This window comes from Abrus precatorius, unplaced genomic scaffold, assembly GCF_003935025.1.
Source record: "Abrus precatorius isolate BTA unplaced genomic scaffold, Abrus_2018 Scaffold10, whole genome shotgun sequence".
NCBI lineage: Eukaryota > Viridiplantae > Streptophyta > Magnoliopsida > Fabales > Fabaceae > Abrus > Abrus precatorius.
Window position 1 is genome coordinate 24,832,104 of NW_020874292.1, and position 67,972 is coordinate 24,900,075.

At 29.8% G+C, this 67,972-nt stretch overlaps 5 protein-coding genes and 2 non-coding genes across 14 annotated transcripts; 5 read left to right on the forward strand and 2 right to left on the reverse strand.

Moving 5' to 3' along the window:
• The first annotated feature begins 3,689 nt into the window (after positions 1-3,689).
• Positions 3,690-10,028, forward strand: LOC113852910 (protein MALE DISCOVERER 2-like). The gene is made up of 13 exons (XM_027483309.1): positions 3,690-4,103; positions 4,324-4,746; positions 4,857-4,989; positions 5,155-5,226; positions 6,531-6,674; positions 7,147-7,248; positions 7,347-7,408; positions 7,493-7,939; positions 8,353-8,543; positions 8,665-8,797; positions 8,890-9,047; positions 9,131-9,313; positions 9,413-10,028. Exons 2-13 carry the CDS (start codon positions 4,647-4,649, stop codon positions 9,671-9,673), a joined length of 1,986 nt encoding a protein of 661 aa, XP_027339110.1. The 5' UTR covers positions 3,690-4,103; positions 4,324-4,646; the 3' UTR covers positions 9,674-10,028.
• A 1,501-nt stretch (positions 10,029-11,529) lies between these two features.
• Positions 11,530-12,288, reverse strand: LOC113852108 (protein DOG1-like 4). The gene has a single exon (XM_027482360.1). The coding sequence runs from the start codon at positions 12,286-12,288 to the stop codon at positions 11,530-11,532; it is 759 nt and encodes a 252-aa protein (XP_027338161.1).
• A 10,688-nt stretch (positions 12,289-22,976) lies between these two features.
• LOC113871217 (U4/U6.U5 tri-snRNP-associated protein 2-like) lies at positions 22,977-28,403 on the forward strand. 3 transcript variants are annotated; one of them, XM_027508158.1, is made up of 10 exons: positions 22,977-23,128; positions 23,401-23,785; positions 23,869-24,113; positions 25,002-25,086; positions 25,187-25,372; positions 25,452-25,619; positions 25,730-25,948; positions 27,175-27,346; positions 27,438-27,609; positions 27,697-28,403. In XM_027508158.1, exons 2-10 carry the CDS (start codon positions 23,417-23,419, stop codon positions 27,788-27,790), a joined length of 1,710 nt encoding a protein of 569 aa, XP_027363959.1. In that variant the 5' UTR covers positions 22,977-23,128; positions 23,401-23,416; the 3' UTR covers positions 27,791-28,403. The 3 variants fall into 3 exon arrangements, with proteins under 3 accessions (XP_027363959.1, XP_027363977.1, XP_027363968.1); XM_027508176.1 differs by having other exon boundaries at positions 22,991-23,128; positions 23,377-23,785; positions 27,697-28,280; XM_027508167.1 differs by having other exon boundaries at positions 22,996-23,123; positions 27,697-28,280.
• A 1,654-nt stretch (positions 28,404-30,057) lies between these two features.
• LOC113853442 lies at positions 30,058-30,208 on the forward strand. The gene has a single exon (XR_003502614.1). It is a non-coding gene; the product is annotated as a U4 spliceosomal RNA (small nuclear RNA).
• A 14,156-nt stretch (positions 30,209-44,364) lies between these two features.
• On the forward strand, positions 44,365-44,515 carry LOC113853334. The gene has a single exon (XR_003502507.1). It is a non-coding gene; the product is annotated as a U4 spliceosomal RNA (small nuclear RNA).
• Positions 44,516-45,563: 1,048 nt separating this feature from the next.
• LOC113852109 (CBL-interacting serine/threonine-protein kinase 20-like) lies at positions 45,564-46,919 on the forward strand. Its single transcript, XM_027482361.1, has one exon. The coding sequence runs from the start codon at positions 45,564-45,566 to the stop codon at positions 46,917-46,919; it is 1,356 nt and encodes a 451-aa protein (XP_027338162.1).
• A 5,874-nt stretch (positions 46,920-52,793) lies between these two features.
• On the reverse strand, positions 52,794-54,742 carry LOC113864762 (CBL-interacting serine/threonine-protein kinase 12-like). 6 transcript variants are annotated; one of them, XM_027498848.1, is made up of 2 exons: positions 53,677-54,742; positions 52,794-53,631 (listed from the first exon to the last, which is right to left on the reverse strand). In XM_027498848.1, the coding sequence occupies exons 1-2, from the start codon at positions 54,528-54,530 to the stop codon at positions 53,016-53,018; spliced, it is 1,470 nt and encodes a 489-aa protein (XP_027354649.1). In that variant the 5' UTR covers positions 54,531-54,742; the 3' UTR covers positions 52,794-53,015. The 6 variants fall into 6 exon arrangements, with proteins under 6 accessions (XP_027354649.1, XP_027354682.1, XP_027354656.1 ...); XM_027498881.1 differs by having other exon boundaries at positions 52,794-53,522; positions 53,655-54,742; XM_027498855.1 differs by having other exon boundaries at positions 52,794-53,603; positions 53,655-54,742.
• Between the last annotated feature and the right edge of the window lie 13,230 nt (positions 54,743-67,972).

Genomic DNA, 67,972 nt, shown 5'->3' on the forward strand with positions numbered 1-67,972 from the left:
TATGGGCTGTAAAAGAAGGCCTAAATACAGACTTGTCAAACTTGTCTAGACCTAGAAGTTGAACAACTTGATGTCAAGACTGCATTTTCGTATAGAGACATCAAAAAAGAAATCTATATGGAGCAACCTGAAGGCTATGAAGAACCAGGCAATGAACACTTAGTGTGTCGTCTGAAAAAGAGTTTGTACGGTCTAAAACAAGCAACCAGATAATGGTACAAGAAGTTTGAATCCTTCATGATCGAACACAGTTTCAAGAAGATAATTGATGACCATTGTGTGTTCATCAAGAGGTATGAAGACAAAACTTTTCTTATACTGCTTTTATATGTTGATGACATATTGATCATAGGGCGTGATAAGACCAAGATTAATAGTTTGAAGAATGCTTTAAGCAAGTCTTTTGCTATGAAAGACTTAGGTTCTGCAAAACAAATTCTTGGGATGAAGATAATCAGAGATTGTTCTAAGAAGTTGATATGGTTGTCACAAGAGAAGTACATTGAGAAAATTCTCAAGAGATTCAACATGGATAACGCGAAACCTGTTAGCGTTCCACTTGTTGGACATTTCAAGCTAAGCAATGCACAATGTCCAACCAGTGATGAAGAAAAAATAGAGATGAGCAGAGTGCTCTATTCTTTTGTGGTAGGAAGCCTAATATATGCCATGATTTGCACAAGACCAGATATTGCCCATGCAGTTGGAGTTGTGAGTCGGTTCTTGTCCAATCCTGGAAGTGAACACTAGAATGCAGTGAGGTGGATATTAAGATAGCTGAAAGGAACTACCAAGAGATGTTTATGTTTTGGTAATGAAAAACTTGTACTGATAGGATACATAGACAGAGAGATGGCTGGAGATGTAGATTCAAGAAAATCCACATCAAGGTATGTAACTACTTTTGCACGGGGAGCTATATCTTGGCAGTCCAAGTTACAAAGATGTGTTGCATTATCAACAACTAAAGCAGAGTGTATTGCAACCTCGGAAGCCGACAAAGAGATGAAATATTTGAAAACTTTCTTGCATGAATTAGGTCATGTTCAAGAAAGGTATATTTTGTATTGTGACAATCAAAGTGCAATTTATCTAGCTAAGAATCCTACATTTCACTCCTAAACAAGGCACATTAACACTCGTTATCATTGGATACGAGATGCATTGGAAAATGATGTATTACAGCTAGAAAAGATTCATACTGATGATAACTGGTTTGACATGTTGACCAAAGCAGTTCCAGTCAGAAAGCTCACAGACTGTTGCAATGGAGCAGGACTGATGATTTACCCAAATTAAGTCAGGAAGAGTGAGATTTGTTGAAAGTTTCCTTCCTTAATTAATAGGAAGATGGTTGGTGGTTGAAAGTTAGTAGTCTTAATTAATTGATGGTTGAAAATAGGAAGATAGTTGTTAGTGGTTAAATTAAATACCTTACATTCTTGAGAGCCTATAAATAGGTTCATTTGCAAGAGTTGAAGACACACCAAAAATTACAACAACCATAGAGAGATTAGAGAATTCCTAGTGAGAGACTAGAGAGATTTTCTAGTGAAATACTAGAGAAATATTGTATTTTATCCTGTGGGGTGAGATTGAGAGATATTATCTAAGAGAAAGATCATTGTAATCCTATTTTCATAGTAGAAATATTTTCTCGACCAGATCCTGTGAATTTTTCCTTTTGAACATTGAAAAAGTTTTTACCAAGTTAAATAATTTTTATATCATTATTCTTTTATCTTTATTCTATTTTGTTCTTATATCATATTTATTTGCATATTCTTTCGCAAGTGCCCATTTTGCATCTAAGAACCTGAAAACAAAGCTAAATTGTATTTGTCATAACAAATTAACAAAGGGGACTATTTATATATGAAATGAATTGCTATGGAATTTTAATATGTTTGATTCATTACCAAACAAGTTACACGTGCATGAAATATTTTTAAAGAAAAAGTAGTTTTTATTTGTGAGTAAAAAGAGAAAGAAAGAAAATCTTAATCAATGGATCTTTTAGTAGTTAATTGTCATGCTTAGCAGTGAAATGTTTTGACGTTGACAAATGCTATAGGAACAATTCATACATATTTTTTAGAAAATACTATTTTTAATTAAATCTTGTTTTTTATCAAACATAAATTTTAAGTTTAATTCTTTACGTTGAATAACTCATACATAATAATAATTAAATAAGTTAAATTTAAATTAAAAATACAATATCACTTTTTGGATAAACATACTTTTACTATTATCAAATGCGTTGATTAACTAATATATGCAGAGTTATTATAGTTTAATTAGTAATCTCAAGCTTAAGTCTTAGATATTTAATTATATAAAATATTTAGAAATATAATTTTATCATTTACAATAATATTTTATTTAAATAAAATTACTTTCTAGATATTCATAATTTAATGTTAGCAGCATATTTTTGAATATATTATTTTTAATATATTTTTTACTATTAGTTAAAATTTATTAAAAATTTAAAAATTTTGTGTAAAAGAAAACAATATTAAATTAAAAGTAAAAAGAGTAAAACTAATATAACTTTTAAATTTTTTAATAAAATAATTAGAATTATATTAAAAAATGTATCAAAGAGTTAGTTATTCTTAATAATTCATGTGCCGTAAGAATTGACAGTAATATATGGTTTAACTTTTTGAATGAAATAGTTTTTTAAATTATTAAAAACTAATAAACTTTAAATAAATAAATAAATATGTTTTCAAGCAGATAAAGTGAGGATGTATTTATTGGGATTTGAATTTTGAAGTGATGTTATAAAATAAGAATATAAGGCATAAAAAGATTGTAGATGATATAAAAATAGCGCGGGCCTGTTAGTTAAATTGGAGATACCCAAGTGGCACACTTCTGAGCCATACGGCAGCAAAGCAGCCACTCCCAAAACTTTCCAAATGGGGGGCTCTTAATTTATATGCCTTCTCAGATATCTACAGGGCAAAGATTAGGCAATGATTTTCAAATTAATGAAATAAAAAAATAAAACAAGTCGTATAATTGTGTTAGCGTGTACATGTGTATTATCTGTTTTGTTAACTATTAATATTTATATATATGATAACTGAATAATTTATATTATAATTGAAGAGAAAAAAATATATAAAGAGGTGGATAAAATAGTAGTCAAAATTCAAATTCAAATTTACCAATTGAAGATAGAAGCTTGCTTATATATATAAATATTACAAGTTCATATTAACAATATAATATATTATTTATATCAATAATATATGAAAACGATCTTAATATTTCACAAATTTATCTGTTAGCAAATGACTTTTTAGCGATTAAATGGATAAATATGATTGAAATATGAAAATGTATAAAGTATTACTTTGGGCAGAGAAGAGAGTGGCAGGCATGTGATGGGGGGTGTGGGAATCACGTACACAATCTTACCAAACCGTGGAACATAAAATAGCTGGAACTTGCAGTTTTATAAGCAAGGCAACGGATGTTGTGGAGCCACGCGAACCATAAAGGAGACTTACCTAGTAACAAATAAAAGCGTGTCCTAGTTTGTCGGAAGTGGGGGGCAATGGGACCTACAACTCCTCGAAGAGAATTTGGAAACATTAAAAATAATAATAATAATAAAATTGTGAGAAAAAGCAAAAACTAACGGGAAATTTTTGGTTGGCAAGGCTGGTTGTGGGGGTGATGAGATGAGAGAGAGGGAAGAGGGGGAATGAGAGAGAAACAAAGAAAAATCTAACATCTGGAAAAGAGAGAGAAACCAGAGAGAGAAAAAAACAAAAACAAAAAAACAAAGTGTCTGTGTCTGTCTCACGAGGAAGATGGTCGAAGAGAGGGTCCTCTGAGATCATCCTGAAAAAGGCAGCAATAGAAGAAAAGCCATCAAAATAAGAGAAAAAAAATAAAAATAAATTTAAGGATTTGAATATTTATTTGTTTTGAACTTTTGCTGCCTTTTTGCCTGAGTCTCAAATTACCCCCCCGCCTATCACCCTCCCAGCCAGCGTTGCATTTCCTAATTCCCATGCAAAAGCAGAAATAACTGCAAGAACCAGAGTTGTTTTCTTGCACCCTTTTGTCCCTTCTGCATGGTAATTCACTCGCTCTATCAAAGCTTAATGCTTTCCAATCCACAACCACACCCCACCTTTTTGCTTTTTAATTGTTCATGTTGACACCAAAAAGCTTGCTTGCTGATGGGGTTATTCCATTTATATGTATATAAAAATATTTTTGTTGTTAAGGGGTTGATTGGTTCTTAAGAAATTCATTCATTTTGTTAAATTTTCTGACGGATGCAATTTCTTTCAGCTCCAGCAATTTCTGACGACAATTCCGAAAAAGATATTTTGAGCCGGGTTATGTCTTTGTTGAGCAGAAGCTTGTAACAAGGAGATAACGTTATAAAAAATGAGGGATCCTGATCAGCCCCAAAACCTTCAATCTTCATGCTTTCCGTAGAAATTTAAGTTTTGACTAGTTAGTGAGTTTATTCTGCTTCGTTCGAATAGATTGAAGGTTTTCTGTACAGCACAAACCAGGCAATTTTTTTATTTTGTATCATATAATAGCGTCCTGGATATCAAGGAATAGAAGTACTGCCTCAGTCACATAGCCATTGGGTTCACAAAGAAATGGGATTGAGATGGGACGCATTTGGATTCTGGCTTAGAAGTTTTATTTGCTTGATCTTTGTTTGGGAAATCCAAGTGTGCTGGTCCCTTAATGATGAAGGTGATTTTCATGGATTGCTCTTTTATCGTTCCATTCATAGGAAAGCCTATAATGCATTGTATTGTAATTTGATTTTCTTCTTCTTTTTGCACCTGGAATGGAAAATTCAGGATTGGCTTTGTTGGAGTTCCGGGCAAGAATAACTTCCGATCCCTATCATGCTTTGGAAAATTGGACTCCAAATGATTGTGACCCTTGCAAATGGTTGGGTGTTCATTGTGTAGATGGGAAAGTGCAAATGCTGTAAGTTCCTTTGGTAATTCCTTTGTTATATTAAAATATTTCTGTGATGCAGTCTTATTTCCTATAGGGAAGCCAAAAACTTCTTTTTCTCGATGTTTAAATTAAATGGGCTTCCTGTTATAATTAATGTCCTGTGCTGAATCCTATGGCTTTCTGTTCTTGTAGTGAGCTAAACGGGCTATCTCTGGAAGGGACAATTGCTCCTGATCTTGGGAAACTTAATCACCTAAAATCTGTGTAAGAAATCATAGTATTCCTGTGTAACTTTTTATTATTATTATTATTATTCATGGTTTTTCTTTTCATTAGATATCAAAATAGATCTTATGCTTGCTGGGTCATTAACCGGGAGATCCAAAATGCACTCATTCTTGAATTCCCAACCAACCATGATTGGTATTCATCTAATATGAATATGACATAATCTGAGAGCTATATAATATCAATTTTTCTAACGCGTGTCTAAAGACGCGTTAAGAAGCCATGTATAGTAAGGTTTTATTGAAAATCACTTGATATCGTAAGATATACTGTAATTTCTAATAAAAACTTTAAATTATTATTTTCTTATCATCGGAAAAACTGATATAATATATGGATATGGCGTACAGACATATGTTTCTTCTGAAGTTCAGATAATAATCATGATATGCATTGTTCTGTCTGGCACATTCCTATTTTCCTTTCATAATGTGATATTCTTTCCATCACCTTCATTTAAACTGAAAAAATCGTTCAGCTTTGGACTCTGCAATACTTTTAGAAAGATTGAATACCCCGCGTGAATCTGATTACATAATTTACATGGATTACCGTCAATGTCAAGAAACTAATTTTTTTTGGTCGACCAAACACTAGTTCTAATAGAAAATCAGAATGTACTGTCACTATTATTAGTCCCTTTAACAAGATGATGAAGGAGTGATTTTGCATGATCCACTGGGCTATAAGCCTATAATTACCAAATTTTGATACTTGCAAGCAAGTCTTTCTAGTGCTTGTATAATTTTCCTAGTCCTTAATCATGCTTTGCCTTCAGTTCCTGGCATCTGGAAGTGGAATGCTCTCTATGTAGTGCCGCAGTTTAGCACTTAACACATTTGATTGGTGCAGATTGGTTGCAATAATTTTTATTGGTCATTTTTTCTTTCTTTACTCTATTTTACCTTCCCTCTTCAATATTGTTATGTGATGTCATTTTCCAAGCCTGCATATAACATTTCTTTTTCTCCTCCAAACATGCTAAAAACTTATGTACCTACATCTTCTGAGTTTTCAACTCTAAAAAAATACAATTATTTTGCTCTCCTAGATTAGTTTATATTGTTACTGTCATGATGATATGTAATTTGAAAACAAAAGAAGTCGCTGAAGGTTACTTGTTTTTGTTGGACAGATGATTATGTAGCCTCTCTCTTTAATTAGTTTAGTTCCTTATATGATATCACACCATATTGATGTTAATAACCTTGTCAAATATATCTAACTAAATATTTTACTATTTTTCTGATTTGGATAAGCTCGCTGTTTCTTTAAATTAGTGTGTTATGCAAGAATAACTTTTCTGGTGCCATTCCCAAAGAACTTGGAGATCTCACCAAGCTAGAATTATTGGACTTAAGAGAGAATAAATTGTCAGGAAATATCCCAGAAGAAATTGGCAAGATGATACAGCTAAAACACTTGTGAGTTAACTCTATATTTTATGTGTCTGTTTTATTAGATTTCTAGTACTCTTCAATGAAATTTTATTTTACCTTAGGTTGCTTTGTGACAATAAAATTGAAGGCAGTGATTCTCAAGATCAAGGAAAATTTAGATTTCCTTCTGAATCTCTAGTTGTTGAAAATTGTTCATCATGTTTGACAACTTTATTTCCCCGCATCAATAGAAAGTTTGGACACTGGTAAGCATGTCTTCATTTTTTTTTCTCCCTGACCAAGTGACCTTAGTAGGGCCATTGCATGGTTTCCTTCCATCTATATCAGTATAGTAGAGGGAAGTCACTGAGAGATAAGAACCGTTGTTTCTTATAAATCTTGCTCTTTTGCAGAACCTAACAATCTCATTCCATGGGATAATATTCATTTCCTATTGTTGCATTATTTTTATTTTTAGTTTGTAACTTTCTGGTGTTTTGATGGACGGCATGTGCAGTGTGTGGCAAGGCAAATTCAAGCAAAGGATCAAATCAGATTCATTGACAATTTCAATCAAAGAAGCACTTATGAAATACCTCAATGCCTTTGAGCTGCCACTGTGTGTAGATAACTTTTGGCCCTATCTTAACCTCAATATACACATATATTTTGTTCTTTCATCATATTCAACTCAAGTAAATTGTTTGATCTTTATAGATTCAAGCTAGAAAAGCCTGCCCTTAGTGGGCATGAAGAGAATCACTACGACCTTCTGCCCAGTGAGTGAAGAACCTTAACTAAATTGAGAAACTGATAACATTGTGCTTCTGATTGACATTCAAAACATTTATTGTTTCATGTAGGTTCCAATGAGCCAAAGATTGCCAAGAATGCGCAAAATCTTGTCAATTCTTCACGTCGTAGGTTACTTGAACAGTCCAGTAACCTTGCAGCTGCACCTTTTACTGGTGGACCAACTATAGAGTTCAGCACTGTTCCAACTACCCTGAGTAGTGGAGCCTTACCAGCTGTGCCAGATGCCAATAAGAAACAGAATCAGCCACCTGCACCCGATCATTCACCTCCTGAATCTCCTCATGATGCTTCTGATGCAAAACAAACAAGTCAACACCCTTCATCTAATGGTGCTTCTGGAAGGTTGTGGAAGTATATAATTATTATTGTTGTTGTAGTTGTGGTGGTCATTGTTATCATAATTCTTCTTTGCATTTGGCGAAAACGAGCTGCAAAAGTAATTACCCCTTGGAAGACAGGAATAAGTGGACAGTTGCAGAAAGCATTTATAACAGGTACTATATAGTTAGTTCTAATAATAAGTTAATACAAACCAGATCTTTTTCATTGAGCTGCAGACAAATGTTAAGTTATTAGCTCTTGTTTGGGTATATAACACAACTAAAGTGTTCAGTCAATAAGTTCTTTTTATATGACGAGTTATGCCATAAATTTGACTATGGAAGTTATTAGAATAAGCTAAAAAAGTTTATTTTGAAAATCTATACAAAGAAATCTATTAAAATAAGCTAAAAAAATCCTATGAGAGTTTAGGATATACAAGAGTAAACTATTTTCATGTGTTAATTTAAATTGCCAAAGTAATTGTCATGTGTACGCGGGGATTTTGGAAGATGCCAATGTTAAGGTTTAATGAATTTCCATTTCCAAATGTGCCAATAGTGTCGCGTGTTCTTATGGAATGTAGGTGTCCCCAAGTTGAATCGAGCCGAACTAGAGACAGCCTGTGAGGATTTCAGCAATATCATTATTACTTTTGAAGGATGCATCATCTACAAAGGAACACTGTCCAGTGGAGTCGAGATTGCTGTTGTTTCTACCGTCATTACTTCTTCCCAAGATTGGTCAAAGAGCATGGAAATGAAATATCGGAGAAAGGTTTTATCCTTCTACAGTCAATAGAAAGAAAAACCATTGCATTAACATCCCCAATGTAATTTTGAGAATGATTCAATTCTTGAACTTTTCTTTTGCTAATTTTGTCTCTTGTGTGCTTCAGATTGATACTTTGTCCCGCATAAACCATAAAAACTTTATTAATCTTATTGGTTACTGTGAGGAAGAAGAACCATTCACAAGGATGTTGGTATTTGAGTATGCTCCAAATGGAAACCTATTTGAGCATCTGCATGGTAATACTCTTTTAGTTGTATTCTTGCTCATCTATGTTCTTGGAACTAAAGGCAAAGTTATTTATATTATTACATATGCTTCTTTTTTACAGTAGAGGAAATGGAACGTCTTGATTGGAGTGAAAGGATAAGAATTATCATGGGCACTGCTTACTGTCTTCAATACATGCACCATGATCTGAATCCACCAATAGCTCATGGGGACCTTAATTCGAATATGATCTTTCTAACAGATGACTTTGCAGCTAAGGTACATATTTCTCTTATATCTTCTTGTTTGCTTTTGTTATATGTTAGCCACCAAATAACCTCTCCATTCCATTGTTCTTTCAGCTTGCAGAGGTTACTTTTAGAAGTATTGTAACACCAGCTAAGACAAGTGGAGGTGATTCAAAGAAAATTGAGTTATCAACTCAGGAAAATATTGAAAGCAATGTCTATAAATTTGGAATATTGTTGCTTGAAGTCATCTCAGGGAAATTGCCTTCCTCTGAAGAAGGCAACCTAGTGAACTGGGTAAGTTTGAATCACATTTCCCTAGTGATATTAGTTTTAATGCAATTCATAATATGTATATATATTTGTTTACTTAATAAATTGTCATAAACTTCTTAGGCTGCTGAGTACTTAAGTGACAAGAAAAGTATCAGCTGTATGATCGATCCCACCTTGGAGTCTTTCAAGGACAATGAACTTGATGTGATCTGTGAGGTGATCAAAGACTGTATTCAACCTGATCCAAAGTTAAGACCAACAATGAGGGACATAACTACAAAATTGAGGGAAGTGATTGGTGTGTCACCAGATCAAGCTGTCCCAAGACTTTCTCCACTATGGTGGGCTGAACTGGAAATATTGTCAGTGGAGGCAACTTAAGTTTTATATGACTCTCTTCTGTGTGTTAAAGTCTCTCTCACTAACCTCTATCAGGCTCCCACAGTGGAAGTTGTGAAATTTGCTACTCAAAAATTCTTTTCTTCCTTCATCTTCCTTGTTCTTTTGTAAGTCTTCATCATTGATACCTTAGCTATTCACGTCCCAATGAAAGTGTGTTATTTGTTGTTTTGCAAGAGGGGTGTTGTAGATTGTATTTTTGTTCAAGTTGGGGATGTCAAAATTCTAACTTGATGTTGGGATGTCGGTCCCAATGAACATGCAACATTATATAGGTCTTATTGAATTGTTAAAGGCTAATGTTTCTTGGAGAAAATAAAAAGCTCAGTTCACAGTTGAAAAATATGGACGATTGATGAAAGAAAATATTTTTTAAATATCACTTGTTATATATATTTTGTTTTTTTTCATATTTTTTCCTTGTTTATGTTTTGTCTCCCTACCATTCATCTCAAAACCATGTAAAGTGGTGAGAGAATCATTGTTCTTTATCAAAATTATCCAAAATAGCAGAGTAACGATGCGTTTGTATATGATGTCAAATAAAAAAAACTAAGATAGGAAAAATACAAATAAAAGATGCAATAAAAAATATTAATTTGATGGATAAATATAACAAAAGGAAAAGAAAATAAAATTATCTTTACGGTTTGGAATAAATGGAATAAATAAAGGATATAATTTTTTTATAATATTAAAATATAAATTTTATATTGTTTTCAATATAAAAATATTTATTATTTTTATGCTATAAAAATAGTTATTTATTTAATAACTAAAACTAAACAACAAAACACAAGCCCCTTTCCCTTATTTTTCTTTTCTCTCTTATTTATATTTATTCCAATAATAAAAAAATTTATTCAAATAATAAAAAAATAATATCTCTTTTCTTTCTTATTTTTTCTCTTTATTTATATCCAACAAAACCTATTATAAAACGAAAGTGAAAAAGAAAAAGAATTAAAATAATAAATTTATCTATGTATTTACTTACTTCTCTATCTTTTATAATAAAAATATAAAAGTATTTCATATGATATTCTTTTTAAATAAAAAAACAAAGATTTATTTATTATCTTTTCTTTCCATTTTATTTTCCTTCTTTTTTATCTGAACAAAGCATGAATGACATCAGAAGCTAACATCATTTTTTCAGGGGAAACTCTTTTAAACGTCACTTTCTCGTGAATCCTATAGACAAGCCGAAGCATGGCAGGGACTTAATTTAACTCTTGAAACTGAAGAACACCTGGTTCTGTTCTGTCATGTTTCTGATTGTCCATGTTCGCGTTGGCGTGGCCGCTGAAACATGCACCACCTCAAGACATTGCGGTTTGTTTGTGCACCCCATCATTATTTCTGAAATAAACAATACAAAATACTCTCATGACACCCTCCTTCTTGTCTGTCAAGGTTCGAGAGATTGTTGATGATTACCAATGTACGAATGTCTACTCTGTAACATCCTAAGATGCAGTTCATTTATTTTAATATTCTAACATAAATTGCTTATTTTGTATTATAAAAACTTCATACTAACGCTTAATAAATATTTACCTATACATATAATTTACAATAAAATACAACATAACCGTTTGATTTATGTACCCGAATTGGTGGAAAAAGTGATTGATTGCTAACTGTTGTCATTATCTACTTTGAATTATAAGCAGGCAACTTTCATTCTTTGTTTTACAGGAAAGTAATCATATCATATATTCATCAACCATTTCTTTCCTCTTCTTACATTGCATAAACTGAACAACTTAATTAACTAAGCCTAAAGTTGTATACAGTTTATTTATTTATTTATTTATTTTGGCAAGCAACTTGAATCACTTGTAGTCATTCACATTGAGTGTGGACCCAGCGAGGTCCCTCTTCTTCCCCCACTGCCTGAGGCGTAGCTGCATAGCTATATTTGCAGCAAGGAACTCCACGCACTGCATTGGGGTAAGCAGATCCAACACCCCTTTGAGTGTCTTGAGTCTGACACAATCAGAAGCCTTCATGACCCTCTCCAAACCTGCAAGAACACCCTTCATGGCCACTTCTACAACCCCATCAACATTTGCCGCCACAACATCAGCACCACCATTCCTTACTCGGCTATAAAGCTTAGCCAACTCCACAATCTTGCGATCAGCCATGGCCACTTGCTGTCTCTCCATCTCCCTCTCCACCTTCTCCTCCTCCATCCTTATCCTCATTCTGAGCTCCTCCGTCTTCCTTTGCTGCTCCTCATTCATGTCAAATACGTTGCACTCCTCTCTTGGCTTCTTGAGAGTCTCAAGAAGCCTGAACACAATGGAGGGCTTCCACCCTGTGATCCAGAGGTAAGCATTCTCCAAAGGGCTCAACCAAACGGGAGAGAAGAAGACAAGAACGTCTTCATGTGCGGCAGCCCATTTCACAGTGTAGTATTCCTTCAAATGGGAGGTGACTTTGGAGACCAGTGCTTGCAACTCTTGCTCAGTCTTCACCACATGGTTTCTCTGCTTGGACACCTCTAGAAGCTGGTGAAGAATCTCTTCCAGCTTCCAAATCCACTTCTCGTAAAATTCGGAGAATCTCTCAACCACAGGGTTCTTCATTGCAGCTGGAGAGAAGAGAAGAGAAGAGAGTGTGTGAATGGGTGTCTGTGTGAGTGAGTGTTATAAAGGGATAAAGGAGGTGGAGAAAGGTGACCACATGGAAAGAGGAGGGGAAGACACGGTAGGAAACAGTAAATAGTGTGAAAGGTTAATTGGGTGCATGGCTTGGCTTACACGCAGCAATTGTGTTTGACGCTTTGCAAAGAGGGAGAGGGAGAAGGGATGTAGCAGCTTTCTTTCTCTCACATTTTTTGGACCTTTGACTGTGTTGAAGGGGCGTGACATAAATTAGCAACACCTGAAGGAGGGACAAGACGTGTCCTTGTGGGAGGGATTTAGGATTCAACGTGGAGTGGAATTAGGATCCTTTCTCTTCTCTTTAGACCACTGTTGCCAACTGCATACTGCAGGCCACACCCTTCAGCTCACTCCTTTTTTGTTTTCCTCATTGTTAGCATTCTCATCTTAATTGTTTCTGCAATCACCTATACAACGGCTATTCAGCCTACAAAACAATTTCAGATTTTAAGCCTTAACTATCATTACTGAGGTTAAACTGTCTTCTAACTAACATTGCATTATCTCTTAGTTACCAGTTTATTTAATTAAGTGATTTAGAGTATTTACTGTCATATTAATGTAATCATCATATAATTTTTTTAATTAACAATGGCAATTTTTTTAATTATAATTTAAAAAAACATCTTTTGTTATTTTTTAAAATTCTAAATATTGTCATATTATTGAATAATATAAAACAAGTATCCTATAAATATTTTTAATTTTTAATTTAAACACAATAAATCTTAACATTTTGTATAAAATGAAACTTAGATTAAGTTCTAAATCACACTTTAAGTTTGAAACTTATAATTTTTTATTTAATTAAAATAATATTTTTAATATAATTTTATCATATTGTAGTAATTTTATATACAGCTCTCAAGATTATTTAAATAAAAATATTTTACAATATAACAAATAATAATAATAATAATAATATAATTTATTTTAATTACATACTTTAAAGATATATAAACTGTTATTAAAAAAAACATTTAAAAATAAATGCCATTTGAAGTTGCTCAGAGCCAGCGGCTCTGAACCAATGCCCGAAAGCGGCAATTTTTGGTGACTTTCGCGGGCCCATTGTCAGTCTTTCCGTGTACTTTTCCGACGATTCCGCCGCATGTATATCTTTATTTAATTTCTTAAAAAATATATTATTTTAAAATTTTTATTATTATATTATTTATTTTAATCTATTTTTTCAGTTTTTATGTAAAAAGTATTATATACATTTATTTTTATATATATTAATATAATATTTATTTTAATTAAAATGATTTTAAATAAATATATTCTTACAAACTTTTCTTTATCTCGTTTATTATATAATTTATTCTGCATTTAACATTAATTTTTTAATTTAATTTTCATTTAAATTTTTTTATAAATCATGTTTGAATTTTAAAATTTTATCTCTTTAAATTAATTTTATTTAAGAAATAAATTATTTCGTATTCATAATACAGATATTTACTATTTTTAAAATTTGTTAAACTAATTAAATTTTAAGAAATTATGAAATATTCTTTAATTTTTGTTAAAATTTATTTTAATTTAATAATATTCAGGATTATGTTAAAAAAATCATTATTTTATTTTTAAAATGGTACAAATAAAAAAATTTATATTGCATAAATATTGCACATATAATTTTTAAATTTAAATAAAAATTATAAATAAAAGTTATAGAGAATAGTCAATTTTCCTAATAAATGATGAATATTTTATTTTGTTAAGTATGAGTAAATTTTAAATAATTTTTTATAATTAAGAAATAAATTATAAAAAAATTACTAAAATCGAGACACATGATTTTTTATTGACGTGTGTAAAAAAGATATAGTTTTAGAATACATTTTAAGTTAAAATTAAAATAATAATAGTAATAAAAAATTAATAATAATAATAAATAATTTTATTAAAATTTCATTAATTTTTTAAAATAAAAATAGCTTTTATTTAAACTTATTGCGCTGGTTTGTGAGAGTGGGCGGCTGTGAAATAATTTATTCATAGTTTTATCTTTTTCTTCATGACAACTTCTCTTTTCTCGTTTCTTCATTTCACACTTACTGATTATCGGTTTCTTATTTTTTTTATAGACAAAACAAATATTATTAAAAAGAGTTCAAGGGAAACTCTAAACCCATATACACAAAAAAATTACTTATTCAGAGAAATAAAAAGCAAAAATATACTTATACAAAATTAAGACAGATTCAATTTTGTGTGTTCAAATATCAATCAGCTAACATAATAGTTTCTTCCTTACTAACAAGTGATAGTCATTTTAAGGATCTCAGAATAATAGAATCTATGACCTCCCTCTCATCCAAAACACCATTGAAAAATACAATTCTATTTCTATGCAACCACAAAGACCACACTGTACTTATCCAAACAATTAATAAGCATGTTCCTTCTCTTTTACTACAGCCAACACCAATCCAAGAAAGCAAGTGAATCGATAAATCTGAAGGCAAAACTAGTGAGAATCTAAGCTAACGCGCAGTAAAGTACCAGATTTGAGATGAAACTGAGTACGTTAAAAATAAATGAGTTCAAAGTTCCTCCAAATCATGACAGAAGCAACAAGTTGTATCATCAATTTAAAAACCACGATCAATTAGTAAACCTTTACAAGGAAGTGCATTCAACAACAATTGCTAAGAAAAAAACTAGACACTTAAGAGGGACATTCCCTCTCCATAGCCTTTGCAAGGCATCTACCGTACACTGATTTACACTATTAGGACCACCAAAAGGTTCAAATAGCCATGAATACGCAGATTTCACTGAATAACAACCTGAAGAATCTGCTCTCCATACCCATTTATCTTCTTGTAGTAACTTAATAGAAACTCCATCCACAAGCTCCAACAAAAGATTAAAGCTCAAGATCTCATATTGAAAGAGTCCTCTTCGCCAACTAACATCCCAAACACACCTAGTGCCATCATGAAAACCATTCTCCAATACACATGATTCAACATTCCTTGCCACCACAAATAATTGCGAAAATGCTTCACACAATCGCACCCCGCCTACCCACTTATCTCTCCAAAAAAGAGTATGTAAAGCTGCACCCACACTTCTATCAAACTTCTCATCCAGCCATGAATTCCCTTGATGAATAACCTCCAGCAAATCACGTCACTACAAAGAACATCTGTTGTGAACTGATGAACGCTGAATAGAAGAAGTTAATCTTCCATATCTAGATTCTAACACCCGCACCCACAATGAACTAGAATAGTTAACACCTCGCCACAACCATTTACCAAGAAGCGCCCAATTAAACCACTGCACATTCCTAATGCCCAAGCCACAATTCTTCCGCGATCTAATACCATTTTTCATTTCACCCAGGGAATTTTAGATCCATTCTTAACACCCTTCTATAAAAAATTTCGTTGAATAGTGACAATCTCCTTTATTACCGACTTCGGCACCTTAAAAAAGGATAACGAGTGCAGTGGCATAGAATTAAGAACAACATTAATCAAAGTCACCCTATCTCCAATCGATAAATACTTATGCTTCCATGACGCTAACCGCTTTTTAAGAGACTCTAACACACCCTTCCATGCACTAGGCTTTCTCGTGTTAACACCTAACTGTAACCCGAGATACTTTAATGGAAAACTACCAATCTTACAATGTAGGAACTCCGCAGCCAAGTTTTCAAAGTCATCACCAGTGTTAATCCCCAATACAAAAGATTTATGAAAGTTAATTTTCATACCTGACATTAATTCAAAGCTACACAATACTGCTTTCAAAGTCCACAAATTATGCACCGAAGCCTCTCCCATAATCAATGTGTCATCCGCAAACTGTAGCAAAGAAATATCTGGTCCCCCTACCCCAATCTTCACACCAGAGAACAACCCACAAGTCACTGCCTTCCGCATAAGAACTCCTAACTCTTTCGCTGCCACAAGAAAAAGAAAAGGGGCAAGAGGATCCCCTGTTTTAGGCCCCGCTCAATATGAACCTCCAATGTAGGACAACCATTAATCAAAGCTGATAGGCTTCTCCCCCCCCCCCCACACACACAAGCTTCCATCCAACTGACCCATTTGTCTGAAAATCCAAAGCTACGTAACATAAACAAAAGATATCCCTACTCTACCGAATCATACGCCTTCTCATAATCAAATTTTAACACAAAACACCTCTTGTTATACCTTCGCACATTTATTTTTGTCACAAACTTAACCAGAAAAATTAATAGCCCACACATGTCTCGAACCTGTGACCTTCGTGTTATTAGCATGAGATTATCGGTTTCTTATAATTTCTCTTGTCCTCCTTTTTTGAAGGACATAATAATTCAAAAATAATTAAAGTTTTTATTTTTATAGTTAACATGCTATATGATTTTGTATGCATTGAATATTTTAATTGATTTTAATTTTTTTAAAATATATAATTTTAATTTTAATATAAAAATTTATTTTTTATTTTAGTTTTATTTAATATAATAAAATATGTATTATTAATCATTAAAATATATGTATAATTTATAAATTTTAAAAACAATTTTTTTAGAAATTTTATTTTAATTTAACAGTGTACAAAAAATTAACAGTTATTTAAATTCCTTCACTTAACATAACACAGGTTTTTGTTTAAGTTAAGTATATAAAGTGCAAATCCTTTTTATTACCCCTACCAATTTGGTTGATTTAACAGTGTAGGGTTTTTTTAAATTCTAATGATAAAAAATATTTATAAATATACTTTTCATCACATTATTAATATGTTTTTATTAATAATTAAATCTTCTTAGACTTATGTATAAATTGAATTAATAAATTTATATAGAAATATAAATAAATAAAGTTAGGTGAGTTTATGTAAAGTCTAAATTTAACTTATTTTTAAAAGTTAAGTGTGACTTATATTGGATTTTAACTTCTCTTTTAAGTTTCTTTTAGAAGCTGTCAAAAGTATATTTTTTTATCATTAAAAAGAGTTTGTTAATTATGTAAATTTAAAACTATTTTATATTATATTTTTTGGATTTAAAATTAGACTTAATTATATTTTTTTTATGTTAATATTTCAGCATTTTGTGATAAATTCTTCTAAATTTTGTTTAGAATTTAGTTTATAAAAAGTTAAGAAATTAATATTAAATTCTTGTTGTCAACTCTCTTTTATTAAATATTGAACTAATTGACAAAAAATTAGCTCAATACTCTCGCATAACATGATACGTTATTTAATTTATAATATTTTATTATTTAAAATTAATATTTAAAAAAAAATTCTTAAACACATTTTTAATATTAGTCTTATGGACTCAAATTCTCATCTGACACCTCACTTCCTAGCCCTAGTCCCAACCCACTCCCATCCCTCCTTTTCACCACTTCACAACTCCACATATATTATACTATCTATTTACAACATTCTTTGTTTTCAATAACTTGCACAAACTTCTTTCATTACCTTGCACCAATTAAAATCTAAAAACATACAAACATAACAACTAATAAAATTTCACATAAATGCTTGAGATATAACATACAAACATGTAGATATAATAATAATAACAAGAAAAAAAGTAACAAGTGTGCGCGTAGAAGAAGAAAAAAACTCAAAATCTACAAGCGGAGGAATGTATAGAGTTGAAGGTAGAGGTGTGTGGTGGGGGAAAGTGTGGGGTGGGAGAGTGGGAAAAGGAAAAATGAGGGATTAAAGTTGGGGAGGGAGAGGGAGAAGGGGTGAGAGGGGTTATAGGAAAGAGAAGGAGAATAGTAGATAGGGATAGAAATAGGTCAGATTATTTGATAGGGACCTATGACTTAACCTTTTTAAAGCTTAGTTCAGCTTAATATGTTTAATTAATAGGCTTAATTTAAGTTTTTTAAAAATTTTAATTAATTAAATATGTCAAGCTTGAGCTTAAGAAAAAACTTATTAGGATTATCTATTTAAAACTTATAAAATTTATAATTATATATTAAATAATTTTATATAAAAATTATAATATAATAATATATTAAATAAATTAAATTTTAAAATAAATAAAATCTTAAATTAAAATTTTTAATCTTTTTCATTAGAGTTGAAAAGTATCTCTACTACATACTTTTTAAGAGAGGAAGCCTTTCTTGCTAGAGTCTCTTGCATATATCTTATAAATATAACGCTAATTTACATTTGCGATGTCTCAATTACATTTATCGTTGGTTCATCTCATCTCCTTCATTATCTTCTTGTACACTTATTTATATTATATCATATGTAACTCTTTTTCTTTATTAAGTAGGTCAATAAAAAAGCTAATAAGTCAATGTAGGCTTTTAAAAAGGCTAAATTAAACTTAAAAAAAAGTATATGATAGATAATAGACTAGACTTAAGTTTTAAAAATTGTTAAATAAGTCAGACCTATTTATATAAAACATATAGAAAACTTTTTTTTTGTAAATATAAAAAATGTATTCAAAAACTTATTTGTAAATATTAATTTTAAATAATAAAATATTATAAAATTAAATAACATGACACGTGAAAGTGTTGAGCTGATTTTCTATCAATCAGCTCACCATTTAACATAAAGAAGTTGATGACAGAGACTAAATTATAATTTCTTAACTTTTAAGGGACTAAATCTTAATAAAAAGATTTTATAAGAACTTATCAGACAATACTCAATATTTATAAAGATAGAAAACATAGGTAAACTATAAAAATATTGATGAAGCTATTGATGTCACAACTCAAATTGAGCTTTCAACCAATTCATATGCTAAGTTTTTTAAAAATTTCACACAACTTAACAAGCTTATTTGGAAGTAATATATGAAATGACAATTTTTTTTTTCTGAATAAGAAATACGATAAATTTGTTAATATTTCAATAAAGTTTTCTCTATTTCATAATTTTAAAACAAGATAATCGTTAAGAGTTAGTCTATAATTCAACTATAATAAGTAGAATTCAATATGTTTGTAATATTAATACTAAAACATGTATTACATAGCCAAGATAATATTTAACTCCTTGATTAGTTACATAAAATCTAAAATATAATGAAAGCAAAATAGAATAAAATCGTCAAAATAATGAGAGCCTATCAATGAAGATTTTCTTGAGATACATTAATGTTTCTTGTAATTCACAATTGTTCTATCTAATAATATAAAAATAATAAATAAATAAGAATAAGTCACAAAAATTCAATAAAAAAAATATAACACATGATTAGTTTTGACTTTAGAATTTACTTAAAAAGCCTATTTAAAACAAAAATTCATTAGCTCTCTAAAAAGTTTGATAACAAATTAAAAGTTTACAAATTTACACAGTTAAATAAAAATGTTCTTTCAATCTCAGTTATTATATTGAAGTATGTATATTCATAAAAATTAAATAATAATTTCTTAAATAAAAGATATAAATAATACTATGCAAGTCACTTATTAAAAAATTAAAATGCAAGACAACTTCACTTAGTTGATAACTCTTTTATTTGAAGGACAACATTTTTTTTAGGGATAACTTTATGTAACGAAAGTTATCTTTTTCATACATTATACCATGATTTATTTAAACAAGGATAACTCCACCTTATTAAATTTTTTGTGCCCTAATGACTTCATCTAATTTGTAATTTTTTCTTTTTATAATGTAATTTTCGGCATTAGATTGTTGTTTCCATTAACAATTATGAAGATCTAATATAGATTCTCAAAAAAAAAAAAATATTACTCAGTAAAAATTGTTCTAATACATAAATCAATTTTATTTTAATAATAAAAATCTCAATACATACGTTTTATAAATAAATATTATTAAAGAAAGCTAAAATAATTATTTCTGTCACATTTTACCAAACTCACGTAATTAAACATAATACTTATAACAATAGGTCTTCATATGATTAAAGAATAAATTTAAAACTTTTTTTAAATAAATAATTTATGAAAAATATTACATGATAAATAATATAAATATTAATTATTGAGTAATGAAAAATTACTAAATCATTTTTAATAATTATTTTGGAACTATAAAATAGCTAGTGACCAAATTTAGATACAAATAGCATTTAACAAAGTTTTAGAAAAGTATTTAGATTTAAATTTGTACTTAAAAACTTAAAATATCTCTTTCCTACAAATAAAATATGCAAATAACTAATTTCTATTATATTTCAAGGATGTAAACATACTTTAAAAATTTTAAAATATTTTTTTTTTTCAATGGATGATATATATGTTTTTTTAGAGTAATACCTTTATCTCAAAAGACTATTTATGTTAAAGAGAAAAATAAAGAAGTTGTATTATTTTTTAAGAATGTAAAAAACTAAATTAGAAAAAGTAGATACTTAAGAAAGAATAAGAAGAACAAAATTAATAAAAATAAAACAAGAAACAATGCTAGCAAGATACTATTTAATAATTTTTTATTATTATTGATAAAAATTTATTAAAAAATTTAAAAATATGACAAGAAATCATTAGTTTAGAAGTAAAAAAAGTAAGATTTATATAATTTTAATAAATTTTAAATAATAACAATAATATGTTACAAAGAGAAAACAAGAAGAAAGGGAGAAAGCATGTGTGAATTGTAAGGGATAAAAATGAGGAATAAAACCATTTTTATATGGTTTCTCTCTCTCTCTCTCTTTTTTTAATCATGAATGGTGTGTTTTAATTAAAATAAACTAACTCAACTTAACTATAATATTTTAACTTATTAACTTTGAAAATTAAAATTTAAACAACATTTTATATTTAATATATTATTTTATTTTAATTTTTTAACAATAAATTAAGAAATGAATGTTGACTTAACTTATTATAATTTGGCGTGTACTAATTGCAAGTTAGATATATTAGTTGAGAATGTAAACCTTGAATCCTAGAGTGGAGGGCTTATTAAATAAAAGATAGTAAATGTTTATAAATTTTTTGTTATCATCTTAAATCTTAAATATAATAAATGTTATATTTTTAATAAGAAATTATAAGTACTTAATAAAACATGATGAGTAACTTGACCTTGCTTGTAAATTGTAATCCATGATGAGTAAAAATCATGATCCATTTCATAACTATAGACTCAAGTATGCAGACCAATATTTAAATAAATTAACAAATATATAACCTTATAATATTATAATTAAAAATATAATATAACAACTATTGTTATATTTCGGTAAGGAACCCTATTTTGAATTGGATTTATTATTTATTTTTGCCATTTATGAACGACACGTGTTAAAAAATTATTTATTTTAACATATTAAAAATCTATTTTATTGTCAGATGAAAATGATAAAATAAAATAAAATAGTTTATCTTATCTTATTCTATAATAATTTATTCTTTTAACTTATTTTAATTTATTATTCTAGTTCAATTTTTTCCGCTAAGGTGATAAAATATTAAAATATAGTAAATTTTTTGATCATTTTTTACTCATATTTTATATATTTTTAAAATTTTATAATAAATAATTATTTAAGGAATATAATTTTAATAATTTTTATAAAAAATATGTATATATTTTTAATAAAAATCAGTTTAAGAAAAGAATATATATATATATATATATATATATATAAATCTATAAAAAAATTGTTAACAAAAGTATATATTTTTAGAAAACTTATAAGAAAATATTTTGACCATTTTTATAAAATATAACTTTTATTTTTTATAATTTTTTGTTTTAATTTTTCTTACTTAAAAATAAAATTTAATTGTAAAAATATTAAATAAAATTATTATAATTTAATATAATGTGAACATAAAAAATATTTTTATTTTTAATATATATATATATATATATATATATATTTAAAAGTCAAAGATTTAAATTTAAATATATTTTTAAAAATATATATTAGTTTTTATAAAAGAGTAATTTTATCATTTTATCATTGTTATATATATATATATATATATATATATATATAGTTAATTGTTAATTTTTATATAATTAATATAAAAATTACATTCGTAATATATTTTACATTGTTGATTAAATAATAATGTATAGATATAATAAATATCGTATAAGAAATATTCAATATATCATCACAAGTCACACAATAGTCTAAATTATGAATAATTAATTAAAATATTTGAAGGGTTTCAAAAGTACCAATACGTTTTCATACATAATTACAACGACAATTTCCAGTTCTTAATATTTTGAAGTATTTCTTATGAGAAACTCTCTCTTTAATATAAAACATAAAAATTATATAGTAAAAAATAATACTGTATAAAAAAATTAGAGTAAATAAACTTATAAAAAATTTGATATAGTATTTTGTAAAAATCTATTTATATAAATGTAAATAATACACTTTATAAATAAAATTATATACATGTAGATACACTTAGGTAGATGATTTATCTTAAAAATATTTTTTTAATTCAATCTAATTTAATAATGAAAAATAAATAATTTTGATATTTAGTTTATTTAATTTTTACGATTTACAATGGACGCATAGGTTCATTAATGCCCCGGCACTAATGCTTGTTCAACTGTAAAGCCCACGGATGAACGTAAGAAATTGACGAGGCCCATAAAGTGGCCCATTTTCACAAATACTTCTTCTTACTCTAGCGCCTTCGACAACGTCGTTTTGGCTCACTTCAGGGTTCGCCATTTCTTCTCCGAATCAGAACAAGTGTCAGATTCTCTTTCTCGTTCTTCAGTGAAGCTCGCACCTCACTAAATCGTTGACGCCCACAAGCCTAATTGTAGTTCAAGCGTCAACGATTAGGTATTCATACACCTCATAATCTCAATTATCTGCATTTTTTTAGTACTATTTGTGAGTTTTTAGCCACAGCATATTATGCTTGTTTCACTATCCCTTTTAGTAGGTCCCTTTGTTGGATAAGAGAAAATTTTACTTTTTTTTTTTGTTGACTTTCTATTCACCTGTCTTCTTTTTTCTTCCATTCTTTTAGTGTCGGTATTTGTAGGTGATTTGAATTTTAATGTCTTGAATTGCCTTTTATATTGAAGTTTTCTCTGGTATTGAATTGGAAGTGATTTAGGAGAGAGCATGGCATCAAAAAGGGAAAGGGAAAGTGGTGACAGGGTAGATGATGAAGAGGTTGATGTTGAGTCAAAAAGGCAAAGGCTGGATGAGGATCCTTCCCCCTCTCCTCCTCCTGTCTCCATTGCAAATCCTCTTTCTGGTTTGGCCAATAATTATGCTGACATTGATGAGGAGGAAGATTATGATAGAAAGGAAAGGGATGGTGTTAACGAGCGGAGGAATGATGGGTCCCAGCATAATGGGCATGAATATGGAGAGGCCGATGATAGTGGCGACGAAGATGATTCACATGAACAACTATTTGGTGGAAGAAACAGTCGCCAGGTTGAGGTTCGGAAGGACTGTCCTTATCTCGATACTGTTAATAGACAGGTATTTGACTTACCTGGTCCATTGTAGACTAGGGAGTAAGTTGGCTGGCTTTCAGCATATTTGAATTTTGATGATGTGTGCAGGTTTTGGATTTTGATTTTGAGAAGTTCTGTTCTGTCTCCCTGTCAAATTTAAATGTGTATGCATGTTTGGTTTGTGGGAAATATTACCAAGGGAGAGGGAAGAAGTCTCATGCATATACACATAGCCTGGAAGCAGGACACCATGTTTATATCAATCTCCGAACTGAAAAAGTCTACTGTCTTCCTGATGGATATGAAATTAATGATCCTTCATTAGATGACATTCGACATGTCCTAAACCCAAGGTTAGTCTAATTTGTTTATTTGGCTGTGCTGGCTGCAGAGAACTTTCTAGGAATATATTTTTCTTTCTAATATTGTCAGTTAATACGCGGGTCTATATTAATATTTTAATCTTTTGTTCAATGTATGTCATCTGCTAAAAAGAGTTTTTTATGATTTAATTTTACCCATTCTGGAAGCTCAAAATTCTATCCTTGGCACTCCAAAATCAAATATGTGGTTTCACTGAGGCTTGTGGTTGAAGTGGTCATCTGCATACACAAAGTTTGTGAGGGTCTCAGGTCTGGGCCCTGGCTTGGTCAGGCATGACACTGGATCTTTGTTGGTGTTATCTTTAACCTCATCCATTCTACGGTAGGGTTACTGTTGTGACCCTTAAACTTGGACAATTGTCAGACAATGCCTTTGACTGGTAGCCAGGGAGCGCTTCATCCCTACTGTTCTGGCCAACCTTGGGGATTGGAATTGCCTTTTATGTACCCGAAAAAGTGTTTTGCATGAGGAATAATGATTCTATCCTTGTTTATTAGGTCGTCAGTGCTATTCTTTCTCTTCGTTATATATTAATTAGACAAAGACATTTGTTTTATATATTTAGCTTTTTCATGCTTTTGTTTTCTATCTTCTCCCGGTGGATGTGCCAAACTGCTTGTAACATGCTTGTTGGTTGATGCTTATTGGTCGCTTGCTGTCATCATAGAAGACCAAACCTCAACTTTTATCTATTCAGAATCACATTTAAATATTTAAGCTCTAACATTTATTAAATTTCTTTTTATGGTTATCATTTCTGATTCTATGCTCATTTTATGTTGTCATTACCTTGAATTCTTTTAAAGATCAACTACTAAAATATGTCCAAGTGCATTCATATGGTTCTCTATCTGCAGATTTACTGGAAAAGAAGTTGAACAACTTGACAAAAATAAGCAGTGGTCTAGGGCACTTGATGGTTCTAGTTACCTTCCTGGAATGGTATATTTTTCTTGCTTATAAAAATAGAATCTTACATTTTGTTGATTGGCAGTTAGCTGTTTTATGACTTATATTTATCCATTGCACAATAATTTTTCAGGTAGGACTTAACAATATCAAGGAGACTGATTTTGTGAATGTAACAATTCAATCTTTAATGAGAGTTACCCCCTTGAGGAACTTTTTCCTTATCCCTGAAAATTATCAACACTGCAAATCTCCTCTTGTTCATCGATTTGGCGAACTCACTAGGAAGATCTGGCATGCGCGAAACTTTAAAGGACAGGTTTGTTTCTGATACAGTCATTGTAAATCTATTAATTCATATACTCTGGTGGCTTATCTTTTAAGATGCTTGTCCACAGGTCAGTCCACATGAGTTTCTGCAAGCAGTGATGAAAGCCAGTAAAAAACGGTTTCGGATTGGTGTGCAATCTGACCCAGTTGAGTTCATGTCATGGCTTCTTAATACGCTACATGCAGATCTTAAGACTTCAAAGAAGAATACTAGCATAATTTATGAGTGTTTTCAGGTTCTTTCTTTTCCGCTCAAATGTTCTTTTCTTTTGGTTGATGCATTGTTGTTGCTTACTGCAATCATCCACTTAAATTATGTATGTTGTTTATTTTACTGTGCTTGCAGGGTGAACTTGAGGTTGTAAAAGAGATTCCTAACAAAGGGATCACTGACAAGAAAGAAAATAATGAACATCAAAACAATGCTGAGAAACTTTCAGATGGGGTAAATGTGCGATATGCATTTGTCAAAGAAACTTCAAAAATGCCATTTCTAATGTTAGGGTTGGACTTGCCACCACCTCCGCTTTTCAAGGATGTGATGGAAAAAAATATAATACCCCAGGTACTGCCTCACTTAATGTTACTTTGCTTGTTGCATATGAGATGCTGTAGTCTATATATCTTAATGAGGTTCTCGTTCTCTGAAGTTTGGATGTTGTTATTTTGGCTGTAACTGTTATTTGAGAGACATTTAAGAATAGGAAAACTGTGGATATGAATTACTTGATGGACGTCATAAAGCCCAATATTGTCAAAATCAAAATCCTATACAGGATTGGGAGGGGGAGGGGGTATAAGATTGTAAATTGTGAGATTGTGACATTGTAAGATCCTACCAAAAATACAAAATTATACTTAAACATATATATAAGCATAGAAAACAACATAGATAAAGAAATAATCTCTTAATCACACAAAATTTAACTAAACATAAACTTAAAATTAATAAACTTAAGATTCAATAAAATATATAATTAGTCAAATTAGAATAATAAATTTTTTTCATAAGAAATATAAATTCATATATGATTTTAGCTCATTCTCCTCCTCCACAATCCAAATCTTATGTTGCATAGTGACTTGGTTCCAATAAAACCTTTGACGTGAGCGTTTCTTGTTTGGTTAATTTCCACTTGGTTTGATTCTCATCAACATTAGCTCCCAGCTTTGATTGTTTTCTAACTGCAGTAAAAGCATATATACTGTAGCCATTGGCTTCTCATTTGGAAAGATGCCTCCCATGCATTTTTTGTAAACTCTAAAATATAACTGGGAGAGACAAATTACTTAGAGGCTATTTTGTACAACACTAAAATTTCTGCCACAAATACCTCTGTACCTCTCTGTAGTTGAAATTCCCATTTTCTTGTAGGTTTGGTTGATTGCATTCATTTCAGATTTCTGCAAATACCATGGGGTGAATGATTGTGGATAGAATCACTGCTATCTTTTATGTGGGAATAGACAAATTTTGTAGGCTTGTTATTGCTCAAGATTTATGAGTTTAAAATTCACACCCATAATATTTCTCCATATCCCTGTGACATTTTAGTGTAGTCTCTGTATATCTTTTATTTGAATTCTGTGGCTTGGAAATGCCATGAGGTAAAAGTGTTAAATGAAAGTGGTAGAATCCCCGTTGAAGAAAGGATAATTAGTTCATTTTACAGTTCTATGCATGAACTGAGTTTTGTTTTTCAGTTTTCATGGCCTGATGTGATTTTAGCTTTTTATTTTGTTAAGCTCTCTTTCTCTTCCTCATTGCCTGCCGATTATGTTGATTTCTAGGTTCCACTCTTTAATATACTAAAGAAATTTGACGGTGAGACTGTCACAGAGGTGGTCCGTCCTCATATAGCAAGGATGCAGTATCGTGTTACCAGATTGCCGAAGTATCTGATTCTTCACATGCGTCGATTTACTAAGAATAACTTTTTTGTTGAAAAGAATCCTACATTAGGTAAGATTTTATGTTGAAATGAGCTGTATAATATATTCAAGTTGATTTTGGCAAACTTATTTGACCCTAACCCAGTCAATATTTGCTTCAGTCAACTTTCCCGTGAAGAATCTGGAGTTGAAGGATTACATTCCCTTGCCTACTCCAAAAGAAAATGAGAAATTGCGATCTAAATATGATTTAATTGCCAATGTAGTTCATGATGGCAAACCTGGTGAAGGATTTTATAGAGTATTTGTGCAACGCAAATCAGAAGAACTATGGTAAATTCTTTTTGTTGATAAGATAAAATATCATTAGTCTTAATGGATGTTCAACAATGACAAGGACTAACTCTTTGACTTTTGTAGGTATGAGATGCAGGACTTGCACGTCTCTGAAACACTTCCTCATTTGGTTGCTCTTTCAGAAGCTTATACGCAAATATATGAACAGCAGCGGTGAAAGGCTGAGTTTGAATTCTTTTGCCAAGGTACCATAACATGAGGCACATTGTGTGCTGAAGGATTGAGAATGAGACTGAATTCACGCGCACATATAGCAAATTGGTTAACGGGCAGCAACTGAATCTTAGATGTTTTTCTGAAACTAATTCGTGTTTGTGATTACTGAAGCTGTCTAAACACGTAAAATGAACTTCTTTGGTATTCAACTTCGACTAGTTCATATATACAGATGTATTGCATAGCCTCGAGTGACCCAGTTGGATTTATCTTGTACTTTGCTGATGCTATGTCTGAGTAACACATGGGCCGTGATATATCCGCTAAAGTTTATTCCCGATTTAAGTTGCATTGCTTTAACATTTTTCATACCCCTTCAGGAAAGGGTTTAGAAGATATATTGTCTGGTGCATGACATTCTCTTAACAATATACGAGCTAACTATGTAATTTTTATTGTTGTGTAGTGTAAACCTGCAGCCAAAAATTGATGTTAATTGTGTTAGTGGATTGTTAGCACCGTGTACATAGGCTTTGTGATTAGGCGGATACTGTTTCTTATGGCGTTCAGGATCATAATTTTTTCACCCGTGTATTTTATTAATAAAATTTCAATTTGGTCAAACTGTCATAAAGAGATTAAGGCTTTGTTTGAGAGTTAATTTTTGGGAGAAATAAAAAGGAAAGAGAAGACTTATGTAGTTATTCTTATTTAGGAAATTTTAGATGAGAGAGAGGGGGTTTACAAATATTTCAAAACTTTCTTAATCATATGTTTTTAAGTTTTTTTCAATTTGGAGGGTTAATATAAAACTCTTCAAATTAAAAAAATTAAAAACATAGGATTAATAGTTTTAAAGGGTTTATAAAACTTTTTCTTATCTAAAATTTTCTAAACAAGAATAATTTTCACAAAAACTTTTTTTATCTAAAAATCAACTCTCATGTGAAGCTTATGAGTTACTTGTTTTGGCTTGGAAAAATTAAACCTTACTGAAAGAGAAGTTTGGGATTTTTTTCAAAAGAGCTACAACACTGTTATGGCGTGATGCGTAGGAGACCTCTATCATACCTCGCATTGTATGTTTTGTTGCCAATAACTAATATTGATGTTTGAAATTTTTTTTGGTTTTTGGAAATGTTCTTTTTTTATGTTTTATGTTTTAAAAAATCTATACAAAAGCTTTTGAAAATATATATTTTTTGTTGTCGCTGTTTCTTGTGCAAATCTTAAAAATAAAAAGCAAAATAAAACAAGGTGGCAGTTAATAATTAGAAGTGAAAACATAAAATAAAAACAAAAAAATTCTAGAAATCAAATATGTACTTAACGCTTTACATTTTAAATAAATGGTTTTCGATTTCATAGCTGAATGTTGCCAATTGTGTATGTTATCCCTCCTTTGAGTACTTTCCGGAATTACGTCCTGTAATAGAAATTGACGTTAAGAGAAATGATGTGAGATGCATTAGATGTTTCTTTTAAGGATTAAATTTCGATTTTGACCCAAGAAGAAAAAGACAGGAGAGAGTGAGAGAGGACAATTGGTGATTTGGATACATTCTAAAAATAACATATATAGAATGTGTAAGAAATTTAAAAAGCAAGTGAAAGGTAACATAACAATAATATCCAATTGCATAAATTTTTTTACAGCAACATTCCGTATGTTGATCTTAATTTCACTATTTTTATACATCAGGGTCTTCATTTGGTGTTCTGTTTGTCTAAATTTCTCTACCAACGGATACTATTTTTGCCAAGGCTTTCATCTTTTCTGCACCAAGAGGAATACCTCTCAAGTGCCCATTAACAAAATGGAGAGCATAAGAACAAGACAATCTTCTGTGATTCTGCTCAATGGTCTCAGTTCTTTTTCAGGCTGGAAACCCATCATTATTTTTTTTGTAGTTTCCTCACATATTCGGGAGGAGGGATGGAGAACAAAGCAATAATTCTGATGCAAAGGTAATATGAGAATGGACGTTTGCTTGGCCAAGGCATAACATGCCAGAGCTTGCTATCGAAGTGTTTAACGAAGGGATGGTGATGAGGGTTAGTTTGAAGTAGCAAATCAAGCCAGAAATCTACCTTATGCGCCTTTTAAAGCACGTTAAATAATAACTAATAGAATTAATTTTGACATAATCACTGTTTTAGAGGAGAGTGTGGTGAATACTGTAAAGCTTTTTAGTCCCACATGGGGAGTGAAGCACAACAGACCCGTTAAGGTAAGTATATAATGCGATTTGTGATTCAATTAGAAGCATCTTTGCGCTTGGGGCAATGACGCAGCTAGTGAGGTTCTAACCGAGGCGCGTCTATTGCTGGTTGAAAACTATTTCCAAACCCCCTCTTAGGCCTGGGTTTGGCCCAGGCCTTCGAGAATTTCTGGAAGGGCTCCCTCTTGGGTGAAGCCCTGCATTTATAGTTTCAAAAATATTAAATTTAACCAAAGAGAGTTGACCTAACATATATCAGGTGTTGATTGAGTTGACGATTAAACTTTTTGTTATAAGAATTTATTTTAAAATGTGTTATATCTATGCGGATTAATCATATATTCAAATAAGATATAATGTTATATGATGTCTCACTAATTTTTTTAATTTTTAAACTTAGCTAATGGTAGTGAATTTTTAAAAGTAAAATTACAGCTAGCAGAGGGTAAACATCTTGAAACTGGTTACATAGAACAAGCTGAAGGTATCTCGTTACACACACATAGGGGAATCGTACACACACAGACAGAACAACAAGTGTATCCATGTAGCAATAGCAACAAATGAACAATTATAATAAATAACTGGCATCAATATCATAAAATCAAATTAGAGTTTATTACTTTGAGTTTATTACTTGACAAGTTTCCGCATTATCTCCATGATAAAGATTATTTAATTACACATAATTATAATATTAAAAGCAAAAGAAATTACATAAAGAGCATCCATAATCCTAAACAAAAGCAAAGAAAAAATTGTGACTAATCTATGTTTTAGGAGCACACCACTTTGTGACAAAAAATGTTATTTTTTAAGTAGCGTTTAGTTTAGAGACAGAGATACTAAGACAAAGACACAGAGATACGTATATTATATTTGCCTAGTGTTTTGTTAGAGAGACAAAGACACAGAAGGACATGCGGGACATAGATTTGAAGGACACCATTGTACCTCTTAGAAGAAGGGACACTAGTGTTCCAGCTCCAAGGACACGGAAGCTATACTTTTGAAGACCAAAATACTTTTGATAATTTTACAAAATTACATGCACTACCCTTCACCTTAATTCTCGTTGCTCTTCCTCGTAACTTTTGCTTCATCAACACCGTCTTTTCCATCGATCTTCTCAGTGAAAGCGAGTGGCCCTATGTTCATCAACAAAGGCAAGTAAACATCTCCATTTCTCTGTTCTCCCTGTGATCTCCCTCTCGCTCACTTCCTTTGTCTTATTAACCCAAACTCCCTTGTTCCCACTCATCATTTTTGCTTCACCCCACACTGTCTTCTCCATCGATCTTTAGTGAAGGCAAGTGACCTTGTGTTCATCAACAAAGACAAGTAAACATTTCTATCTCTCTATTTTTCGTCTGATCTCTCTCTTGCTCACTTCCTCTATTCATTCGAAGGTAGGGTGAAATCACTAGGTTCAGACTTTGTTGCAACACATGCCAACAATAGAGCAAGGGAACTCAGTACAGGTATTCTTCAATGTCTATTTTGTCAAATGTAAAAAATCATTGCATTTTAATTTCTACCATGGATTTTTCTAGGTTATGGTTTTTCAATGTGAGATAATGGTTTGAAACTAGTGGCATATAAAGCATGAGTTTGTTTATGTTGTTTTGGAACTTGAATTCCTTTTTATGTTAAAGTATTTTTGTGATTCACTATGCCTGTTGTGAAGGTCTTTTGTTTGATTATGTGGCGTATATGACAATGGCGATTTTTTTAGTTTTTTTTTTTTGCCCCTGTTGTTCATCGTTTTATGCTTCATTGTTCCTAATATCATGGAGCAGTTTATAGAAGAAAAGTTGGAGTTGTTTAAGGAATGAAAAAATCTACATGAACTGAGATTGAACCATGAACTTGTAAGCTTAACATGTGAACTGATATAGACATTTCTGTGGTTTGAGATAAAACCAAGTATTTGGTCTAATTTTTATATATTTGTATATAATGCCTATTGTAAATTTTGGTCAAGATTGCTAAGAAAAGTATCCCTTTTTCTTAATAAGATATGTATTTTTCTTTGTTTATTTTTTTTTAGTCTCCCTCTCGATATCTATCTTACTAATCAACTAATCTACATTCGGGTACTGCACAGGTCCATTATAGGAACAACCTTCCCAAATCTATTTTCTGTATTCATAATTTTAGTATCTGAACCCTTTACACAATTTGTGAAATATGTTTAAATAAATGTTGAGGATTTTTTTTGGGTAAATAATCAAGAAAAAAAATAAAAAAAAATGTTATGAACATCATTAAAGGAATTAACATGTGAATCATATGTATTACCTATTTATCATTAATATATCATAATTATAACCTGTTTTACTTTCAGATTAGTGGCACTTATTTGTCTAGTTTGAGTCTGAATTGTGCCTTAGCCTCCTTTTTGCATGATTTGTGTGATTCAATAACTAGATGCTTTGTTGATAACTTGTTTTGCTTTCAAATTACCATTTTTTTTTGTTTTACTTCAATCTATTTAGTTGATATGCCTTTGTTAATAACAACAAAATCACACCTTAGTTTTTGCTTTGCTTATATTATGTTGTATGACACTCCCATTAGATGTTAATGGCATGTTAGTGTATTTTTCTTGAATTAAACTATGACAATTTGTCCATGTTCTGTTTTTTCTAGGCATATGGAATGAGTTTAAAGTCTTGCCATAGATTTTAGGTAATAAGTCATTTTTTTGTTTGAAGTCTTGTCTTAGAGTTTTGGATAAAACTTATGAATTAGAAATGCCTATTAACTGGTGAAGTTATGTTGTGTAATTTCATCATGCTGTTTATGTGCAATGAATTAACTATTAACTGTTTACTAGGAACGGATGGACTACTTTGAAAAAGTTAAGTTGTGTATTGCATATTATTGGATAATGAAGCAAAGATTCTACAACTTGATGTTTATGATTTTACGGACCACATATATGTACACTAGGAATAAAACTAGAAGGATTGATGATGGTCACTTTAGTCAAACTGTGAACACTAATGGTGTTAGGGAAGATGCATTGGAAAACATCATTGAGAGTGGGGGTGATAAGAATTTTATTTGGGAGTTACAAATGAATTTGAACACATTTTCATCATTGTGTGAATTGTTTCATATTTAGGGTGGGTTAAACGCTAATGGTCATGTAAGCATAGCCAAATAGGTGGCAACTTTTCTAATTGTATTAGCCTATCATAAAAAAAAAATTGCACCCTCCAAGTTTGCTTTTATAGGTTTGGTGAAACTATTAGCAAGTATTTTAACAAAGTGTTATGTTCAGTGTTACATGTCTAAAGTCTTTTACTGACCAATGTTGAACTTGTCGCAAAAGATTGTGTGGATTCTAGATAGAAATGGTTTAAGGTAATGTAGTTAACACAAAATTCTGAAATGTGTATCTCTAGACAATGTGTGCAGAACTGACAATAACTATTTGACTTACGATATAAGGTTATCTAGGAGCATTAGATGACACATACATCGATGTCACTGTTCCAAAGGCAGATAAAACTAGATATCATACAAGAAAATGTAGGATCTCCACCAATGTCTTAGGAGTTTGCAATCGAGATATGAACTTTGTTTATGTTCTTAGTGGTTAGGAAGGATTAGCATCTGATTCAAGGGTACTTAGATATGCTCTAACAAGCCCTAATGGATTCAAAATTCCAACTAGTATGTTTAAGTTAATTACATAAAAAAAAAGACAAAGTAAAGCATAATCATATTATCGTCAATTGACCTAACTTATTCCTTCAATTTTTCTTTTTAGGGAGTTATTATTTAGTTAATACTAGTTATACAAATGATAGAGGTTTTCTAGCACCGTATAGAGGTTCACATTATTATGTGCAGGAATGGGCACAAGGAAATCGTGCGCTTCGTAACCACAAAGAGTACTTTAACAAGAAGCACGTGTCGGCTAGGAATGTAATTGAGCGTTGCTTAAGAAGAGATGAGGAATTCTTCGAAGTCCATCATTCTATCCAATTAAGACGCAAAACCGCATCATACTTGCGTGTTGTTTGTTGATAACTTCATTTGAAGGAACATGAACATTGATCCTATAAAGGAGTCAAGTCTTGATGCTGATCAGATGTCGATAGGTGAAGATCCAACAGCTGATGTCAACATGATTGAATTTGTGGACAATAGCCCTAAGTGGACTCAGTGGTGAGACACTCTTGCCAATGAAATGGTTGAAGAGTGGAGAAGAGCACAAACATTGTAGAGGGCATTCCTTGGTTTATTTTTTTAAGTGTTATTTGTTTTATGTTATGTAATGTCAACAGCAAATTGTGTTTAATAAGGAACAATGGTTCAGTCATGTACTTTGTCTAATTGATTTGTACTATTTTATGTATTGAACTTTGATGGCTTTGAAATAACTCATTTAGTTTTAGTGCAAAGATTATTGACTCCAATATTTATATAGCGTGTTTATGATTGTACTTTTGATTGTAACTTTGTTTGACTACCTATGTCATGTAATATACATGTTAATATGCTAAATTTACTGACCATTTTTGTAAGGGTAGATGGCAAAAATTGTGTCATGTCAATGAACAGACAATGAGACGAAGCACTTGGTGTGCTTCATGGAAGAAAAGGTGGTGGAGAGACTATAGGTTGATGCAGGGCAATTCAAGTCAGGAGCTTTCCAAAAGCTCGCTAACAAAATGAACGTGAAACTGTCCAAATCCAAGATTACTACAAATCACTATAAAAATAAACACAAGTAGTTGAAGAAAAAAATACTAATACGTTGCAAAAATGCTAAATTATAGTGGATTTGTGTGGAATTTTGAAAAGCACAATGTGAAAATGGATAGTCAAGACGTATTGGTGGAGTGGAGAAAGATATGATTCTGAACTGTAATGTAGTATTTATAAAATTAAATTGATATGTTACAACATGGACTACCTTTCTTATTATGCCTCAATTTTACAGAGCCACCTAAAAAGTTATACACGCCGAGAAAACTATTTTTCCTGTACGAGTGACTGCGAACCATCTTTGGTGTGAACACTCATTTTTGGTACTAATCTTATTATAAATAATGACTAACCTGCACACACAAGGACATAGATCTCTTTTACTTGAGAATTTTGGCAGAGGAATTTTTTGGAAGAGAAATTTTAGATAGATTTTCTACGACGAAATTTCTCATAAAGAATTTTTCAGGATAATTTTTTATATAGAATTTCTATACAAAAAACGAAAAGAGATAGGGATACTGAAATAAAAAGGTACGACTTTTAACTTCTTTTCTATGTTGTCTATCTTTCATGAAATATGCGCTAATATTTTATCACACTATTTCTTTTCTTTCTCTTTTGTTATTTTATTTTTTGCTCTCTCTTTGTCTTGGTGCTTTTTCTATTTACATGGTTCCTCTCTCTTTTCTCTTTTTTATTTTTTTTTCTTTGCGGCTTTTTTCCTCAAGCGTCACTCCACAAATTTTTTTTTATAAAAAGTATAAAAATAAAAAGGAACCCTTTTTAATTACACATTCTAATTATTATTTTTTTAAAAATAAAATATAGAAGTTTTTTTATTAAATCTGTCAAAAATAATAAACAAATATATTTTAGTAAAAATATAAAAAATAAATAATTTTAAATTTTTTAGGTTGTTAAATCTCTTAAAATGAAATATAAAAAAAATTAAAATGTTAAATTATTTTCAAAATAAAGCCTTTTTCTATTTTTATGAAAGTCAGTTTTAGACGTTAAATATCTTTTTTTTAAAATAAAATATGCAAAAATAATAATAATAAATAAATAAATATTATTAAGTGATTAACTTTTTATTCTGAAGTAAAATATAAAATTTATTTCTAAAAAATATAAAAATATGATTTAATTTATTAAGTCTTTTTGTTGGCTTTCAAATGAAAAAGAAAATAATATTTTTTTACAAAATTATTTTGTTTTAAAAATAAAATACGATTTGAGAATAAAGATTTTTTTGAAATGTTAAATCTTGATTTTGCTTATGACAATAATAACTTATACCTAACACATATTTTTAAAAATAATAAAATAATAAAATAATAAAAAATAAAAAATAGAAAAACAAAAAAAAAAAATATCTAGGGTCAATATTTAAAATTAGTCACACTATTTAATCTTAAGGTACTATTTGTTTGGACAGGCAACTAAAAGTGTTAATGCCTGTAACCAACTTCTGAACTCGGGACTCTTAATGATTTTTCTTTTCAATATTTTTTCTTTGTAAAAATAAATAAAATTTTATTGACGATGATGACTTTACTAGAGAGTCACTATTTTTTGGTTAACCAGGTGACAAATGACGATTCCATTGGAGACTATTTGAGATTTAAGCCTCTTTATGATAAATAGTAGGATTTATTATGACCCGTTTGTTTGTTTGTTTTTCTTTTTCTTTTTCCTTTTGTACTAACGGACCTTGTTTGGTTTAATTGTTTGTAAATATTTTCATAACCACAGGATAGATGTTTATTTTAAATGTTTGTAACCATAAGATACTGAACTTTTAAATTTTAAAATAACTGTTCATCTTAAGATAAGGGACCATATTTGGAAATGTATTTATTTTGTAGGTTAGATTTTTTAGGTTTAAGGTATAAAAGGTTTGGATGTCCCTATCACATACTATAATTTTTATTCATTATTTGCATGAGAGCAACTCTACACCTAAGCTTGGGTTGTTACTTAGGTTAGAGGGGCTATTAGCGGTGCAAGATGGGATGTACTTCCTGTTTGGCCCAGTGAAAAACTCCAGCTAGAGTTTTGCTCTTCTAAAAGCGTCTTATGACTGGTAATTACTTATTGTCATGGTAAATGGTTGAAGTTGGGTTGTGAGCTCTAGTGACCTTTCTAGAGGTAGAAGCTTTCCCAAGTGAGACGAACATACTAGAATTTAACCAAGTTTGTAAGAATGGTGTTAGTTTAGTTTTTTGGTGGGCACTAGTTTGGATTGTATGACTAAAACTTCAAAGGCAGCATTGGGATGTCTGTCATTGGGTTTTATGATCTTGTGAACTTGATGTTATTATCTACCATAACTCCTAATGTAAATTATCTTGTGTTAAAATTATGTAGTATAGGAATGGGGTTAATTTTGTCCTATGCTTAATATCATAAGCTCCTCTAATAAGCTTCTGTGTTTGTTTCTAACAGTGTAATAAGCATTCATCTTAGAATTAGAAGATTGACCACATTCACTTTGATCCTCATTAGAATCACTTCCTGAGAACAATAATTTTTCAAAATCCAAGTGTTTTGAAGGCCTGAAATTTCTAAGTTTCAATGTAATAAATGATGTCTGTCTTACCATTCCAGCAATTGTAAAAGTCCATAAAGTGCATTTGCAGCTCAAAAACACAACACCACGTTACTAAAAAACACAACATGATATTCTACAATGATTTTTACTTTATATTCTTGTTTTTATCCAACCCCTTGTCTTTCTCAACAAAAAAGAAAAGAAAAGAAAAATCATATATATATATATATATATATATATATATATATATATTACTATTTACCACGTAAAAACTAAACAATGACAAGTATACTATCAATTAATGTGATATTTTCATAATTAACATGAATAAGTAGATCAGTTAGGTGTTAGGAAAAACTAAATATCCTTCTATGGTGATACACCTCTCTATATACACGTATCTTTCTGCTCCTATATTTTCTCATGTGGATGTTTGAAATTCAATGGGAAAATTTTGATCCATTAGAGAGTCTATGTTAATTTTTCAAGTATTGGAGCTATTGTACTATAATTAAAAAATCTATGCAATGAAGTTTTTAAAAAAATATTTTTTTCTAATATTTTTCATAAAATAAAGTGCTTTTTTGTTCTACTTTTGGTAAACTGGTTTTTGTTTAATGAGGGTGAATTGTATGCTGATAAAGTTCATGTATCCACATTGGTAACTTTGTAAGAAGTTGTCAATGTTTTGTGTCAATAAGCTGAGAAATTGATGTTGAGTTTGGTTTGTTGAGTATCTTTGTTTACCATTGAAAATGAGTTTTTGAGTTATAATGGTGATGGTGGGGTTGGGGAAAAATTATATCAAAATATCCTCATCTCTAATTGCTGATGAATACTTTTTTGTCTTCATCATAAATTTTGAATAGTGTTGCTTTCTTTCCTAATTTTAACTTGGATATATTCAATTTTACTGAATTGAATGGATTATATCAGTATTTTCTTGAAATAATTTTCAAAAGCACAAATTCTCTTTGATCTAATTTGCTCTGCTTTCTTATTTTTTTTTCTATGGTTAAATGACAACTGTATTCTTTTCCTATCACATGACAAAAAGGAAAAACAAAAGTTGTCCATATCCAAGCTTCTATTCCATCTATCAAGTTAAGAAATTATAAGCTAAGTTTATATCGCAACAAATATAACTGCCTAGTTCTAACGATTACATCATATTAAAGGGGTGTACATCAATTGATAGTCAACCTAATGTACCACATAACAAACAAAATTAGGCATAATCCAAGAAACTACAAGGGCCAAGACAAAGAAGTTTGTCTTCATCCTCTCAAGACGCAACTTTATTTCTATTTGCTTCTACAAGCAACACTTCAGTTGGAACAGAGGTTTGTGAAATCACCTCTCTCGTACTTGGAATATTATATGTTTCTTTGTCATCATACCAATTAAAATAACTGCATGTCTTGTCTTTGTTCTGCATTAAATATATAATGACAACTTTACTTAATTTTATCAAAATAAATATGTTCAAAAAGATAACATAAAAAGGTACAAATAATATGAATCATATCTTTTCAATGTCAATGTACATGATAAAAATATAAAGAATACTGAAAATTTTTCAAAAAAATATAAAGCTGCTCTGTAGTAGGTTCGTTGTAAAAACTATGATTGAGATATGAAGGCATAATATAATACATGGGACCCAGGGGCACATAAAGAGCAATGATACCGTAAATTAAAATAGCAAACATAAATTAGAGAAAATGAAACTTAACCAACCTTATTCCATTACTAGATTACATTATTAGTTATAATGCATACATCAAAGTCACATGACATGTAATAAGGCAATATTTTGTTTATTTCAATTTCTAGCCCCATATGATACTTTATAACTTGGAAGTCAATTATTCATTGAACTTACTCCTCACATTCATTTTAAAGCAGTCTACACAGCATGTATATGTAAAAAGCATACATCATAATCACAATAAGAATTTTAATTCAATACAAGTAAACAAAATCAAACAAACCAAACAAATTTGAAGTTTTCACAACTTACCATCCAATAGGAAAACCTCCAAGACTCTCTTCCACAATTGGTTGTCTTCTTTGATACCATTAAAATCTTCCTATCTCCACACCCACATAAGAGATTAACCAAACACTGTCTCACTAGAGAACATCCGGACCTATAAAAAACTTTAATGAAACAAAATATAACTTCAATTCAATACAATCTTGCATAAACACTATACCACCACAATGACCAACATATTGTATGTGCCAATGACATTACTCATGTTATATATATTACATCATACAAATGGCACTGAAAAAATATATGGGGGCTAAGTAGTATCAATTTCAACATTTTCTAAGACCTCCTTATGTGTAACAGAATCCAATCGAAATACATCAAAAGACAACACCATATCTAAATACAAAAATAACAAATGAGAAGGCAACATTCCTACTTTTATCAATGGATTACATATTCAAATTAACAAATAGACTTTTAGAAAAAATTCACATATCTTCTGCAACTACATCAGTAATAAAAAAATCAAGAAGAAGCACAAGGAGGCAATAATTATTGCAGCCAAATTTTTTTATTTTTCTAAGTAATGATGTTTGTGCTAATAATTTAAAGGTTTTCATCTCAATTTTTTGAAGCATCTTATTTAATTAATACCAAATTAATCCTTGATTATTCTTCCAAATAATAAGGTTATTTTAAAAATTCTTTTCATGCATTTCCCTTGCCATCAGTAGTACTTTATAGGCATCATCATCATAAAGTTAAACTAATAATGTGATAAGTGTGACTATAAATTAAAACTAGATCACCAACTCAAGCCCTCATTATTAAAAGAGAAGTAGAACCAAAATTGAAGTGCTTATTCTTCTGCTCCTAGTTATCCTAGTTGCCTACTGAAGTTCTTGAATTTTGATAGGTTATTCATCCATCTAATGATCCAAAGGTTAAAAAATACCACGAAGCCAAATATAAGATCTTTTGTGGCCTTTTATGAACATTAGCTCCCTAATCTTTTCATCATGGCCCAAGCCTTGGCAAAATATTACAAACTACTTGAACTCAAACTGTGTCGATTATATGCACTGTGAAGCCTTTGTTTTAACATGAACTAGTGAAAGAAATTGTGTCATGTTTACTATGTCTAGGTTGATGAATATTGATGGTATTCAAGGTTGCATTTTTTGGTGGTTGGTTAGACACAGAAGATTTACAAATACAATACCAAAAAAAAATCATCAATGCTGAGGTGAAAATTTAGGAAAGAAGTGATTTTTCTTTTCTTTTTTTTCTTTTGGGTACATCTTAAAGAAGTTCATGTAAAGGAAGGAAGAATTAATTTGTGGAACGATCTGGGGTTCAAGAGCAGAGAGATAGTTTACTTTGACCCCATGACAAGTTGCACAGTGGTGACAACACGAGGAAAGCAAGCATAACACGACCACGGGAACAAAGATTTGGAGGCGATGACTGACAAGAACCAAGGCGATGAAGAAGCAAGACAATAATTGAGATGAAGAACCCTAGTCATTTGGAGGCATTATTGTTTCAGAGGAACCAATAGGACAAGATAGGTTTAGGTTTATTAAAAGAGTGGTCAGGGGTAGGATAGATATTTTTGTGTCTTGTCTCTTTACATCCAAACATAATACAAGATGCAATACACAATATCCTATCTTCACTTTCACACATAATAGACAGACATAAACATTAGTGTCTTTATCTTTTATTGTTTCAGTGTCTCTGTCTCCATTATCCAAGGACGGGTGCTACCTTAGAGATCCTATAGAGGTGATGAATGGAATGGAAGAGGGAGATGATATGAATGTGAAATAAGGAAGAATTCTAGGTGAAAGCTTAGGGTTTAGGTGTGGAAGAGGCAAAAAGGAAAGAGAAGTCACAAAGATAAATTTAAAATTCAAAAGAACATCTTTTCTCAAAACTCTAAAATTTTCTTTTATTTAGTGATCTTAAAGGCATCATACTCTAGATAGAGGAATATTCATATTTGACTACAAGGCATGGTCTTTTTTAGCACGCCTTGGATAAAAGGTTCATATCTTCAACATGGGGTGCGCTCTTCTTGAGCATGACCTAAATAGAGAGGTACATTGTTCAGCACAAGGTGTGCTGAGTTAGACATGATTGATAAGTTCATATTTTGATGTTTTATAACTTATATTTATGCACTTTTGATATATTTTGTGGATGTTTTACACTAAATTTATTATTTATTTTTACATTTAAGCATGAGAGCACTACTAGTGCATTATGGGAGTATTCTGAGCAAAAATTAGATAACTACAGCTAACCTCGCAAGAAAGCACAATCGTGCTTCTCACTCGTCAAAGGTGTGCTTCGTGACAATGCACGATCGTGCTAAATTCAAACATGGGCATGGTTCAATATTTGGCACAGCAGTGCTGGATAATAATGCATTTTTGTGTTGATTCAATCTGTGATCAAATTTTAAAATTTAATTTTTGAATTTTGAGAGTTTGAATCTACATTGATTTGGAGAAATTAAATGTGGTTTTAGTTAAGATCCCAAAAAGTTGGCAAAACTGATTTTCATTCAAAAAGATAAAGCTCAGTTACTAAAGATTGAGCGACGATCGGAATACTAAGTTATATAAAAAGGGCTTATGCTTCTGGATAAACATCTTCTAAACACCATCTTCTTTCCCTAAGGTCTAACTTAATCAATCATTGAGAGTTATTAGAGGTCATTGGCAAAGACGACGAGTGTTTCTTTTGAGCACCTTTTGGAGAACAAGAGCTACTTCCACCCTTTTCCCTTTCGGGCATTTTCAGTTGAAATTTTACTGAGTTTATGGATTTGTTTATCATGTGTTTCGTTATTTGTTTTGTTAAGGTTAGCTAAATTCATAACTAGGACTATGACATATCTTATTGCATACTCTATGAGATTTTTATTTTTAATAACGATGTTGGTTTCTTTTTATGTTTAGTCTTTATCCTATTGAATTCAACTTTGCATGTTAAAAACTAATCACCTTTAGTATCTTACAACTAGTTGTATCACAGGCGACCGTACCACATGTAATTAATAGAACTATAGGTTAGACGGGACAAATGATTAGGCGAATTAAACTTAGTTTTTCTCTTCCAACTGTTATTAAATTAACAAACTCATAGGCTCTTTATGCTTTCACTACCTTTTGTCTTGCATGATCATTAGGAATAATCGTCTAGAGAAAAGAATATTAATATTGCATGATTATTGAGTGTTAATAGAATAAGTATGGGTGGTTGGTGAACATAAAGAAACTAATATTAGAATTTAACTAAAGAGAACATAGAAAGGTGTAATAGGTAAAACCATATGCCCTAGACTCTTTTCATCCACTCTCTATCAAAAACTTCCTTTGTGTCCTTTCAATTACTTTTTGAATTTAAACACTTTTGATTTTAATTCATTACGTACCCTTTCAGTTTAAACAATTAAATCAAGATGTTTTTGTTACTTGAAACTAATCTCTGTGGGACGATAACTTGAAAACTTAATTTTAAACTCTTTATTACTTTTCGATAGGTACACTTGCCCACAGATAATGATCATGCTCATTTGGAAAGAAGTACAAGTGTGCTAGTGTTAAGCACACATTCTCTAAAGAGTTTGTTTAGTCAGCACAGGACATGTTCGTGTTAGAGAAGGGCATGCTTGTCTTATTTCTTTCCCAATATCATTTTGTTTTCTAATACCACTGTTCTTCATGATTTAGTTTAATTCATCTAGTTACACTGTCATTTTACAATAAAATCAAGAAATAATTAATCATTTTAAGGGATAAAACATCAATTATAATAATAAAATAAGCTAGATTCTCATAGATAAAATGACAAATGAAAATTTATCACTTAGTTGCCTAAACTCGTATCGCCTCCTACTGATATGGAATGCTCATTAGGTTAATGCGTGTTAACCGCAAAGTGGGTACTGTATTTAGAGGAGACAAACTTATTTTTTTAAGTAGTTTCATAACAAAGGAGTGTGATACCAACATGTGACATTGTCCAAAAAAAAAAAAAACTCTAGATAATAAATTAGTTTTTAACCAATATTAATTTGGATATTTATTTTTAAAAATATATTAATTAAGTAAATAAAGTCTAACAATAGTATTTAATTACATACATTTTTGTATAGCAACATTCCATGTATTCCTTAATTTCACTAATTTTATACCTTAAGGTCTTTATTTAGAGTTATTTGTCTAAACAAATGTTATTTTTACCAAGTCATTCATCTTTTTATGCACAAAGAGAAATACCTCTCAAGTGTCCATTAATAGAATAGAGAGCATTAAAAAAAAAAAACTTTTGTTTGATACTCCTCAATGTTCTTGTTCTGTTTTAGGCATAAAATCTATTATTATTATTTTTTCTTTCTTCCATACTCTAGAGGAAGGGTGCGTAATAAAGCAATAATTTTGTTGCAAAGTTAATATGAAATTGAATACTTGCTTATCCAAGGCATAACATGTTAAAGTTTTCTTTTGAAGTGTTTAACAAAGGGATGATTATAAAGATGAGTACTAAGTAGCAAATTAAACCTGAAATCTATGTAATGTGACTTTTGAAATAACTTAAATTATAACTAAACTAGGTAGTAGTTAATGTAATGCATATGTATTTTATTTTGAAATAAATGAATATATTTTAATAATTAAAAAAGTTATAAGTTTTAAAATAGTTTACATATGTATATATAACAAAAATATTTTTAAAAAAATTTCTTAAAAATTATTTTAACCTAATTATGTAAGCACAAGTTATAAAGTAATAATTTTTTTATAAATATAAATATTTTAAAAAATTCAAAAATTTAAAATATGATTAAAAAATAAATAAAAATTAAGCTAATTGTAACAAAAGAAAGTACAGTTTATACATTATTATTAATTAATTTTAAATTTAAATATATTTAACTAACTGAAAGAAAAAGTAAGTTTGCTAAGTTTATAGCCTTTTAGTCCCACATTGGTAGTGAAGCACAACTGCACCCGCGAAGCTAGGTATATAATGTGATTTGTGATACAATAAACAGCATCTTTGCGCTTGGGGCAATGACGCAGCTAGTGAGGTTCTAACCGAGGCGCGTCTATTGCTGGTTGAAAACTATTTCCAAACCCCCTCTTAGGCCTGGGTTTGGCCCAGGCCTTCGAGAATTTCTAGAAGGGCTCCCTGTGGGGTAAAGCCCTGCAATTATAGTTACAACGTTACCTTTGCGGTAAAGCCCTGCAATTATAGTTTCAACGTTATTGGTTATATTCTATAATACAACTGTTTAAAGAGAGATGTCCTGTTTAAATGAACTAAAACCTAGCATAAGTCTACTGAAAACAATCATCAATATCAATGTTTTATAGATTTTGTTATCTAAAAATAACTAAAGCCTTTTAAGTTTTTAAAAAAGCAATAGCATAACAAAGCTAAACTTATCTTAATTATTTAAACTGAGGAAATATATCATGTCAACATAACTTGTAGAAAAGATTAATTGAACGCAACAATTTTATCAATATAAATTCTAAATATAAAATATAAAAAATTCCTTGTGTAACAGGTAACTTAATTAAATTATATGTCTTTACTTTTTTTGTGTGCATATATGTAGTCTTTCATTTGATGTCAAAAGAAAGAAACAAAATCTTTAATTTAAAAGGTTCATTTGATTTGACTCGTTATAATTTAGTATGGTAATTTCCTAATTTTTTATTTATGTAACTATAAGTCGTATAATAATTTTATAAACAAAGTTGTATACACATGTAGAAATTTGGATTGGATTTAGATTTGTAAATAATGCCACACCCTCTAAGTGCACAAGCAACTAGAACCCGACCTTGATATAAGGGCAGTTTAATGGAATAAAAAAATAATTTAACTATTTCTTATATTTATCATAATTTAACTATTTTAAGACATTCCCAGTTTACCACTACTCATAGGGTCTTTGATTTGGTCATCTGTTCTGTTAGCTTAAATTCCTCTTCGATGGATAACCGTTCTTTCCAAGTCTTTATCACAATGCACCGAGAGGAATATCCCTCAACCCTGCCAAAGAGCATGTGGTTCCACGACCGTACTTCCCTAGCCTTCAAGTTTGCCTGCTCCTATCTTGATCCTCCAAGTGCCCATTAACAAAGTGGAGAGTACAGGAAGAAAAGGGCAATTTTTTGTGATGCTAAAGGGTCTTAGTTCCTTTCTAAATCAATATTTTCTTAGTTTTACCTATTAAGAAGGAATGGAAAACAAAGCAACGATTCTGATGCAAGGATATGAAGTTGGACGTTTACTTGGCCAAGGCAATTTCGGCAAAGTTTATCATGCAAGGAACTTGAAAACAGGCCAAAGTGTTGCAATCAAAGTGATAAACAAAGAGAAGGTGATGAGGGGGGGTATGAAGGATCAAATCAAGCGTGAGATCTCTGTGATGCGTCTTGTGAAGCACCCCAACATTGTGCAAGTCTATGAGGTAATGGCAAGTAAGACAAAGATATATTTTGCAATGGAGTGGGTGAAAGGTGGTGAGCTTTTTCATAAAGTGTCCCAAGGAAGGCTTAGGGAAGAAATGGCAAGGAAATATTTTCAGCAGCTGATTGATACTGTTGATCACTGCCACAGTAGAGGGGTGTATCACCGTGATCTTAAACCAGAGAACCTTCTCCTTGATGAAAATGGGGACCTCAAAGTTTCAGACTTCGGTTTGAGTGCATTGTTGGAATCAAAGAAAAAAGATGGCCTTCTTCACACAACATGTGGGACTCCTGCTTATGTAGCTCCTGAGGTGATCAAGAAGAAAGGATATGATGGTGCCAAAGCAGATATTTGGTCTTGTGGAGTGATTCTTTATGTTCTCTTGGCTGGTTTTCTTCCTTTCAATGATAAAAATCTAGTGGAGATGTACAAGAAGATTAGCAAAGCAGATTTCAAGTTCCCACGATGGTTCTCCTCAGATGTGAAAAGGCTTCTATATAGGATCCTTGATCCCAATCCAAGGACAAGAATTAGTATTTCCAAGATTGTGCAAAGCAATTGGTTTAGAAAGGGGTATATGCAGATTGAAGCACCAAGGTTGCCACCCTTGTCCCCTACAAATGGTGAGGATATCTCAGATGTTCAGGCTGCATTTTCTTCATCGGGTTTAGATTCAGATGACAGCTCGAAATCAGATAATGATCAAAGCCTCATGAAGCCTTATCATTTTAATGCATTTGATATCATATCACTCTCTTCAGGACTTGATCTTTCTGGCCTGTTTGAGAAAGATAATAATGAAAGACAAGCAGCAAGATTTACTACTAGAAAGCCACTTTCAATCATTTTGTCAAAACTTGAAGACGTAGCACAGGTAGATGGTAGATTCAATGTCATTAAGAAAAATGGAATTGTTATATTGAAGGAAAACAAAACACCGATGAGAAACCAACTCATTATTGAAGCAGAAATTTTTGAAGTGACGTCTTCCTTTCATATTGTTGAGGTGAAGAAAATTGATGGAGACACATTGGCGTATTGGAGATTCTGGAACCGGTACTTGAAGCCTTCACTAAATGAAATAGTTTGGACTTGGCAAGGATATGAGCAACAACAATTGTAGTATAAAAAATATTTCAGATTTCTTTTTTCTTAGACGGAAGGAGCGCTTTCAAGCACTGTTCTATCTAAATGTCTTATACATACTGCAAAGTTGTTTTCAATGCTCTTTCATATAATCTTTTTCCTCAATGACAACAACAAAGCCTTATCAGAGTTTAATCTTCTCTGCTCTCATTCTAAATAATTATATTACATTTTAGCTCAAGACAAATCATATGACTGTGTCCGTGCTTTATATCTAAAGGAACTTCACTTGAGGTCTTGTTAGAAATACATAACTTTGAGAATGGCAGTTTAAAATTTTAGAATAATTGGTCTGAACAGTAACAAAATTTGTATTATGCCTTAAAAGTAGACACAAAGCTAAATAAAATATATTGCTGTGTGAAAATTTTTTAAGGTTTGGATTGCTGATAGATTTTGTACTCACATGGCCACCTCTAGCAAAAGATCTACCAATATAACAAGAACCTAATCATGCTCATTTCTATCTTTAATATGGGCAGTCCTTGAGCATGCATTCGTTATCAAGTGGAGTTTCCTTCCTAATATCGATGCCAAACTTCGAACCTATTTGTCTGACACATTTCTAGAGTTAGTTTACACTTGATGGAGCCTAACATAAAACAGGACAAGGCAATCACTGTTAAAATGTTGAAATATGGATAAAATACTCTTTATAATACTTGAGAAATCCCAATATTTAACTTAAATTTTGGGAACATGTATATATTATTAGCTTGTGGTTTAATGTTTTGATCCTAAATCTGAATGACAGGAAGAAAAGTGGATGCAAAAAAGGTTGTCAAAATCTTTCTGACATGATGGGTGCACTCATAAATCACCAATTTTTACTTCTTTATGTTTTGAAAATTTTAAATAAAATAAATCAATGATTAATACCAGTATAATTTCTGCGCTTGCAATGGCGTAGAACTGCAACCCTAAGCATGTGACTCCTCTCTCCATATAAAGATTTCAAAAATCAAATAGCAATTATGGCATTGATATTTTAAAAATTGTCAAAAACGTTAGTTTTTTTTTACTATAACTTTTTCATAAAATACTATTGATATTTTCATAAAATACTATTGATATTTTTAAAAAATTATTATTGATAATTTTTTTATAATTTTCGTTATTTGATTTCTAAATTTTTACGTCAATGACTTTTGAATTTTTGTATTTCTGTAATTTTTTTTAAATATTATATTTTAATATATATTATTTTTAAATAATATATATATATATATGTATATATATATATATATATATATGAAAAAGAATTTTTTTACACTAATGTAAGTCTAAAAATTCTTATATTCAATCTGAGTCTTTCATTTAACTTACATTTAATAACTAATAAAATAATAAATTATAATATGTTAGATATAAGTTAAATGAAAGATTTAGATCAAGTGTAAAATTTTTTAGACTTACACCATTGTAAACTTTTTTTGTCATTATATATATATATATATATATATTGGTAAAGAAAAAAAAGGTTACGTGATTATCTAACCAAATAATTCACTCAAATAAATGATTTTCTACTTGTTTCTTAACCGTGAATGTATCATACTTCACGGATCAGATAGGTTACATATAATAAAAAATAAATATTTAATTTATTAAATTATCAAATGATATATTGTGAATGTATATTTATTTTTAAAATATTTAAAGTAATAAATAAATAATTAATATGTATATTAAATAAATTTATTTATGTAAATAATAAATAAATGTTTTATTAATATAAATCTTGTGATAAATAAAGATATAAAAAGTTACTAATAAACATACAAAATTTTGATAATTATTTATTATAAATATGATTCAAATTAATATTAATTAATTGTACATATAAGTCTATTATTTTATATTAGGAAAATATATGGAGAAGCATAGCCTTTGATTAATACTTATAGGTAGAATAATGTCAACATTTTCCCCATACATATTTTGATTTTTAATGATTTAGTGTACATTATGGCGGTGAAAGTTGGACAGTGATCGTTGCTTCTTATGATGGATCTTTATCAGTAATGTCATATTCAGCCCACACTTGTAGACCTCAAGCCCAACAATCCAATCAATTTAAAGTTGCTAAACTGGAGACACAATTTTCCAAAATAGAATTTATCATTAAAGTAAGTAATTATTCAATTTAGAATATATTGAATTTTTTATTCATCAAATTTTTTTCAAAAAGAAATCCATGCTGAATTTTAATATAAATTTGCTTTGAGTGATTTTTATTTTTCATATTTCACGATGATTAATTTTTCTTTATACCCTTCTGTGTGTAGTGGATGCGATTATTTTTTACATTGATTTCTTTTTTCTGAACATTTTTCATTTCTTACTTTATGGCCACCTTTTCAAACTCGTGTCACGTAGCCGTAGATCAATACTAAGAATCTGTGTCCTTTAGCAGCTAACTACCTAATCAAGAAACCCAATAAGGACAATCCCAATGGCAAATATAAAAATGCAAGATTTGTTGGCCGTGAAGTGCTTGTAATTAGTGTCGGGCATTTCAATTTATGACTTTAAAGAAATGAACAAACAGAAAATGACGTTTTGAAAAGATTTCGCAGCAAATCGTGAGAAGACAAGTTTGAGTGAAGATAGCGTATCTTCTTATAAAGTTCAATTTTGATTCGTCCTTTGTGATAACCACTCGTTATTCCACACTCAACACCTTCATAATCTAACAGCTGTTTTGCTCACCATATTCCAACAATCCCACTCCTAATCAAATGATGTTTTCATAATTATTGAATGGTGATGTTTTATTAAAATTGTGAATCCTCATATCAAATACAAAATTTTCATATGATTTTATCCTGTGAAAATTTAGTGTAAAAAATATATTTTTATTTATGAATGCGTAAAGGGCAAAATAATTTGAACTTGGATAAACCTTTGTAACTAACATTTCCTATCACAGTCGTGCCCCGCGTTGCCTTCAATAGTTTGTTCAGGATCTACGTATTCAGTGCAGTTTATTTTGAAAATTAATTATTTAATTTAAAAGATAACAACAAATAGCTTTCAATACATATCAGTTGAATTGATCCTTAATATTTGATTATAAAGTTTAAAAGTTAGATATTAAAATAATTTTTTATTAAAGTAAAAACAAACTGCAAAAAAAAATGCAAACTTGTAAAGTAAATAAGTAATTTACTATTGAAGGTATCTTGTGTGTGGACACAAATGTGAAAATAATGTGTTAGATACAGAAGAAATAGAATAATACCAGCAGTGTCCCAAGTCTGATAACTAATCATCCAGAGGCAGGAGACAAATAAATTTGTGGTTCCATTAATTTGTCATATATATATATAGAGTCACTTTGTTTTAGTGATTCTATATATATAAACTTTGTTGTAAACAAAAAAATCAAAAGTGTTGGATTAAATCAAATCAAGGTATTAAGTTTGAACTTTATATATATATATATATAACCGCTGAAAATATTAACTCTTTGATAGCATGAATATTCTGTACTTGAACATAATTATTTACTGTGGACTAGTAGACAATCGCTTGTTCTGGTTCAACTTCTTTAGAGACATGTAGACAACAGCTTGTTCCAGTTCAACTACTACCCCCCATCTTGTTAAATGTACCATTAATACGCAAAATGTTGCGATTGCACACGCTCGTGCATGCTCTAGCAAGCGATAAAATTCTTAAAGCGATACAACAATGTTTTAATACGAAGCTGAACCCACAAAAATACCCCGTTTAAATTTGAAAAATAGTTTTTTATTATGTTGATATCTTCACCAAGTAAAATATGGAAAAATAATATAATAAGAATAGAGTTTGCTTCCTACGTTTGCTCCCATTTTACCTAATCCATCAGTTAAAATTTTCCCACTGTCTCGTCCTTGCACGGTTGTTAGCTTATTAATGAATCATTAAATTGTATTCATTCTAACACCAGGAATTAGTTTTTGCACAGACAAACTTTCAGGTTATCTAACTTAGAAAGACACACTTTGTGAATGCAAAGATAAGAACAAAGAATAGGAACAAAAAATATTGGGCAATCACATAATGACTATTAGTATTCTCCAGGTCTACACTCGGAAGTCCAAACCGTGTAATTTACGACACCTGAGATTTGATTAGTGTATGTCTCAAATTCAAGATCAGTGACGAATCTGTCGCGTCTGTTCTACAGAACCGGTTTGGAGCCATTCGGAATCCCAAGTGTGGAGAACTAAGGGGTGCCATAAGCCATTTGAAAAGCTAATTTTTAGATATGGAAATTTGGAAGAGAATATCAAAACCATGTGGTACTAGAAGATGACACGTGTTGCGGGAATGTCATACATCAAGATAACCATCGCTGAATTTCTCCCATTTATGTGGACTTTGACCTTCAATTTGCCTCATTCATAACTTGCTATATTCATATAACTAACATGTAATGTAATGCACCACAAGTCAACGGAATTCAAGGGAGATTATCCAAAAGCAAGTAATTCGTTTTTATTTATCTTCACTTAACGCAATGCATTTACAACACGTTGCTTTTATACACCCACCTGAGTTTCTTCTCATCAACTCATTATTAAATTATAAGGAGCACCTGAACTAGCAATGCCAAACAATTATACTGTTATCATTTGATAAATAAATTCAAACTTTTTATTTTTTACTGAATTATCATTATAGTTGCTAATTTTATAATTTTTTTCAGTTTCGTTCTAAATTTATAAATATTTTAATTTAATTTTAACTTGCTTAAATATTTTAAATTATTCCTTATAATTATAATAATTAACAAAATTGTTTGTTTGCTACGATTAATTTTAATTTAACATATCAAATGACATGTCACGATTAATATGTCGGGTGAACACTTTTGTTTAGTGTCATTGCAATTTACTAATTATAAATTTTAATTTAACATATTAAAAGGCATCTCCCATTTAACATGATACATGAACACTTTTTGTCAAGGGTTATTTACGTTTATTAACGACATAAACTAACGTAGTTACTTTTTCAATAACTCGAAATTAAAAATAAGCCTTCATTTAGAGATGAAATAAAAAAAATACAAAATGAAGAATTAAAGTGAGGATTTATTCCTTGATTTTCCCTGGGCATGACTACTTATTTGTAACAATCAATTTCACAGGTTTAAAGCTCAACTTTATACCCCAAATGTTAGCGGGAAGATTTCCAGATTAGTCCTGAACTTTCTCAGTCATGTTCTGTTCTTGAAAGCAGTTTCGCGGTGATATTGTTAATTTGTTATGGATCCTTAAATGGCAAGTCAATAGTGGATTCCTTATGGATTGCTAACAAAGTCCATTAATTTATAATACTGGCCCGCATAGCTTTCAGATTGGTCTAAAAGACAGCTATTTCCTCAAGTGTTAAACAACATTTTACAAAGACAACATATTAACTTTGTATATAACCAAACCAGGTTACAAACCATTTTCTTCAACAGGCTACACACTCAAATTGCTGAGTTCGTGCTAAAAACGAAGAAAGTAACAAAATTAGTAGTAGGAGATACAATATTCTTAGTCTTAGATATTGATGTCTTTGTGATAAAACCAATTAGAATGGTTTCCTCCAAGCAAGACTCCGGTGCTCCCGGACCATTGAATGTGTTCGTAAGATATAGCATTAAAAATACATTCCCCATTCAAGAATAATCAGAGGGCATTTAACAATTTTTCTTCCTTCAATCAACAATTTCAAATGAGAATTCATTTAAGAGCTCTATGTACAACTAAAGCCAAAAGCCACATGGGTTAGCACTACACCATTTTGCTATTTTCACATTGCTTGCTATTCTCAAAAGTAATATACAGTTCACCATCAAAGCGTGAAGAAAAGTAGAAATACATACTCCATTGACTATATTTCAATTAGCCTTTTTCGTATGAGCAATTAAACAGACAAATACATAGGCACCTAATGCTCCAGTAAAGAAGCAAACCTAAAAGCAGGACTCAGGACAATCCTGGGGGAAAATTTTTAACCAATTTCCATACACAATCTATAAACAAAAGAGCGCAAAAGGCTTAACCTTTTATCCTCTCTATCTCACTCTTCAATCATCAGTAGGTATATAGCGTTGAGTTTCAATATCCGAAGCTATGTTATGCACGGGTTCAGAAAGCACACGTAGTAAAGAAGGCTCAGTAGGTGTAGACAAGCCTGAAGAAGTTGCAGATTCCTCGGCCATCAAATTTTGCAGCCCTGGTTTCAATTCATTGTTGCAAAATCTCTCATACTCCGCTCTGTCACCTCCTTTTTTCTTCACCTCCACCACAACCAAAGAAGGTGTCAATTCAAATATCTCAGCAGCTATAGTCAATGGACCCTTCACACCTTCTCGGGTACCCTCCAAGCTCACCCTACAATCTTTCTTCCTCACAGTAAAACTTACCAACTGAGCAATCTCCTCCAATTTTGATATGATCCTAGAAACCGGTGCAGCAGTCACAAACCTTGCCTCGTCCCCTTTCTCCTCAAACAAACCAGAAAGATCAAAGCCAGGAGAGAATGATATAATGTCAAAAGCATTCAAACTGGCAGGTCTTGGCAAAGGAGCATGCTTCCTTCTAGTCTCAACCTCAGAATCAGATTCTGACACTGAGTAATCAGAAACAAAAGATGCAATAGATGCTGTATCATCCTCATTGTCCATAAGGTTATCATCAACACTACAAAGTCTATCATCCTCAACATAAAACTTGATTTGTTTGAACCCTTTTTTGAACCACTTGTTCTCCATGATATCAGGAATAGCAATCCGGGTTTCAGGCTTGGTATCGAGAAGCCGAGTTAGAAGCCTAGAAAGATCAGGTGAGAACCACCGTGGACACCTGAACTCACCCCTGTAAATCTTCTTATACATTGCCATCACATTCTGATCATGAAAAGGCAAATACCCAGCCATCAATACAAACAAAACCACCCCACAAGACCAAAGATCAACCTTAGCACCATCATAACCTTTCCTTGCCAAAACCTCAGGAGCAACATAAGCAGGTGTTCCACAAAACGTATGGAACAATCCATCTTGCCTGATTTGATCAGAAACCGCACTCAACCCAAAATCAGAGACCTTTAGATTCCCGTTCTCATCAAGCAACAAATTTTCAGGCTTAAGATCCCTATGGTACACCCCTCTAGCGTGGCAAAAGCCAACTGCAGAGATCAATTGCTGAAAGTACTTCCTTGCAGCCTCTTCCTTGAGCCTCCCTTTTGCAACCTTGTTGAAAAGCTCACCCCCACGAACGTATTCCATTACAAAATAGATCTTTGTCTTTGTAGCCATTACCTCGAAGAGTTGCACGATATTAGGGTGGCGAACACGGCGCAGAATCGAGATCTCGCGCTTGATGTGTGCCACCAACCCACCCTTCAGAATCTTCTCTTTGTCAATCACCTTGATGGCAACACCTTCCCCGCTTTTAATGTTTCTCGCGTAGTAAACCTTCGCAAAGGTTCCATGGCCAAGGAGCTTCCCAATCTCGAAGCGACCAAGTAACAGGCTCGATGTTTCCTTCTTGTTGGTGGGAGTGATGGTGGTGGGGCTCTTTGAAACGACGTCGGCCATGGATGGCCAATGGTTTGAAATTTGAATGTTGAAGTTTAGTTGTGTCCTTTGTTGTTTCTTCGAGTTACGAACAAATGATGAAAGCCAAAAAATGGAGGTAGTGATTGGTCTCTATTGAATTGAAGGTGGGTATCGTTTTTGGTTGGGACGGGTGGATGGAGGGAGGAACATGGACAAGGGTGTGGCTTTGATTCGTTTGAGGTTTTCCTATGTAAGAGTGTGTGTGTCTGGTGTTATTATTATGTGTAAACAATTTCGTATTTAGCCAAAATTGAGAGAGAGAGAGAGTGACACACAGATGCTTTTATAAGGGAAGGTATATACCACCATCAGTTTGTTTTCTATTTTTCTTTTACTTTTGATTTTTCATTAACTTTGCTAATTGTTACGTGTTTGATTAATTCATTCATTGGTCTTCCAATGCTGAAACTTGCAACTTTTATGCATATATGTGTTTTGTTAAATATAATCGAGACTAAATTTGAACTAATTAGAAATATATATTTATATTAAAATAGGCATTTTTATTTTAAAATGTTAAAATCAGTGAATTACCATGTGACATCTTGCGTGAGAAGAAAATAAGTGAAAACTTGTTATTATCGTTTTAATTGAGTTTCCTCCCTTGGGAGATTCTCTCTAATGATGAGCTGCGCATCCAATTGTCTCTACTTGATTATTTTACTTTTCAAGTTGTCTCCAAACATGAGAAAAATATCATCTACGCTTCAAATTGGGAACTACTTTCATGATTTATAAAGATTTGTTCAAAAGTTCAGTTTTTATAAAGAGAAACTTGCATATGATGCTTTTTTATATTTTTGTTATTGAGTCTTTAAATTAAATAATAACATGCAAATACTTTTTATTATTAAATAGCTAGCCTTGATTTAAAATATACGTTTCTTGTAATTATTTGTGAAATATCTTTATATTTTACTTGATTTTAGAATACTCACATTTTTACAGAGATACTTATTAGTTCGTATAATATTTGAATCTACTTGAAATTTCATACAAATTTTTTCTATTAAAAAAATGCTTTAGTTAGTTGATCTTATATTCCCACAGTACACATGCTTTGAATGATAATATTATAACCTAAGTTAATTTTCCATTAAATTTATTTAAATTTTATACTATTTGTAGATCTTTTATTTATGAGTTCGATTGATTTCTTAATTAAAATTATGCTAAATTAATTTTGATGGAGCGGAAACAGGTTGGACCGTCTTGACAGCTCAACGTCTGCTCAAGAGTTTCCAAGCTAACGGCCACTTCCGTTTTCTTGTTCTTATAGTTTTTATTGAGGAAAAAAATATTTATTGATAATATTTTTTATGTAAAATAAATAAGGATAAAAAAAAGAAAATAAGAAATACTATTAATTATGCAATTAAAAAAATAAAAAATAGAAAAAAAATGAATGTAACAAATCTGTCTAAAAATATAATTTATCTATTTAAAGATAAAATTTAATATATTTATTTATAAAAACAAAAACTAGGATTAAGTATTTAATAATAATCAGATAGTGATAACACTTAAACTTGATTTTAAGAATTAATGTTATTAAAACTTTCTATTTATTTGTATAAAAGTCTAATACAGTATTAATTATTATTATTTTCCAGTACTATTTTGTTAATATTAAAATTAAATATAATAAATAAAATATTTATATTAAAATTAAATATAATAACATTGTAAAATTATTTTTTTAAAAATGTAAATGGGCAGATTCAAACGCAAAAAGTGGCCTCCCCTCTGGCTGTGCAACACGTGTATTTCATATAGAAGTTAGTCGGTTTGAAATTTTCAAGCGCATGTCTCAATATTTCTCCTTTCTGGGTTAGCAGTAAAAACCTCACTTGCATCGCTGTTACAGTTGTCATTCTTGCCCGTTAGATTAAAACGACGTCGACGTCGGTTTATTAAAAGAATGTGAATGACGGTAGCAGTCTAACACATGAAATTTAACTCAAATCTTGAAAAGCATTTGAGATAAAATTATATTTGTATTTGTCACAAAGATATAAATTAGATATTTAATTATGTCGGTGTAGCATGCAATAAGATTAGGCATTGTGCGTAAGGAGTAAGTTATCTCATTAACTTCTACCCAAACCGGCTAATTCTATTTTCAAAAGGTGAAAATAGTGAATGTAAAACAATTAATTTTAAGAAAAGATAGCAAGATGTGAATGTCATTTACAATTTAAGTATTAAATTAAAAAGTTTAACAAGTTGCACAAGTCATTTGGGACTTATCCCATTTTCAATTTTTTTATTTATATTATTTTGGAAATTTTTAATGTGTACAAAAGATTTTTTCATGAGAGTGAGAATAATAAATTTTAGTAGTTAAATTTTATTATGGATAATTAAAATTAAAGCACACTACTCATAAAATTTTTTTAAAATGTAATTTTTCTAAATGATCATGTAATTTATTGAATATGATAATCTTAATTATCTTTTTTACATGATTATATGATCTAAATTTATTCATTTTATTCTCCTTTGAGAATATTCATTTCACTACATACATTCTCCTATCCAACATTGCAATCTTAACTCACGCAGTTAATACTTGCACATTGAGTTTGAAAGTTCATTTGATTTAAAATTGAAAACAAAATATTTTAAATTGTTAAATAAAATTGAGATGTGTGTAAATTAATTTAAAACATATATTTTTATTAAAAATATTTTTTCTTAACTGAGTGTGAGAATTAATTTTTTAATCATAAAATAAAGTATGAAACTCAAGTCCAACAATTAAAAAAAAAAAACATGGAGACACAATAATAAAGTTAGTAGTGAAATGGTAACTACTTGTTCTCATTTTTCACGAATTAGATTTCACAATTCTGGTGAAGCCCATGGGACAGCTTATGAATGCCTGATTACATGTTGCTGTATCTTCTGAATTGTCTTTACACACTTTCTAAAGGAACATTTGTGAGAAGCAAGAAACCTTTACTTTCATGACTTGAATGTATCTTAGGACACTCAAACACGGAAACAGAAAAAAAGACGCACATTTGTTAAAAGCCAAAGTTCAGTGTGATTCACGCTGCTAGGTTCATGCCCTACGGTGAATTATAAGATGGAATCAAATTATTTATTTTAGTAATGTATATTAAGTGTAGCTAACAGTAAAAAATTGTTATGCTTTTTTCTTTAATTCAATAATGGCATTTGATTAAGATATTTCATAATTAGGTGAGAGGTTAGTATTTAAAACATATTTTTGAATATTTTTAAATTTAAATGTTATTTAAAATTGAAAGTATTTTTTTTTATTAAAAATTATGTTAAATTTCATTAAAAATTAGAAATATTGTATTAATTATATTTATTTTTGATAAAATGTTTTATTTTTAATTCTTTAAATACACTAATTAATGTTTGATAATAAATAAATCACAAATTAAGTATATGAGTAAATTCAAATTAGCTTTGATACGCCTCAATTTTTTTAAAGATAAACTTTTTTTCAAAGGGTAACAAGATGTCGAATTTGTTAATCTTATGAGAATATATATACAGTCACTTATTTAATAAAATTTAAATTAATATATCAAGTATTATAGAACGTTTATCAATTTAAGTTATGTGTATACTTGTATTATAGTGCTTTACCTGTGAACATGTTGAAAGAAAGAGTGAATCCTTGCCATAAATCACACCCCAATACCCACTCCTAAACATAATAAAAGAAATATTGTTATAACAAGAAGAGTTTCTTATTTCATTTTTTGTCCATATATGTATGTGTAGACACAAAAATATATTTACCCACACTGTGATTACTCCATTGATGCCACAACAAGGGTTTTGTTAAGCATATGTAGGGAAGGAGGAATGGCTATCTCGTCTTCATTTTTGCTTATAACTCAACCATTTTTAGTCATTATTGACATTTATGCCATGTATTGGGAATAATATATTGACTGAAGAATTTTGGGTCATTTATTCTCTTCAACCTAGATTTTATCAGAAGACACCTAGACTTGGTGAATGGAGATTAGGCACACTACACTACTAATCAAAAGTCTCAAACAACAAAACTAATAGCAAGCAATATAATAGGCTGCATGTCACCATGCGAAGGATATGCGAAGGATAAGAACTTTCCAAGAACGAAACAAATTTTCGAAGCTACAACTGTTAGCACCCATGAAGTTGTACACGTCTTCTCCATGTTAAGCTTGAGATACTTTTTTTTTTTTTTTCTGTGCAACTTGTGTACAAGCTACACTATTTTCCATCGTGAGCTTTTACTTAACTATTCTGTAAATTTTTGTCTTTGGCAATGAAATTAATATCTGTTTCTTTTGGGGTGAAAAGAAACATTAGGCAAAAATCAAAATTTCTTGCCAGATCATAATGGTCAAACATTTTAACATCCCATCACAAGAAAGCTAAAAGGTGGCGTTATGAAGGTCACGCGGGAAAAGAAAGGAAGAATGGAGTGCAGCACGAGTTAGAAAGTCAACTTTGTGGTCGGTGATAATTATCACACGCAAGAATATAATGAGCTTAATAGAAAACTATCAGTTAATTAGTTGATTTGACCTCCGATATTTTGTGAATGGATAGGGGTGATGGACTTGATGATGATTTTGCCCATTCCTTAATATCCTGTAAACATATATCTAAATAAATAAATAAATGGCTTATAGAAAAAACCAATAAGTTATTATCAAACGAATTAATTAAAAAATTGATGAAATAATAGATGTTAAAAAATCAAGCGAATGGTGCAAATACTAATTAAAATAATATTGGAATTTTGGAAGTCCCTGCACTCGTGCATAAAATTTAAATTTTTGTTTAGAGTAACATATAAGATAAAGCTCTTTTACAATGAGTTTATATACAATGTGAAAGTAAAAATTATTTATCATTGCTTTATTTTGAAATATACATTAATATTATTAATTCATAAAGATCTAAAAATGAATAATTCCTTATTTTCTATTTTATAAATAAGATTACTTTTTTTTTTCAAAATACATTTGTATATTTTAAAAAATATTTTATGTAATCCTATTACTGAAACTACATTGCTCAAGCTAGAAGCATATCTCATGAGTTGCCAAACTTTTTGGGTGCGCACGAGCGTGGCCGTAGTCGTAGACTTCTCCGATGGCTTTGGGAAACCCTGGAGGCGTAGTTTGCGACATTGGACTCTTCTTTCTGTTTCAGTGAAGTGGCAAAAGTCGCTTGCAGTGCCACCAATAATGTTCCCTACGTGAATCACGTTGCTGTTTTACGAAATTGTTTTATATTACAGCTGATAAAAAGTGTTGTTTATTATAGTAGTCGGCATATGTAGAAAATAATTTTTCTTTCCCTTGAAAAACAGTGCAAACGATTACAATAGTTCCGGGTATGACAGTTACCCAGATGTAAAATCGTGAAGGTGGTCATTGATATGTAAATGTTTACTTTCACGTGGAATAATCTGATTATAATCTGAATGAGAAAAATGGGTATTGGGTAATGGTCATTGAGTGAGGTTATTATTACTCCTAGGGTCACTTAACTAGTTTAAATTGTTGTTTTGGTAACATTTTACTTAGTTGGCAGGAAAAATATTCATGTACTCTTGGTGACAACATTATATCTAACTATTTATTTTCGATTTACTATCTTCATCTTTATTTTTAATTATTAGTCATAACTATTATGTTATTTTGCTCTATGACCATTTTAATTACTTCGTCAATTAAAATTATATATTAATGCTCTTGCATGCAATTAATATTTTTTTAAACAATAGAAGGAAGTTGTAATAGTGTGATTTAATAATATGAATATTTTGACTTTAGAATAATAATACTTTTTAATAATGATGTATTGAATGTTAGTAAAATGTTTAATTTTATTAAGTAATTTTTGCGTCAGAATTTTTGGAAAGTTAAATTGCATATATGTAAATTAAATTAACGATTCTTTGACATGCATTGTTAATTTTTGTACTTTATACCCATATTTTATCTTTAAAAAAATGTCGATACTTAATAAAAAAATATTTTTTAATAATATAAAAGGATATAATTGATAAATAAATATTAATTTTATTTCATTTATCTTATCAAGAATGACTGATATAATTTTATAAACTCAATCGCTTTGCAACATTTTTTGACAAAAACTTGAGTTCAAAAAGAAAAAAGGAGCACTATACTATTATAGTCACCATACCCGCATTTTAAAAAAATACTAATACTCAGTCTCATACTTGCGTGGGTATGAATATTAATCCCCGTACCCTCTGGGTACTCGCATACCCATCTTATATCCATTACCCGCGCTTGTTTGAGAAAAAAATATTTATAAAGAAAAATATGTTTATATAACTTCACATAAATAGCATAATAATACAAAAATTCAATATGTAATTGCCGAATAAGGTACAAACATAGATAAAAGATAAATATTCAAATATCATAAATGTTAAATGTATCTTAATATAATAATTTTTTAAACTAAAATTCTTAGTAAGCGAAACTAAACATACAAGTTATTTGTCAGTGATAACCATATCTTGTGTGAGATTTGATCGATTGGTAATGTTAGAATGACAACGAAATAGATCTGTACAATGGTTGTCCCTTCGTGTGAGATCACTTAGTGACCTCTTTTAACGACATTGACAACTAACTCTAATAAATAACGTTTCATAGTTATTGAGAATAGAATTAGAGTAAAGAAGTTCAATACAAACAAATACATAAAATAATTTTTTTTAACTTTTAAATTTAAAATTGTAAGAAAAATAATAGATTTAATTAAAATAATATATATATATATATATATATTAATACTAGTATTTTTAACTCATATATTATACGAAAGTATTTTATCAAAAATACAAATTTTTAAAAAATTATTTTAATGAATTAAATATTTATATTGTATATAAATTTTAAAAGAAAGAATTTGAATAAAAGATAAATGGTTACAATAAAATTATATAATAAAGAAATATATGTGTATATTAAAAAAATTATACTTTTTTATCTGAAAAAAATTAACAAATAAAAATTAACAATAATTTTTTATATTTATATCTTTTCAAAAACTTCTTTTGAACATGAATAAATAGTAAGAATAATATTATTTAGATTCAATAGATTATAGTTGTGCTTGTAATACATATGTTGCATAAGAAAATATTATTTTAAATTAAAATATAAAAATAAAATTTAAATATTATTAATAAATAATAAATTTACGGTAATAGTAGGTGATTGTAAAATTTATAAAATATTTACAATATATTTATTATTTATCATTCACTTTATGATTTAAAAATTAATATGATTTTATTAACAAAAATATTTGTGTAAAAAATATTTTATGTGTGTCATATATAAATAATATTTTAAAAAAAGTCAATCTCATATTAACTATGTAATAATTAAATTATATTATCCTAATTAAATGATATAAAATAGTAAATAAATTTTTTATTAAAAATATAAACCAAAATAAATTTTTTGGTTTACTTTATTATTAAATATATTTTAATATTAATCTTATATAACTTCACATAAGTAATATAATAATACAAAAATTTAATACATAATTATAGAATAAAGTTCAAGCATATATATATATATATATATGCGGGTATGGGGCGGGGTGGGTATTTAGATACCCATACTCACACCTATCCCCATTAAATTTTACGAATTTTTATCCATACTCATACTCGTGTAGCAAGTAAATACCTTATTCATTATGGATAAATTTTGCGAGTACGTTTACTCATCGTAACGGTCAAAGCTCCTTAAAAAGGATAGATAAACAGTAATAAATTGTTTTATTTTGTTTTGGGCCAATTCCGAAACCTAAATTTTGATTAGCTTGGTACTCGCAAATTCACAACAGGCTGATGAGTTAGCCCGCTAACCTTTTTTTTTTTTTTTCTTTTATATGAATAATAATTGAAGTTCTTGCTTTAACTTCAACTTGATCTACTAAATTTGTTGGACTGGACATTTTGGGTTTTGAATCTTTTAATTTAACAAAATTTATACTAAAACGTTATTAAATTTCTTTTTATTTATTTATTATCCGTAAACTTATTTCTTTAAATTAAAAGTGAAGATTTTTTTAATATTTTAGAAATTAAAAAATATTTATATTTTTTCAAATAAACCATTAAATCTATTATTTATTATATATATATATATATATATATATATATATATAATATAATTAAGAGTAATAATTTCGTCTTAATTTATAAAACGATCTAGAAATTACCTTTTTATTTTTTTTCCCGTTTAATTTAGAAGACCTGCAAGACCGAGGACTGCAGTTCCACCGTACTTTCACATGTCCTTCAACTCATTCTCTCCTTGTTGCCACCAAAGTATGCAGCACGTGCCTCTGCTCTGTGCAAAACATGGCATCACGCGCTGATCTCAATGCCCGTTTCAGCCTTCAGCTTCCTTTGCGAAAGCCAACACTTGCAAGACATTGAGGTATTAGAATTCTGGTTCGTTCAAGGGGAAAAGTGCAAAGCAATAAGAAACTTGACCCTCAACAACTCCAGCTATACCAGCTACCATGGGATGCATTGTTTTATTCCCACACTTCACTCGTTGAAATCCTTGGTCTTGGGTAACAATGATATATCGCTGCCACTTGTTGAAAGTTATGCTCCAAGACTCCGCTGTTATGGATTCCATGGCAACGTGTTTGCAGAAATTTCGCTTGACGTGAACCCTTCTATTCTTAGAGATATTACTCTAGTTCTAACGCCTCCAACAGATGAATATGTTCTACAAATCTTTGAGAACCAATCTTGCAAAGCTCACTAAATACAAGTTTAATTTGAAGTTAAAAATCAAATTCAATTAAGCGACACTACTATTAAACCTATAAATATAGACAGATTTTAACAGATTTTAAATGATTACAGACAAATTTATATATGAATAAAATCTATATGTAATTTTAATATGATAATCCATACAAACGGATATAAATTTATAGATGAAATTTTTTTGTCTGTAAACTTATCTATAAATTTACAAATAGATTTTTCTATTTATAATAAATATATTTATTATAAATAGATTTTATCGTCGGTAAAATTATAGATGAATTTTTTTGTTTATAATAAATTATTTTATAACAATTATTTTGTTTATAGTTCTTATATCATCTCTTCAAACATATTTTGTATCATTTTTCTCATCTCATTCATCACTTCTTCGAAACAACACTTCTCATTCTTAAAGACTCTGTGAGAAATAAGAAAGAGGAGACACGCTTTTATATTATTTTGCATATTACAGATTTCTCTGTCTATAAGTGCATTGATTAAACGTAACATTTTATTAATTGATTTATAAACAGAAAAATTCATTCGTAATTCCATTAATGAAATATTGTGTTTCATTGATAGAGTTACAAATAGATTTTATTGTCTATAATTTAGACCTAATATTTTTTGCCTTAATTTTAAATTTCAAACAAAAAAATTAGTATCTAAATCTATTTATAATACATAATACATATGTAAAAAAATCAGTTTATAAAAGTCATCTATAAAATTACAGGCTAATTTGTTGCTCTATAAATCTGTCTATAAAATTACAAACAAATTTTTTAATCTATAAATCTGTCTATAATATAAAAAAAAATTATCTATATTTATAGACAAATTTTATAGACAAATTTTTTCTGTCTATACAAATGGATTCAGAAATAGATTTATTTAAAAATTTTAAAAATCTAATTTTTTTAAATTTTTTATTTGTAAATTCATCTGTATTAAAGAGAGACAGAAAAAATTTATTTATAAAAATTTCTTTATAATTCAAGTATTTCTAGTAGTGTAAGTCTACTGATAATTACACTTATTTTTAAGTAATTTTGCTTAATTTTTAATTGTCTTCCGGTATGTTAAATATAATAATTAAAAAATAGAATACAACATGAGACTAGGATGGTACTAAAATTAATAAGTATCATTATGGAGATTGCACTTAATGACTGAAATATTGCTGTTGAGAGTCAATATTGTTAAGTAAAATAATTTAATTTTCAATAAATGAAGTTTATCTTTTGAAACTTCCAATTTTATTATTTATTCATTGAACATGACATATTTCAAATCACGAAGTTCAAGTTCTAGTATTCTAGAAGTGATTTATGTACCGATATTTTTATAATATATATAAGTTGAATATTGTTTGTATGATAATTGTAATTTAATTTTTAATTTTTTAATTTTTTATTATTTGACTAACAATTTGAATGAAAGGATTAATTTTTCTAAAGCAAGGATAAAAATATATAGTAAATTCTATCGTAAAATTTAAAATAAGATAAGATTTTTTTTATGTTTACAATTATTGAGCATAAAACTTCCAACGAAAAGTTAATATTTTAAAAGTATTTAAGGAATGAATTCACTCAACTTTTATCCAAGTAACCTAAATCTTTGCTCTAATTTAAGTTCTAAAAATATAATTAAAAGTTGAATTTGTTAATATAATTGAAGGTCAATTCTTTAACTCAACAACCTTTTTTTTTTTAAATTAAAAATACTACTTCCTTAAAAATTTCTAATTGGAGCAAACATTAATCTCTAAAAATCTTAAAACTTTGTAATTATTAATATTTATTTTTAGAGTATCTCTTGTTGCTTTATCTCAATTCTAATTCTTATCTTAATTTTTCAATTACAATTAAAAATCTAAGATTCATTATTAATGAACTATTCACGAAAGTCTTAAAATACAGATAAGCAATTAATTTAAAAAAAATAAACTTTAATTAAAAGTAAATATTCATATGTACATATAGGTTAGATTTAGCATTGAGTTGTATCAATTCTATAATTTCTTCTTTCATTTGAAATGTCCACTCTTAATGTGCATTAAGCAACTAAGTCTTTGTGCTATTGATTTACTTTAAAGTATTATATTACTTTTTAAAGAATGTACATAGCTATTTATTCAGCTAGAAGGCCAAAATATCATTATTAATATTTTTTTATTTGTTGTAATTTCATATGCTTTGTATGGTTGATGGAGTTCAATAATACATTTTGTGTTAGATTTGAAAAGGGGTAGAGTTTGTTTGTATGTATATATTTTGTAATCATTGTTATAGTTAAGTCATTAGCAAAGGTAAGAATTCTATTTGTAATCAACTAATCTTAACATAGTTAGATAAATTTCCCTCTAAGAATGAGTTTGTTCAAAAATATAACTTGAGCAATGCATCAAATGGTTTATGATATCTATATAAATGTATTTGTTGAATTATAGTAACAATTTGACTTTCTCCTAAATTGCTATTTTCTTGGTTAACAATAGTGGACAACTTTGCTCCATTTGATACGAAGAGAAATATATATATCTTCAAAGAAATTGCTAAAGGCAAGAAGAGATATTTGTTGGATCCTTAATCCAACATTGGTCTTATATGTGAATAATTATATATTAAGGACACCTTCGGTTATGCCAAATTAAAAGTGATCGAATAAATTAAATTGGTCAATTATGTATCTGAAAGGATATGAGACCTTTAATGTGTGGTAACTAAAGGGTAATTCTATTTTGTGATGGGTAAAAATAGAAATATCAAAAGGCAGCTTTATTTGTCTATAAATAGGTTAGGTCCTCAGGACACACTACGTTCTTTTCTTCTGACATTCCATTATCAGAAAGAAACAGAGAGATTGCTAAAGGGTTCTGTCAAGAAAGTATGTGTTGATCTGGAAGGTCAAACCGTAGCGCTCTCTTATCATCATAAATTTAGGTATGCTTCCATTTTTTTTCTTCCGATGATTAACATGATAGATTCAGGGATATATAGATGATAATTTTCATCAGGCTTAAGTTTGGTTCTAACAATTGGTATCAAAGCACATATATCATGTTTGATCATTAGGAGGTTTTCGTTTTCTCTGGACATGTTTCTTCAGTATGATTTTTTTTTAGTAAGGAGATACAAAGGATTTTGATAGTTGGATGATATTGTTTAGTTTCCAGATATTTTTCGAGCATGAACATGAAACATGATTGATTTATTTGTTAATTGTGAATTCAATCATAAATATGAGAATGGTATTTAAATTTCTACGCGTGTTAACTTTTGTGTTTCTATTGGTATATGAATTCAAAACAATACTCTTTTGATATTTTGAAATCAATTATTTGATGATTGTCATGTGTTCATAATAAATTGACATTTTTTTTATGATAATTGATTTCGTGATTAATATGGATATATTATTATGAAAATTTGGTTTCAATTTTGAAAAGTATTTAACATATATCAATTCATTTCAGTTACGGATTCATTGTTTAATTGATTCGTTAATTATATACGTTTGATTATTTAATTGATTGAATTGATACGAAATGTTGAATTCATATATAAACAGTATATTTTATGAATCTATGCATTGTTCAACTTAGGAATCAATGCTCGATATATATTATTCAAGTTAAACATATATAAATGTTTTATATATATATTATTAATTGAATGCACCATTGATTTGATTTATTATATATAAATATATACGTTTGATTTTTTTTTTAATTGCGAGTAGAACATATTTATATATATTTTATGCATATGCCGTTCAGTTAAGCAAAAAAAAAATTTAATTAATTTTAAATTCAAATACTAAGGAGTTTTAAATATATTTTAAGATTAATTAATTGAAACAACATGTCACCAAAGTGACCTCTATTGTGTAAATTAATTTATTTTAAAATATAAAAAGGTTGTGAGCTTGTAATTTATGTGCGTACTAGTCGGTCCAAAGGAAGATTAGTATTTTTACGTAATTACACGCTTGTGGTGATAAATTGCGTAATAATTATTCAATTTTGCGTGTAAATATTAAATCAGCCCAAAGGAAGTTTTTTTTAATTGACACGTTCTTATTATTAGCATTTTATTACTGTGTCAAGGTATCATTGAATAATTAAAATTTTGTCCAAAGATAAAATATTAATGTATTACTAGTATCTTGAAATGGGATTTATTTGTATTTGAATTTAATTTTATTTTTGAGACTTATGTGAGTGTATTTTCTGTTTGTTGTTCTCAATTCAGTTATGAATGATCCTGCCAATATTACTGCCAATATCAACTCTATTCCTGTGTTAAATGGCTCAAACTTCAAGTCCTAGAAAGACAATGTCTTGATAGTTCTTGGAGTAATGGATCTTGACCTTGCGTTAAGGATAGACTCACCCCCACATCTTACAGATAAGAGTACCTCTGAAAATAAGAGGGAGATGGAAATGTGGGAGAAGTCAAATCGCATGAGTCTAATGATCATGAAGAAGGCCATTCTGGAAGCATTTCGGGGCACAATTTCTGAAAGCATAAATACAGCTAAGGAGTTTCTTGCAGAAATTGAAAAGAGGTTTGTTAAG

What these genes read in the sequence shown, in the direction of transcription:
- LOC113852910 (XM_027483309.1), top strand. Translation starts at nt 4,647, where the DNA reads ATGGGATTGAGATGGGACGCATTTGGATTCTGGCTTAGAAGTTTTATT. An exon ending in AATGCCTTTGAGCTGCCACT is followed by an intron (nt 7,249 to 7,346) that starts GTGTGTAGATAA and finishes TGATCTTTATAG; the next exon opens with ATTCAAGCTAGAAAAGCCTG. An exon ending in CCTATTTGAGCATCTGCATG is followed by an intron (nt 8,798 to 8,889) that starts GTAATACTCTTT and finishes TCTTTTTTACAG; the next exon opens with TAGAGGAAATGGAACGTCTT.
- LOC113852108 (XM_027482360.1), bottom strand. Translation starts at nt 12,288, where the DNA reads ATGAAGAACCCTGTGGTTGAGAGATTCTCCGAATTTTACGAGAAGTGG.
- LOC113871217 (XM_027508158.1), top strand. Translation starts at nt 23,417, where the DNA reads ATGGCATCAAAAAGGGAAAGGGAAAGTGGTGACAGGGTAGATGATGAA. An exon ending in CGACATGTCCTAAACCCAAG is followed by an intron (nt 24,114 to 25,001) that starts GTTAGTCTAATT and finishes CTCTATCTGCAG; the next exon opens with ATTTACTGGAAAAGAAGTTG. An exon ending in TGAAAAGAATCCTACATTAG is followed by an intron (nt 27,347 to 27,437) that starts GTAAGATTTTAT and finishes TATTTGCTTCAG; the next exon opens with TCAACTTTCCCGTGAAGAAT.
- LOC113852109 (XM_027482361.1), top strand. Translation starts at nt 45,564, where the DNA reads ATGGAAAACAAAGCAACGATTCTGATGCAAGGATATGAAGTTGGACGT.
- LOC113864762 (XM_027498838.1), bottom strand. Translation starts at nt 54,530, where the DNA reads ATGGCCGACGTCGTTTCAAAGAGCCCCACCACCATCACTCCCACCAAC. An exon ending in CTTTTGTTTCTGATTACTCA is followed by an intron (nt 53,523 to 53,561) that starts GTGTCAGAATCT and finishes ACTAGAAGGAAG; the next exon opens with CATGCTCCTTTGCCAAGACC.